Source organism: Pithys albifrons, chromosome 2 (genome assembly GCF_047495875.1).
Source record: "Pithys albifrons albifrons isolate INPA30051 chromosome 2, PitAlb_v1, whole genome shotgun sequence".
Taxonomy (NCBI): domain Eukaryota; kingdom Metazoa; phylum Chordata; class Aves; order Passeriformes; family Thamnophilidae; genus Pithys; species Pithys albifrons.
In genome coordinates this window covers 15213158-15276200 of record NC_092459.1, presented here as the reverse complement: position 1 = coordinate 15276200, position 63043 = coordinate 15213158, and the positions used below count along the sequence as shown (strand labels likewise).

Here is a 63043-nt window from a genome sequence, read left to right as displayed (position 1 = left end):
TATTTTACCCTGTGTTAGCTAACATGAGGTAAGACTATAGCTTATTTCTTTCTTCATGAATGCAAGACTAGAGGAATTTATGTTTATTCCAGAAAGGATCCCTAGGAAATATGTCTGTGAACTAACCTCAGGTGTGACCCCTCTGTTCAGAATTCATCATATGTTTTCGGTTAAGACAAAACTCTCTTGACACTGTAATTCCTTCTTCTTCCATTTTGAATTCACAGCTTGTGACTGAAACCACTTCCCACACCTTGCAGAAGGTGCGTAACTCCAGTTTTCCCACACATTCTTCAAGCAAAGTAATTTTGGGCTCTCCAGACAAAAATCTGAAGCACAATTCAGAACAGGCTAGAAATAAATAGCCAAAAGAGCACTGTACTCATAGTACTATTTATTGTCAGAGTCAGCACAGTAAAAATCTTGGCTCAGTTTACTCAAATTTAACTCAGAGAGCAGGCATAGGAATATCCTCCACATTTCCTAAAACATTATTTCTTCAATAATGATTTTTTTTTGCTCATATTTAATTGCTGTTTGGTAGTCAAAATCTTGCAAGGACAGCATAAGCTCAATCTCTTAAAAATACATGGATCACTTCACCTTTTTAAGTGCTGATGAGGGTAAATGTAAGCACACCGGGCCACATGCAGAGGGTCTATGTTCCCACATGAAGCATTTCCTGTTGGCTTCAGCCCTTTGGAGGCACCTCAGCAGCTTCTTGCTTCAGAGAACTCAGTGCTTTCACTGCCATTCTCATGCTGAACAGGACTCAGAATAATAGATCCCCCTAAGTAGAGCACTGGGAAACCCAGTGTAGACATAGACCCACAAAAACAGCCTCCATCCAAGGGCGCAAGCATTAACCTCTCTAGTGAATCCTGTTTTACCTGTTTTTTCCCACTTTCTGGCATAGCCCAGCCTCTTATTGACCCAGATAATGGAAAGATGATTATTCATTTGAATTTCAAAAGAACGAATAGTGGGCTGTTAGCTCTAACTGCTTCACTCTAATAGGAATATACATGCATGCATACAATTATTGAACTGCTTTTAGAACAGAAAATTATTTCATTTTAACAGTAATATCGACTTATTCATGTACATGTTTTAATCAGATTTCTAAAATCCTTGAGTTTTCTTTTTTTTTCCTAGACTGTGCCTATTATTTATCAATCTGTTTTCAGCTTCATTATCTTCCTAGTGTTACCCTTAAAATACAACAAACAATCAGAATATACCATTAACAAGAGAGAAAACAGTAATGCTGTTTATATTTAGGAGATCACTTTGGGGGAAAATTGAAATGCTGCCAAGATATTTCAGAAAATGAGACATACCACAAAAACAGAAAAATGGGATTTATAAAAGTTATATGATACTCATACTAATATGCTTCTTCACAGGGATACACATAAAGGAGAAGCACCCCAGAAGAAGACTGGTGTAATGACAGTGGCTTCAATTTATACCAAAGCTTTATTAAAAATGATCTCTCCTGACCTTAACGTGTTAAATGCCAGGTTCTGTCATCCCGGTGGGTGGAGCCCAGTCTTATCAATATCGATTATATGGCTTCCATTGCAATTGAATGAAAGTTTTCCAAAATAGTTCATGGCTTTTGGAAAATGATGATTCAAAAAAACTCCAAAACCAAACAAATGGTATTTTGTGAAAATTCATTGCTGTGATTAACTTCATTAATTTCTTTGAATAAAGAGTCAATTTTAATTAATTCAATCAGCTAGAATTTTATGTGATTCTATGAAATAATGAAATCTCTCATAAAGTTGAAACACCACCAACAAACTAAAACATTTTGACACATTTCATTTTGGAAAATGACATCATTCTTTTTTTCTGTATTCAAAATGCATGTAAAAACCTCAGTCTCTCACAGAGTATCTGAATACTGGTATTTACAGAAAAAATACTGAGAAATAGGGATAACTGAGGCATTGGTATTCTGGTATAATTCCAGTAAGGAGTCCCAGCAGCAGCAAAGCTGCCTTCCATGGAGGCAGTCAGGCACCTATGTACTCCTGAGACTCCTGTCCGCATCATCATTACAAAAAACATACTTCCACTCTTTCCAAAACCTTTGCAACACAGACACCTCTACAGTGTGCCCAATTTGAGTCACTCCTCAAATGGAAGGAGCAGGAAGTGCTAAACTCACAGCCCTCTTGGAAGGAATGTCCTGTCCTGCCAACAGCCCTCCTTGGAGAGACCACAGCTGACCACAGCTGCGACACGAATTCAAGCACTCCCTCATGAAGGTACTGCACCCTCTCCTCATGTGGTTTCCCTAAATTTTAACATTTTATGACAGGCCAAGAACCCTGCCGGTAAAATTTTCCCTTTTATTTCCTGTCTCTCAAATGATGAGCATTACTGTGGAGCTGGATGTACCACGAGGTGCAATCACAAGGAGCGAAAAGGGTGGCAACAAATCATTGCTGGGGGCACTCACTGGCAGGTAGAGCACTATTTTTCAAAATTCATCTTTACGATGAAGTAACTGAGCCTTCTTCAGCTCTGCCCTTTTCCTTCCCTCTACTCCGTGCACCCAGTTGGGGTCAGGCAGGGGAAGTCACATGACAATATGTATCTGCCTCATAAGTAATCTTCAAACTCCTCCTGACTCCTGACAAGTGCAGATGATACTCGGTAGCCCTAAGTATCCATAAGCTAAAAGTGGTGTATGACTCTATTTTTTTTTGTCTTCCTGTAAGAGCTCTAGTCACTCTGCAGCCCTATGATATCACAGTCACATCACCCAAACACAGTAATTTTGCTGTGATCTGAAATGAACCACTGTGATAATTAGAGGATGATGTACCAGGACCTGATGCCCTGTTAGCACCAATTCATGGGATGTGTGCTCTGGCAGAGGTGAGGCTGTGCCCTGGCTCATTCCTCTCACTGCCATCCTGTCTGTATCCATCCACCCATCGCAAAACTTACTAAACTTATCTTTTTCTAATAATTGCAAATGGCAGCTGGAAAGACACAAACGGACCCAAAAACAGTATGTGAATTCATTTTCAGCATACAGTTTGCAATCAGAATGACCACAAGTGTGTAATACAGCACCAGCTTCTTTGGATTTCATAAATTCTGCCATAAAACCAAACATGGGATTATCCGGAATAGGTGGATCCGCTACGGCGGTCTTGAATAACTCGATGATTCCGGGAAAACAAACAAACAGATAATCAGCCCTGTTTGATGTTTTCTGCAAGTTTTCACCTCGGAGAAGACGCCTTTATCCCCTGCCCACAGCACGCGGTAAATGCCTCCCGGTGGGTGCGACGATGCTCACGTCGCTCCCGCGGGCAGCCCCCGCCTTCCCCGGGAGACCAGGGGACCTACCCCTGCCCCGGGCACCGCCGAACAGCGGGCCGGCACCGCCAAGGCACCGTTAGCATCCGCAGGCAACCGGGAACGCGCCAGGCTCTGCCGCCCTGCGGCCTCGCAGCCCCGTTCGCTACCGAAACAAGCCCTGGGAGGACAGGGAGCCAAGGCGCCTGGAGCGCTCCTTCGGGAGCTCAGGGGCCCGGCTGAGGTGCTGTGCGAGCCGCGGAGCACACCGTGCCCCGGCCAGGGCAACCCGGGCACCCGTGGCAGGGCCGCTCCGGCGGGGCCAGTCCCGGCGCTCCCGCCCGAGGTGCCGTCGCTGAGCCGGCCGCGGAGCGCCAGCGCCCCCTGCCGGCTGAGCCGCGCGGCGCTCCGCGGCCTCCGGACGCAGCGGGACGCGGGGGAGCCGCCGCCGCCCCGCGTGGCTGCGTGCCCGGCGGCAGCGGACAGCGGGCGAAGGGCCCCGCGGCAGCGCCTCCGACTCCCGGGCGGAGGGGAGGGGAGGGAAGTGAAGAAGAGGGGAGGGCAGCGCAGGGACGCCCGCCCGGGCGCCGAGAGAGTCGGAGAGCGAGCGGCAGCACCTCCTCCCGCCCCCCGCGCGGGGGTGTGTCCGCGCGCCGCGGGGGGGGGCGTGGCGGCGGGCGAGGCCGAGCGCCGCCATTGGCCGGCGGCAGGAGTGATGTCACCCATATGAGGAGCTGATAACGCGCGGCGCGCGGAGCCCGGAGTTTCGCGGGGCGGCACCGCGCGCGGCAGGGCGGGCGGCGCGCGAGGCCGGGGCACGGGCACAGCGCGCGCCCAGCGCACCAGCCCAGCCGCGCCCGACCCGGCCCCGCCGCGGGGCAGCACCGGAGCCCCCGCCCGCACCCGCGGGGCCGCCTCAGCGCCGCCGGCACAGCGGCTCGGCGCGACGCGCAGCACGGGCAAGGTGCGGCGGTGGGAGGTGGCGGAGCGGCTTTGTTGGCTCGGAGGGGAGCAGCGCCTCGGCGAGAGCCCACCATGGTGCAGCAGGCGGAGAGTACGGAGACGGAGAGCAATTTGCCCCGGGAAGCGATGGACACCGAAGAGGGCGAGTTCATGGCTTGCAGTCCCGTCGCTTTGGACGAGAGCGACCCGGACTGGTGCAAAACGGCGTCGGGGCACATAAAGAGACCGATGAACGCGTTCATGGTGTGGTCCAAGATCGAGCGGAGAAAAATCATGGAGCAGTCCCCAGACATGCACAACGCCGAGATCTCCAAGCGCCTGGGCAAGCGGTGGAAAATGCTGAAGGACAGCGAGAAGATCCCTTTCATCCGGGAGGCGGAGAGGCTGCGACTGAAGCACATGGCCGATTACCCCGACTACAAGTACCGGCCCAGGAAAAAGCCCAAAATGGACCCGTCGGCCAAGCCCAACGCCAGCCAAAGTCCCGAGAAAAACGCGCCCGCCAGCAGCGGCGGCAACAAGAGCGCCAAGAGCTCTAGCAAGAAGTGCAGCAAGCTGAAAGCCTCCTCCGGCTCCTCGCCCCCCAAGCCGGGAGCCAAAACCGCCCACCACGGGGACTACGCGGGAGACGAGTACGTCTTTGGCACCCTGAAAGTGAGCAGCAAGACGGTCAAGTGCGTCTTCATGGACGAGGAGGAGGATGAGGAGGAGGATGAGGACGAGCTGCAGCTGCGGATCAAGCAGGAGGCGGAGGACGAGGACGAGGACGAGGAACCGGGGCCGCAGCAGCTGCGGCGGTACAACGTGGCCAAAGTGCCGGCCAGCCCTACCTTGAGCTCCTCGGCGGAGTCCACCGAGGGGGCCAGCCTGTACGAGGAGGTGCGGGGCGGCGCCGCGGCGGCGGGCGGCGGCAGCAGACTCTACTACAGCTTCAAGAACATCACCAAGCAGGGCCCGCCGCCTCAGCAGCAGCCGCCCGGCCTCTCCCCGGCCTCCTCCCGGTCCATCTCCACCTCGTCGGCCGGCAGCGAGGAGGCGGACGACCTGCTTTTCGACCTCAGTCTCAACTTCTCCCAGCACGGCCACGCCGCCGCTGAGCTGGGGGCGGGTGCTGCCGCCGGCAACCTCTCCCTCTCGCTGGTGGACAAGGACCTGGACTCCTTCAGCGAGGGCAGCCTCGGCTCCCATTTCGAGTTCCCCGACTACTGCACCCCGGAGCTGAGCGAGATGATCGCGGGCGACTGGCTGGAGGCGAACTTCTCCGACCTGGTGTTCACGTACTGAGCGGGGGCGGCGGTGAGAGCGGCGGAGCTGGAGCGGCGCGACGCCGGCGATGATGATGCTGATGATCATGATAATGATAAAAAAAGTCTTGTTTTCTTTTAAAAAAAATCTCGAAGTTAGTTCCGAGCCCGGGAGTTGTGATTTTATTTTTTTTTAATTATTATTTTTGTGTTTCTGAATTTTTATTCCGTTTGGTGGTCACAACAACAACAGCAAAGGCAAATGGGACTGGGGGAAAAATGATACAGAAGGCGCTGTTTGAAGCTTGTCGGTCTCTGATTGAAGTCTGGAAGATGGTCTGCAAAGAAGTCTTGTGGCAGCACAACTGTTACTCAAGGGGGTTTGTGGATTTTTTTTTCCCGTGAGAGATCTTAAAGAACTGTTCTGATTTTTTTTATTTTTTTTTTCTGAAAGGGACCATTGCAACTTTTTTTGGAGGGAGAAAACTGATGTCTTCTATGCATCCGATTCTTAAAGCTGCAGGGAGCTTGAAAAAATGCAGACTGTACAAACGCTTACAAATAACTGAACTGACTTAAGATCAGAGTTTACTTTTCAGATCAAATTGTTTATGGTTTTACAAATGTGATTTCTACTTGCCAACTTTTTTTTTTGTAACTTGTTCCCTTATACCTCCTTGATTGAATACCAGACAGCCTAGACCTCAGTACAAAAAGGTATTGAAACATTTTTGATACATAACAGACCTCAGTCTTTTTTAAAAATTAATATATTTTCAGGCGTATTTTTGTACAGTGAAAAGGGAACATTCTTGCTGTGTTTTTTCAGTAAGACTTTTCAGGCACTTCTTCCCTTTTATTTTCTTTGTTTTTCTCTGTTTTTAGCATGCAAGTTTGTTGGTACGTTACGTCCTGGTTTTAAAAGGATTAAAATTTTAAAAAAATAATCCTTGCATCTAAAGGCCTTGTGGTTAAAAAAAAAACAAACACTTTTTTTGTACAGCTATAGTTCAGATTTGTTCAATATTTGTAGGTAAAGATTTATTGAAAATGGTGATATAGACCTCAGAGCTGTTATCTTAGTTTAAAAGATTGTATATGTACTGTACTATAGTAGGACTTTATGTATCTCATACGCTGTGATATGTGGATGGGGCCCCAGATGGAAGGTATGAAACTGGATTCTCGATTTTAGCAAAAAAAAAAGAAAAAAGATAAAAGGCACATAGTTAAAAGTTTCTCATTTTGTGCAATATAATCTAAAGTACAGACCATCTGCATATTTTGTAGCAAATGATGGCAAAAGCAGACTTGTGCACTGTCAACATCATAGCCTGTTTTTTTTATGCTAAAAGTCTGTATCTTGACAATTTTAATAAATCAGCTGGAACTGATAGAAACTCGTATCGCAATTAGTGTCTGTAGCAGTAACGCTGGAGATGCCTGTTGTCACCCCTTGCCCGCGGAGGAGCGGTAGCTGTAGGCTGTTGTGCATGATCAGAGCTATGGGGAAGGAGAGTCAGGACTGTTTTTTTTTCCTTTTCTTCTCCCGTCGCCTGTTTCCCACCGGCTTTGCTCCGCGGGGCCGGGGTTCTCTTGCTCGGGCCACTCCGGGCGGCAGCAGGTCGGCTTGCCCCGGGTCTTTTCGTCTCTGCCGCTTTCCCCGCGCCGCTCCAGTCGGCCGGGAACGAATCCTGTTCCCGGGGGCGGCCCCGCCGGCCCCCGCAGCCGCTTTGCAGGGCCGGGGACTCCGGCGGGGGACGCGGCGGGGCCGGGTGCCCGCTCTCACCGCCTCCGGGGACGCGACTCCCCCTCCCTCGTCATGTCTCTGGTCCTCTCCCCGCTGCGCTTTTTCCTCTCCCTCCCGTTTTTGATGAATAGCCTGGGCGAGACTCGAGGTGTAGGTGCTGGGGATAGCGGTGCTGCATCTCCTCCACCCCGAGCAGCCGCCCGCCGCCGCAGGCGGGCAGGGCAGGGCACGGGAGGGGGGGTACGAGCTTGGGCCGTAGGTGAGCAGACTTTGTCAGTGTGCTTTTTTTTTTTGTCCTTTAGGAGCCATCAGATTTCAGCTGCGCTCTCTGAAATAGCTGCTGATGGCAATATCAAACTCACGAGGTGGAAGTTTGTTTCTCGAGAAGTTTACTTTTTTACCTGATAGGCATTGGTAAATTATTACTACTTTTTTTTTATCCGCTAATTAATGATCCAGCTGTTTACAGGGACAATTCACTGTGCTGGTATTTTGGTGGCAACCACTGCTACAGGCTTTCAGACTTGCTGAAATGAAAATCCTGCATACGCATTTGTAAGGCATAATAAAACATAACATTAAAACCTGCATGCATGTTATGTTTAATCAAAGACAACTCTTAGGCATTTAAGTGGTGAGATATCTTTAGGTTAGTTAAACTGGTAGTAAAATGATTAATATAATCTGATCTCTTTCTAATAATAATAATAAAACACTCATGATTCTAAATAAAAGTTGTTTGGCCTAAATCTTTGCTATCAGAAAACAGGTATAGCATATCTGGGAACTCAAATTTATGTCTTGCATTGTGATAATTCTTTATGAGAAACTGTGTTTTAAAACAAACTTAATTACAATATACAAGATATCCTTGGCAATGGATAGTCCTCAATAAAACAGAGTTTCTTGAATTTTCAGTTTTTGGTCTCAAATGATTAGTGTGTTCTCCATGTAATAACTTAGAATTCAGATTGAAAACAAATGACATTTATCTCTTCTAAGGCAAAAGAGTGAAAGAAAATAGATACACTGAAGTGCTCTAGCCTAGCCATTCACTATCCTGCTATCAAAAATCTGGTTTTGGGCTAGGGTGATGGAGTAAGCTGGATCAGGTTCTAAGTCTTAAAACTGAGCCAAAATTCTCTTAGTAATTCTTCAAGCTATCATGAGGGTGGGTTGACTTGTTCTTTCAGTCCCTTTCTTCTGATATGCATCCTTGTTTATTAAAGTGATAATAGGCAGTGTCATTAACATTTGTACTTTACAGATGTTCAATGGGTTATGAATGATTATGGTCAAATACGGGCTGCATTTAGTTTGCATTGTAATAAGATCTGTGTCTCAGTCTACAAAAGTATTGACTTGCATATGTTTTTGGAAGCTGTTTTTAAAATCACCATTTAAAATATTAGTCAAGGAAAACTGATTTAAAGGATACAAGTATAGAGTAGTTAGGCATATTTTAAAAGAGCAACAGGTCTACTTTAGTAAAAGAATATAATACCCACTCAAAAGTATATCTTTTCTTCTAAATGGGAAATATATAGTACTATAACAGAGGAATATTTTGAGTGAAGGCATATGATGCAGGGAAACATTTTTTTGTTTGTTTTTTTTTTGGCCAAACAGTTGAATTGCTTTTATTTTAGAGTTTATTGTATCATACTGCTCAAGGAAATAATTAGGTAGTGTTCTGTTTGAGCCACTACATAGTTAGTGCTGAAGTTTGATGCTGTTGAATGCCTAAGCTCTTGCTGATCTCAGTGAGAGTAAAAAACAATCTTCTAATCATGGAAAATAGCATCTCCTAAGCTACTGGGATTTTTTCTGCTTTTATCATTAATAATATTCATACCTTCTATTTCTCTTTCCTTTTTTTCCTTTTGTATATATAGGAATCTTTGTTGACATGCTAGAGCAGTCCTGTTGCAGGCCTAGTATCTCCCATGGCCTTTTTCCCCACATTCCTTGCATTTGTTTCTGTACAGTACTACTCTACTTGTAATAAGACTCAGTGATAGGAAGGAGAAAAATGAACTTTTTATGTTGGAAAACAATGTTCTTGCTAACACTGAGGATGTCAATTCAATGTAAAACCTAATCAAATGTGCTGTTTCTTTTTATTTTAAAAGTTAACATTTTTTTAAAATTTCCCATTTTTCCTCTTTTGTTTTTATTATGTTTTTATTCTCTTCCATTTTAAAAAGTCACAATTATGAAATATTTTCTTCCTTTAAGTGCAGTCTTTTACAAATGTGGTAAAAAGACTCATTTCAAGCATCCTTTAAGTGCTCCATGCTCTTTAGGCATTCACTGATGTTCAGATGAAACCTTCAAGTCTATTGAATGTGATTTGCATGTGTACAGTATGATTCTTTGCTCATGCCTGTTTAAGGAAAGTGCAACTCTGTTATTACACCAAGGGAAAACTGGTGTGGGGTCAAAGTCAGGGCCATAAAAGTTTTAGATGTTTGATATTCAACATAGTTCATGAAGTTCCATTTTACATCTTCACAATTGTTGCCTGGTAAGGCCTTAAACCTGCTCTGGTTAAAAAAAAATTCTCATTGAGCTTAATGGGAGTTTTTGCCACAAGGGCTGCTGGCAGGATAGGTGTCTTAGTTTCCTCCTAACCTTCATTTGTAAGCATGGCCAGGAAAAAATAAATAACAAAAACTTAATACAATGAGTTGCCTTACATTTTCCTTACTATACAGTTGTATTCCTTTGATTTCTTTCCTTTCCCCTCACTCACATCCAAGGCTGTGATTGTTTTTTCTTTTTTTTTTTTTGCACACTACCTATACCAATTAACTGCCTAATTAGTTTTATCTTCTCTACATGGATGCAGTGAATTTGTAAGAGAATTTCACAAGCAAGTAGTTTTTTAGTGAGTTTAAAGTAAATAGAGTTTTAAAGACCTATTTTTATATTCAATATAAAGCACAAATGTGCAGAAAGTGTAGAATGACTTACAAAAAGGGAAACAAAAGTTCATAATATTTCATGTATAAAAGTAATACCTTCTTTGGGGTAAGATTCTCTTAGAAAACCCAATACTTATGCCAGTGCAAAGATAGAAATATTTTAAAAACTCTTAGACAATTGTGATTGACAGCAATTTAAAAGGAATGACTTCTGTAGATACAAGGAAACCCCTAAAGCAATATGGATGAGAAGGGGTGAATGGTTTTCAATGATGAACAACAACCTGGAAGTGTGATAATGGAGGTTTCAATCCTTATTAATTAATCAAATTTCTTCTTTTGTGGTTAGTTAAAACATCTGGATTTTCTGTGAAGTGTTATCTTGCAGGATGAAAAAGTGCAAGGTCTCCAAGCCTCTAAGATTTGTGTAAGTTCAGAAACAGGTTTGATTTTGAATTATTAAATAGGGCTTCAGATATGGTAATTCACCTTCCAGGAAAATCAAGACATTGATTTTCTGCTTGAAGAAATTTGATCAAGTAATAATGATTAATCTGGGAACTCCCAATGTCACAATTTGTTTTTGTTTCCATCATCCTGCTTATCTCCAAAACCAACTTGCCTCAATTCCTGGCAAAGCCAGGGAGAAGAGTTATATGCCATTGTTAGTTCATTTACAATTTGTATCTGGTTTTGCTCTTGTACATATGTTGGCGTTTTGGAGTCTTTACATAAATGCTGTGATTCTTTTTTTTCTTATTTCCTTATAATTTTTGGTGGGCTGTTTTAAAATGGAGGCTTGTTTTCCAGTGTGGGACTTTTGATGGTTACAACATTTCAATGATGTTGCATGATGGCCACAGGTGGGGGAAATTGAATGTTTTAGAGCAGTTTTTCAAGCATGACACTTTTAAAGTATGTAATTTCAAAGACTTTTCAAGGCCACATGAAATTAGTTTTCATAGCCACTCCAGGTCTTGGGGGAAAAGCTGAAAAGTACTTTTGTTTAGAAGTCTGAGTGATGGTGGGGGGGAAACCTTTTCTTGAGGTTTTTGCATGCCAGTGCACGGCCTATTGCTGTGAGAGAAGGAAGATGGTAAGGCTGCTTGAGGCAATGCACTGGAGGACAAAGTGTTTTCTAGCACTAGAAAAAGAAAATGCATGGCAAAGTTTTGTCTTCTAGTAGACTATATAGCATGCAGAGTTTAGTATGTGTCAAAACAGTGTATGACATTGCTGTATCAAAGTTGTAAAATTAAGCATTATTTATTGAAAACTATGTATTTTTTTTGTAAAAACCTGATCACCTAGAGGATTAATATCAGTGACTTGTGCTAGTGCTACAAACTTAACCAGCTTCTTTACTACAGTACTTGATATGCAGTGTTAATGCTCAGGGTTGAAACCAGTCCACTCCAATGTCTTTTTTTGCAAGAGTTTTTAAATAAAGGAACAACATAATGCAATTGTTCAAAAAATTCTAATAAAATTGTGTGATCAATCTTCCTATCTGGTTTTATGTGGATTTTTTTTTCTGGTATTGCATTTATCAAATGCAGTTCAGCTATTATAGTGAATCCACTCTTCATTCTATGGACACCTAAAGCTGAAATGGGAACGCTATGTCTTTCAAAAAACCCTCAGATAGTTATGGTTAAGGTAGTGTCTACTAAGTGCTGTTCTGGGCACACCTGAGAATCACTGAAATAAAGAATACACCAATTAACTTCCTTTTTTTTTTTTCCTGGTTAAGTATCTGAATAAAAACATAAAGTATTTTATGACAAAGATTTTTGATTTTGCTTTAGAGTTCATCATGGAAGACTGGAATAAGATGGATTACATGCCAGCAAACTCCTTTTCTCTCTGAATCTTTTTCTACAATTTACCATCTAAATGTATTTTGGCATAGAAAAAAATAATTCTGTATTAAGATTCTAGTTACAAAAATGTTTTAATGAGAACCGTGTAATCAATTCTTGGAACTATAAAAAGGTGTTTTTAATGTGTTTATGTGGTGCAAATTTGTTGTATATTAAATATTGTTTCATAGAAATGATGGAGTTATATTGCTACAAATTCAAATTTGTAATTCATACAAGCCATCTATTGCTGAAATTAACCTTCTAGAACTCCTGCCAATAGATACATTCCCATATCTCAAAAATATACAAGACATATTTCATGCTTGTATTTAACATCTGTACTTTTGCAAGTTTACATGCAGTTGAAAATATTAACTGATAATACCTTTCTGCTGGGGGGCTTGGTTACTCTTAATACACAGGAAATAATAGAAAAATTCTAATCAACTTCAGCTGTAGCTGATAAAACTTTTAGACATGAAGAGAGCCAATTCAATAAATAAAAGCTTCTAGATAATTTTATATGACCCTTGAGCACAGCTCTACCCATTATTCCTGTTCTTTTCTTATCCCAACAGTTTGCTCAATGTCTCCCTTCTCCAAAAAACACTTATTGAATGACAAGGGATTTCTGTTTAACTTATCAGACCTACTGGGAACAGTGAAAGCAATCTATATAATTTCAAAAGTCTGTTGTAGTAGCATATTTTTGTATGAATGGAGATGTGTAACATGTGAAGTAAGGGTTTGAATGTCACATTATAGTAAACAAAAAGTTCAAACTGATCATTGTAAATCAATGAAATAAAATCTTTATATACAGCCACCATACCACTATCCTTTCTGTACATATAAAAAAAAAAGTTTCAAAAAGCATTTTTAAGGTATTTTAGCATGTTTTGAAACAATACTCTGAGAGCATTTCATGGTATTTTGTTTTGTTTTTCAGAGGTGGTTGTTTGTTTTAATTCCTGTAGAGTTTTTTCATTTAACCAAGAACAAACTAGAAATCTTCTAGAACAGACTAGGGTCATTTTCATGCTGTCTCAAATGTGTCTGGCTAAAGTGTTCTCTTTGGTTCCTCCTGAAGTTATTACTGCATTGAAAAGTCAAGCTTTGGTTCTTCTATATTGGATCTTAATACTAGAGGGAATTTCTGCATGACACATTGGGAATCTTCCCTATCCAGTGTTTGAAAGTGGTTTTGGATTGGTAAAAAGTTATCACATCTTAAATTTATCATTATGAAGGTATTGTGCAGCCTAGGTATTGGCTCAGTTTTATATGAAAGAGAGCAGAAGCACTGGGGTTGGGTTAAAAAAAGCTACTTGTCATTTCAGTTTTGAATATGTTCTTGGGTTTGTGTGTTAGATCTAACCTTAGAAGAAGTGCATGAAAACATGGAGTATAGATAACACAGACCCCCACAGATACCCAAACACATTAGTGTCATTAGAGATTTAACACAGGCACATACACAGGTAGCTGGATTTTCATTAAAATGCTTACTGGCTGGACCACTCTATATGGCTAGAATGTAGTGTCCATTAAAACCTATAACTTGAAGTCCTGAGAACTTCAGAAGATTTTCATCTGTTGGACTGTCCTAGTTATAGGGGTCGAGACCAGTTTATTACTACGTGGGTATAACCAAAAACTGTGTATTTTACACTCTCTGTGTAATTTCTGATGGACTGTTAATAATGGATCATTTGCAGCAGCTACCCAGGGAACACCTGACACCTCAGGGTACAGGCTGGATGTTAAAGAAACCTGGAAGATAAGGGAGTTCTTCTGTCTCTTCATGTCCATGACTCTGCCATAATAACTCCTCTCAGGGAAGTGTTACAACAAGGGGTCAACTCTGCCAATGGGCCATAATAGGCATCTGCAATGGCCTAGACAATCAAAGATTCCAAAAATATCCCATGACTCGCAGAGTTAAATCACCCACTGTGAAACTCCCCTCCCTGGGGGAGATACTGGGCATTTCCACCTGAACCTGAGCATATACAAACTCCATGTTTTGGGACTTCTGGTACCATTCATCAGATCTAGAGGAGAACCAGAACCTCAACAGGACTGCAACTGCCACTCCCGACAAGACTGCAACCATCATCCTGACCAACAGGTTTTCTTTTACTTTTACTTTGGACTTAGGGGGACCACATGGGGCTCACCACAGAGGCTAAGGAACACCCTTCTGTTTGTGCCCCAGGGTGCTGGGTTATATGTCTGGTTTTGTGGGTTAAAACCAGTTTTTCCCTGTATCATTATATTTATTGTAATCTCCAGATTCTCTATTTTGTATCTAATTGTTTGTAAAGTAGCTTACACTTGAGCCTAGCCTTTACTTGATGAGATTTCATTTGTCTGCATAATCTTACTGTAATAGTCTCTAAACCTCTGTAAAGTCTCCCTTTCATTCACCTTGTTCCTTGAGTTTTGTGCTCATAGTCTTTAGCAATCAGAAGCAAACTGCTTCTCTGCGCCTCTGTGAATTGCCTTTCATTCTATTTTCAAGAGTAGAAAAAGAGTAGAAAATCACTGAGAAATGCCCACCTTCCACCTATTTATGTCCTTCAAAACTTTGACTATTATCTCTTTGGGGGCTGTGGGCAGCCATACCTTAATACCAGCTTTGCTTTCCTTTGCTGTTTGTGGTCATTCATCAGCTGTGGTTTGCCAAAGCCAATAGTGCTGCAGGCAGAAAGATTTATCTGAATTCAACTAGATTCTGAAAACCACCTACTTAAACTGCTAAAACTATCCATCCTGATTTTGCCCGAAGTTGATGTGAATTGCTCCACAAACAGAATGGTGGAGTATTACTGTCTGTGAAAGGGGAAATAACAGCAAAAATACTACCACCATCTCCCCTAAATACCTGCCTGTTTGAAATGTGAATCTTGATGTAGTCATGATGATGATGACCGAAGACTTCTCCAGCCCCAAGGAAGAGCTTTTTGTGAATAGGCATTTTTGTGTATTTCCACTATATGTGTTAGTCAGATGTAAGATATCACGTTTCCACAAATGTATTTTGCATTTGGAAGACAAGCAAAAATATACACAAAGTCACATACAATTGGAAAGTATTTATAATAATAGTAAAGACATTAGAGAAGACTATGGCAATAGTTTTTCAAAAATACATATATCTTTGCTTTTGCTATGTCAATCTCTTTCACACATTCTCCTTCCAGCCTTTTCCTAAGCATGTAATTTTTGTAGAAATATACAGATATAAATATTCATGCACACAGTTAAACAAACATTACTAAAGCTGCTGTATCAGTTGTGCAAAGTTAAGGAACAACGTAGGAAAAATTCAACTTTACTCAAATCCTTTTTAACAAATACACTGCCATGAGAGCTTGCATACCAAGTGGTACAGTACCTAAAAGTTAGACACCTGGCATCAGCTGTCCATCCATGGTGGCTTCCTGAGCTTAACCTTCATGCTGAGTGAGGAGCTGCCTACAGCCTTGCTAAAAAAATGGAGTGTGTTTGACAACCCCAACATGTGGCTCAGGATTTCACATTGGGCATCTCTACCCACTCAAGAGCTCAAGTGAGTTAACAGTTTTATTCTGACAACAGATGACAAAGTCCACTGATACAGTATCCTTAGCTTGAGCATGTGCTCAGGAAATAGAAAAGTGCAGAGAAGAGATAGAAAGCACATCTAGACTAAGAAATTAAAACAGAGTCAGCACAAAGTCCAGGCGCTGGAACTCGGCTGTCTGCACTGGTAAATTGTTAGAAGACAAAATCCCTGACATGATTTTGGCTGGTGAATATTAGCACAATTCCAAAAAATCACTAGAACAATTTGGAAATTAACAGGGGCCAAAGATCATTCCCAATAAGCAGTTTGGATTCAGACATTCTGTTTTGGAAAGTATGAGAGTTTAATAGCACAGATATGGGCAGATCATGCCAATTGGTCTCCAAGCCAGGAAACAGACATTGGTTTAATTTACCAGCATAGATGTAGCTACAGGTTACAAACCCTGTTTCTGCAGGACTTTGACCATAAAGCCCCTAGAATTTTGAAGGATACCCTAAACTCTATCTATGGAATAGTCTTAGAAGCTGTCTCCACTGTGTATGATTGGAATGCAAAAATCATGAGGCTAAAGGCAAAGCAAAAAGGAATTTGCCTTAAAGCCCCTTCTGCTCTATTACTGATGTGTACTGCCTCTCATTATATAGTGTCAGTTCCACAGCTCCAGTATTCCTTTTCACATAGGCACTTATTCTTAACAGGGGGAGCAAAGAATGAGACTGTGGATGCAAATATTTTAAAACTCAGAAATTTCTTAGAGAATTTGGGATGGGATGAGTGCTTCATCTCATAAAAATGATAACGATTTACACTGAAGTGCCTTCATTCCCAAGAATCCAAAAGCACTTTACAAATATTGTTGGCCAATTTTGTTCTTCCCTTGTAGTCAAAACACCTACTGAAATCAATTGTAGAATCACTTCTATTGAATCTCCTCCAACTGCAGAACTGAGTGAGAATTTTCTATGTTGAACAGCTATAGAACCGGAGCCTTGAAATTGCTTTTTAAATTATACATAAGAATCACACAGTGTATGTTCTTCTAGCACTCTCACAGTTAGTTTAGACAATATTTTCATAAACTGCACTCTTAGAAAAAGAAATCAATCCATCTGGACTAGATAAGAGAGAATCATTAAGTAATTTCCCAACCTAAATATTAACATAAATTAGTAAAATTGATTCTGTGTCCCGAGAAGGAAATACTCTCTTGGTCAGTACATCATTGTTATTGTCATATATATTTTTACTTTATAAAATTTGAAGTGCATCTATAAATGTATACATACATACATACATACATACATAACCTTATGAATATTTAAGAAGTACAACACTAATTAATTTAAAATCAAATATTTTTAGTTACAGAAGATTTTAAATAGATATTCACTGGCTGCTCCAATAACCACTTCTTTAGAATATTGCACTGAGTCAGAAACTACTTACTGTATATCTTATATTTCGATAGACTAGTCAAATCCATACTCACTGAATAATTCCATGGTCTTTTTTCTCTGTCTTAAATTCTCCTATAAGAACCTTTTAATGCATCTTGATTCTGAGAGTTTTTTCTCTGTACAAATCACTCTCATTCATATTAATGTCCTTTTTGCATGTAAGAGAACTGTGGTGTTGGAGGAAATATGTATCATAAAGGGTTTTTGAGAAAAAATTCCCAGATTTCAGAATTCTTGTCCTTTGTGTGAAACATAAAGCAGGTACTTGAAGTATCACATATAAATATATTATTATAAAAATTATTTTCAATTTAGTATGTATAATTGTAGTTTAAAGCATGCATTTAGTTCTATCTATATAAGATGTCACATATGTTACAACTGCAGAAAAAAAACCCCAAGTTTGATTACATCATAAGTTTTGAGAAACCTTGAAACAGAGGAAGTATCTGGTAAGGACTGGTAGGAGGGCAATGGAATAGAAACGTTTTCTTCAAGGGAAGGCACAGTTTATCTGCTAAGGAAGAGTCACCAATTCCCAGCTCACAAAAGTTAGCAGGGACTGGAAATTTTTCCTGTTTCCCAAGAGGTGCTTTTACTGTGCTCCACTGGGAAGTTAATGTGTGGGATGGATTTCCTAGGGTAATGTAGAGAAATAGGTTGCCTCCAAAATACAGAAAGTTATTCTAATTATTTTTCATCATCTCCTTTCCATCAACTTTGTGATGTGATTCAAAGACTTACACATTTCACATATATAATAAATACAATGAATTATCAATAAGGTCACCCTAAAAATTACCTCTTACTGAGGAAACTAGACACATATTTAAGAACCTCCTCCTTTTCCTTTGGGAAAGTGGCAGCAGGTTATTTTGGGGGTCTGGTGCATTATGGTGGGGGTTTTGTGGTTTTGTTGGGTTGGGTTTTTGTTTGTTTTCTTGTTGGGTGTGGATGTTCTGATTGTCTTTTTCCAGCCTGTTTCCTATTATTTCATGCTGTCACCATCTAGTCTTGGATTGATTAGTCTCTCCTAAGCTAACTGTTAGACATCTGACATATAAAGTACTATGGAAATTCTTTGCAAACAAGGATTAAGTGAATGACACAAACAGAATAGTTTGCCTGATATCTGAAATGTCAGTAACAGAGAAAACAAACTTGAACACGCATCTGTCTTTTTGCCTTTTTTTCTATAATTGTATATTTTTAATTGATACTTCAGCAAGAGTTGAAACAAACATGTATACAAACTATACGCACTGAGAGAAATGAGAAACAGCACAATGTGAGATATGTTGCTGCCTTTTTCCCTGGGGTGCAGCATGTGCAACACATGAGAAAGATGACATCATCCACAGACGGGACTGGATTCACAGACATGCCATAAATAAATCATTCCACAAAATGAAGAACCAGCAAAAGGAACAGTCAGGGTCATATTCTTAAACATGCATTATTTACCCAATAATCTGAATCATCTCCTATAGTCTTTCCAGTTTACCAGGTAAATGCAATAAGCATTGTCATCTGAAAAACAAACACATTTCCCCTGCCCCCATTTGTATTTCTTTCTTTACATTTATGGCTATTGTGTACAGAATGAAGTTTTAAAAAATCCGACTCTATACAGTCGCTTCCATATATCATTTTTATAGAGCTATACTAGACTATGTTTTTTGGTTTGTATTCAAATGCAAGTTGGAAATACTTCCCCAGGCCCAGGAGACATGGAATAGTAGCATGTGGGCTGTAAGGACTTGGTATACAGAGGCCGTGTGTGGCTGGGCTCCAGCAATCTATGAGAGAGGCTTCTGCATGAGACCACCACTCCCAACCCTGCAGGCCATAAAGTGAACCTCAGGGAACCAGCCTTCCTGCCCCATGAAAACTCCCCTAATGCCAGTCTCAAAAATCATCTTGGGATTTAGATGCCCCATGTCTCTTGGATTTTCCATATTTCAGGTTTCATTTAGACTATATCCACCCACACAGAACAGTCCTGAGGAGGTAAAGTGCTTTTGGTGTCAAGAAATTGCCCAACACTACAGGTGATTAAAATCTTGTGTTGGACAGGAGCTTCCCCCAGCACCAGTGGGGGGGATGGCTATGCAACCTACTCAGCTGTGCCAGACATCTTGGTTTTCTGGTAATTAAGAAAGGTTACAGAGAAGAGGCTCTGCATCAATTGGATCTCTATGTTTAGCACAAAGTTACATAATTTGTATTGATCCTTTCTGGAAAAATTGCTTTTCTGTGAGACATCTGTCTGTGGCACCTTTCTCAGGCCCCAGCTTTTGAGCAGAGCCTTTGGAGATCCTTTGTGCTTGGGGCTGGGGCAGGTTGCTCTCTCTGCTGCTGGAAGTGGACCAACATGACTGAGCACAAGATTCATGGGGGCAGACAAAGCAAAAATATGCACAGCAATACTTACTGTCTTATTCGTATAAATCATGTCAGCATCAAAGAAATGTATCTTCCTATTGGGGTAGAGTGTGATGAGATTCCTGTTTAAATTTAGTGTCTGGGGAAGTGCATTCACAGCTGAGGCCTCTGAGAATGCTCTGTCTCCTTCACAAATGAGCTTCCTTGCTATTTACAGCCTCTGACCGAGTGCCAGAAACTGCAACCTGGTAAATGTAAAGATAAATAGGGATATCTGCTTTTCTGAAATGGGACCTTGTTGTTTCAAGTTGATCCATGGATCCTAGTCATAAGGAATAATCCATTTATTAAGAAAATACATGACTAATGAAATAAGTGAAAGTTGTGTTTTATTTTTCAATGCACAAAATGATATATTTTCATTTGCATAGCTTCAGATCTGACTTTTATCATTTCACTCCCCTATATTTTTGCCCCACAACTTTCCCTTTCTACAAGACATGCATTAAAAACTGTGACCCCTATTCTCCTTATTCCTTGATTTTTACATTTTCGTTTTTAACATCTCTGTAAATTTAAAAACCTCTTTAGCTCTGGAAAAGTGTAAAGTAACAGAAAACTGAAACTCTATAATTGTCTCTCTGTTACATTTTAAATACTTTTTTCTCCTTTTTGAAAAGTTATAGAGTGACAAAGTTACAGAGTTTCATTTTACTTGTGTTCTCTTTACTTTTTCCACTGTTGAGGAAGTTTTGAAAAGTTACAAAGTATCAGAAGGAAGTGGAAAAAGTGAGAATACATCCCAGACTCCTTTCATTCAGTCAGCCTCCCAGGGAAGAAAGTGAAATAAATGAAGCAAAAATTGAATAAATCAGGGAAAAGAGGAAAAACAAACAAACAAACAAATTGTCAAAGTATCTACACCAATAAGGGCATAATAGTACAAAAGCTTTATTTTAAGAACAAGTAATCCATTTCACTGTGAACTGTTTAAATGAAAATATTTGTCAAGCTTTAACTGACCTCTGCTATGCTAGGCAATGCTCATAGGAAACAGATAAGAAAATACAGATATCTCCAGCAAAAAATGCTATCCTTTGAATTTTAAGGACATCAATATCTTTATCAATCATCTGGATGAGGAGATTGAGTGCAGCCTCATTCAGTTTCATATAACACTACTTGGATGGGAGCATTGATCTGCTGGAGGGTAGGAAGGCTCTGCAGAGGGTTCTGGAGATGCTGGATTGATGGGCTGAGGTTGATGGTATGAGGTTCAACAGGACTAAGTGCTGGGTCCTGCACTTGGGTCACAATCCCCCCATGCAATGACAGCCTTGGGGAAGAGTGGCTGGAAGGTTGCCCACTGGAAAAGGACCTGGGACTGCTGATTGAGAGAGGACGAACCTGAGCCAGCAGTGTGCCAAGAAGGCCAGTGATGTCCTGGCCTGTATCAAATATAGGGTGGCCAGAAGAAATAAGGAAGTGTTTGTCTCTCTGTACTTGGCATTGGTGAGGTCACACCTTGAATCCTGCATTTAGTTTTGGGCCCCTCACTACAAGAAAGACATTGAGGTGCTGGACCAAGTCCAGAGAAGGGCAGAGAAGCTGGTGAAGGGTCTGGGGTGCAAATCTGATGAGGAGCAGCTGAAGGGAACTCACATTGTTTAGCCTGAAGCAAAGGAGGTTGAGAGGGGTGATCTCATTGCTCTCTACAAGTCCCTGAAAGGAGGTTAAAGCCAGGTGGAGGCTGGACTCTTCTCCCAGGCAAACAAGTAATAGGACAAGAGGAATAGGCCTCAAGTTGTGCCAGGAGAGGTGTACATTGGATATTAGAAAAAAAATTCATCATGGAAAGAGTTGTCAAGTACTGGAACAGGATGCCCAGGGAAGTGGTAAAGTCACCGTCCCTGGAGGTATTTAAAAGACTGTGGCTGTGGCACTTAGGGACATGATTTGATGGTGGACTTGGCATTGCTGGTTGCATTCAGTGATCTTAGAGGTCTTTTCTAACCTTTTCAAATGATTCTATGGTTTTATTATTTGACTTGATTATATTATTTGACTTGATTATATTTTTTGATTCCTCTCATCCAGCCTTTTCCTGGTGCTCCTAATTTCAATTAAAATGTACCAGTCTTTTTTTTTTTTTTTTAAGCATGGCTAGAACAACGTAACAGAAGGATGTGTATGAGGCAGACTTGCATGTAAATTTAAAAGTAGTGAAAAGAAACATGACTCTGACCTACAAGATGATTGGGAAGTAAAGAATTACAATTTTTTAAAACAGTGAAACAACCAGAAGAATAATAGCATTTATTTAAAGACAAGATGAAATGCATGTATAATAACAACAGCAAGACTGCAAGAATCAGAATAAGAGAAAGAAAGATATGGACAAGGAAAGTAGCAAAGTCATGGACTTTGTAGAATGATTGTAGATTGTAGAATGGATTGTAGAAAGAGAGAAGAAAAGAGGTTTTGATTCCTTTACAGCCTTTTCCATGTGCTTCTTATTCTACATAAAAAGTACCATTCTCTTCTTAAGCATGGCTAGAATAACTAAATAGAAAGTTTAGTTGTTCTAAAGCAGCGTTCCTGTACATTCAAGACATTTGAAGAGAGAATCTGGCAGCAGGAGAAGGACAAAGGTAGGAATTTGTGTCCTTGCCCTATATGTGTTTTTGGAGAAATCTTGGTTATAAGAACTTGTATAAGGCTATTACAGCTGTATGCAGGGACAGGAACTCAAGTGTAAGGCAAAGAATCCTTGCTATAGATGACCCTCATTAATTTTCAAAGCAAATTAGAACAAGTCAGGTTTTGACAGATTTCAGGGCTCATGTGAATCATAAGTATAGAAAAATAAAAGGGAATGTGAGTTACCATTCACTTGGGTAGGACTTGAAGGGTATTATACAGGCAAAAAATTAACATACTTAGCAGAGCCCATTCCCCAAGGGATATAATGAAAAGTGATATAAATGTCCCAGATTTTTTTTCTGTGTACTAAGAAACATCTAGGATGAGTCACAATGATATGATGTCCTTCCTATGTTTCACAACACTTGTCCTGTTGTCCCTTCTCTGAGTTGGACAAGGTGTTTCCTTAACACTTTGTATCACGTCCTTCAGTGGAAAGGAAATGTCTGAGGAAAAGTGATGGATGAAGGCATGTGAGAAGTGGAAGATTGACATGATCTTTATATCCTGTGCTCCAAGTAATACAGTCACCAGGAAAAAGCTAGATCAGATTCTGAGCTGCCATAACACAGGCTGGGGTTTGGTGGGGAACAGAGAACCATTAGAAGCTCTCCCTGTTCATGGCAATACTTTCACCAGGTTTTTTTGGGGTTGTTTTGATTTGGGTTTCTTTCTTTGTTTGTTTGTTTCTTGGGGGTTTGTTTGGGGTTTGGGTTTTTTTGGGTTTTTTTTGGGGGGGTGGTTTGTTTGGTTTTGGGATTTTTTTTTACACACCACCCTTCATGCTGCCTGTCATATTTCTATGGGGCTCATGAACCCACTAATCCTAATTGTTTACAGCTGTGATCTAGAGTTTAGGAATCACTGACATGGGCAGAGATAAACATTTTTCTCATATCATACTCAGGAAACTGGCCTTATCAACCTATTCTGGGTTAAATTACTAAACTAGGATAAAAATTAATTCTTTTCCATGATGGTTTGTACTGTTCCCTTCTCTCTCTCCCTCACATATGTTATATATAAAACAATTCTCCTTCTGATTAACATAGAAGAAATTTGTGGATTTCTGTACTAGATATACCATTAATAAAAACTGTGTAATATTCTGGGCAAACTTGATATTGGAATGATATTGCTGAATTGTAAATAATTCAGAAAAACATAATGTAAAGGGAGAAAACTCTGGAAAAATTGCTCTACAAGGAAAGAGAGAAAGAAATCTAGATGTGTTTAGATTGACCAATGAGTCTTAAGATGGGTATGGTAACAGATCACAATTATTTGCAAAACAGAAATACCATGTCTGAGAGGAATGGTTTATTTTGGCACAAGGATTATAAGTAAGCACAACAGGATGAAGTTTAACGCCAGAACTGTCAGCCTACTAGATGAAGGAGCTCCACAATCCCTTCTGTTAAAAACTGGGTTTGACAGAGAACTATTCCAGGACATCATTCTCTACTGGCATTAAAAAAGTCCAAATACATGTCTCTTTCTTTAATTTCAACTGTTCAAGTTGAAAAACTGCTAACATATTTGTGCAATACTATGTATGTTAACATAGTACTATTTAGTAGTATGAATGAAATTGAATGGTCTGCTTAATAATTTTATATGACTACTTTTATTCTGAGCTTTAGCAAACTAAAGAGGGGTAATGAACCTGTCAGGCTTATCAGAATGACATAGAAACATTTGCTACCAATATTTTTTAGAGCAAGGGAAGAGGTGATGGAGGACTGCAAGATTGCTACTGGGATTGCCTGTGGTTTCCAGTGATCTCATAGTAATATGTAAGCAGCATTTAAACCTTAATGGAGTACTGGTGGATGTGAGTGGGAATGGGAAGTTTGTGCTGCACTCCAGCTTCCTTAATTCTTTGCAGTGTGAGCTGATGAAACCACACTATTGCTGTCAAAGGCCAGGTTAACATTTAATAGCCCTGTAAAACTTTAAACTTACTTTCGGAAAGTCTTAAAACATTGTTATAGCCTGGATTAAAATTCAGTAGAACTATTAGGTTTAACCACTACCTTTCATTTAAGACAACATTAAAAAGTCATTAACCTCTGTTAAAGGAGAAGGAAGCTAAGTTACAGAAATCTCCAACAACAAAACCAAAAATAGACAAAAAACTCTGTCTGAGCTGGAGACAAATGTAACGTGGCTCAGGGATCAATTTTATCTGAATAGATTTGTTTGGATTTTGAAAGCAAGGAGAAATGCCCAAACAGAGGAAAGGAAGAGAGGTGGCACAGCTGGAATGGTAACTGCACCATGGCTGTAGTGGCCATGCTTACAATAATTGGATGTAGGATAAGATATTTTTGGTAGGAAGCTGGACAAAAATCATGATGACCGTGAATGGTAAATTTTTGTTCAGATTTGTCATGCTTGAAGAAACAGGATTATGTGCTGGTTTTGTAACTGATATTTTCTTCATCATTTATTTCTTTCTACATAAAACAAATTGTAAGATACCAAAATTCCTCTAGTGAATAAACCTCCTAATAGTGATAACAATAGGATAATCCTTCCTTTCTTTTGATCATAATTTTCCTTCTCTCTTAGATGAGAATTAATCTATTCTGAATTGGACATACTGTACACAGATACAAATTCATTAAAATAATTTAAACAAATATCCATAAAGCATATGTAACACAATGATTATATTTCAGACCTTAAGGTAACTGAGTCAGTGCTTTTTTCCTTTCTGGGACAAAGAACTGCTGGTATGAAACTCATGACACAACTGAATGAGAGGGAAAAAATTTAAATGCAGACTTTCAGATTTTCTCTAAAATGAATCTGATGTATGAGTTTCCTCCTAAGTAGGCATGATTTCCCTAGCCATAAGAGCTAAATGTCTCTTTCTAGGGTCTGAGTGTTCCACAGTGCAGAGCCATAACATCAGGATACTGTTCATATGACTTTTAATTCTTTTCAAGGCTTCTCAGGAAAATGCATCCTGAATGAGCAGCATTTCCAGGACTTGTTTGCATGACAGCTGGAAATCTCCTCTGGGAATTCAAGGCAAGGAGAAAGTATTTTTGTGTATCTACTCACAGAAGTTCACCTGGCTGCTCCTTATTGTGAGTAACCTGAAGATTGTTACCTCCACTACAACAATATTGTCATAGATCATGTTAATATTTCTAGTCTTATCCAGAAAAAAGTCAGAAGAATTCTTCAATTTGTCACAGGGGGAAGGTGCAGGTACATCAGAGTAATCAGTATTTCAAGCCTCTCACTCTGCAGTATTGACACATGTGAAAATAATTTTATTACTCATGAAGCATACAAAACTGCTTTGGGACCTAACAAAAGAAAACAAAAAATGTAATCCCAATATACAGCATATATTTATTTATATATCTAATCCTAAACCATTATGAGTTCATGAGGCATGATTTGCACTCTTTGCACCCTTCCACCCCTCCCAGTTAAATTCTAAATCAAGTCCAGCGTGAAGCTTTATGTCATCTACTATCTCCCACTGTAAAATGTTATGCTTTTCTCTCACTGTCTTTCAGTAATGCAGTGTTCAGTACACTTTCTGGGTAGTTTTAATATCAGTAATGTGTCTTTGTTTACAGATGGAGCACATATGAAAGCTGTTAGGCTCAGGGAGGTCTCAGTACTTCCTACGGCTAATTCCACCATACAGTCCAACTTCCATACTCGTTACAAACTGTTGTTGCCAAAAAGCGATAAAAAATTTGATTCCAAGATAATGTAATAGATACAACAGTCACAGGTCTCTTCATGTCTGATGTTGTTATCAGGAAAGACATGGACTGTGTGATGGCTTTTCATACTGAGGCTCAGGGTGACCTCCTGTCTCCAGTGAGGATGGTAGTGAAAATCCCAATGGTTTGAAAGGTACCAGTATTTATTTCATCCTTATTCTATAAACCTGAGTTTAAATGAGTTCTTTTTGTAGAGGTCACCTCATCTTCACCTTCAAAGGATGAAGGGGTTGTCCCTATGGGTAGCATTCATCTCACTTTAGCCATTTAAAAGTTAGGGGTCTATCCAAGTGCATCATTCATGTTGCTTCATGTGAGAAAATGGTACCTAAAGCAGATAGCCTAAATTGCCCTCCAGAGAGTGATAATGAACTCTGAGGTGACATGAGTGGATATCTAGATATTAGGTCATTAGAGAAGGTGAAATTAATCCTGTCTTACATATATCATGATTAGCTTATAATTAATATTAAAACTAAGTAAAATATGGTGAGCAATGAGATCTGTATTGTGAAATATCAACCCAAAAAAACTAATTAGAGTTTACCTTCTCAATTCAAACTCACAGATTAATCTAATCAGGTAGAATTTTAATACAACTTTATCTTTTCTTCTGTGGAAATCTTATTACTCTGTAGAAAGGTGTCATTTTGTTGAAGACTGTCTCTGACATACACCTTGCCATTCATTACATGGTAAGGCAGCTGTCAATTATGCTTAAGTGTCTTACTGCTGGTGGCATGTGTCTAAATAATATGTACAATGTATTTCTAAAACAATCTAATGGTTCAGCTGAACTAAAGCAGTCTTGCAAGGTAACACATGGGAAGCTGGCAGGCTGTCTTAGTTTGTTGGACAAGATATATTGCAGTAAGGAGATCTTATGATTGCATATTTTCTAGATGCACACAGTGGGTGAAAATCTGGTAACATCCATGCATGTTAGGTACAACAAATAAGTGTTACAGTCATCAATAAACTTCTGGTTGGTAATATTAAGTAGGAAATGTGCCTTTGGGATTTCTGTCTTTCGGTTATGTGTGAATGATCTCAAGTTTCGTTCTACAGAACTTGGTTTATCTCTTCAACTTTAAACAGTATTTCTGGGTTTATGATTTTCATTAAAAAGCTTTTCAGATGCTTCAAAGTCAAACAACATTACTTTAGAATCCATTATATGCCCAGTCATTTTATAAGCCAAGTATAATTTCACATGTATATCTTCTTTATGCTGGTGGTGTCTTTTTAAATTTTGCTGAATTTGTCTTCCGAGGGCAACATGAGTGTTGGATGCTATGGTGTCTCTGACCTATATGAACTTTTGAACCCAAAAGCTACAGAAAATGGAATGTAGGTACAAGGGACACATATATATAAATACACACCCTCATATATATAGATATATATCAAAGTCATGTCCATATCAGTGACACTGTTTCCTGAATTTTCATTAAATTATATTTTGATTTGCCACCTCCTGTATGGTGATTAACTTCCTTTATTGCTCTACAGCATCTATTTGGCTTTACAAACCATTCAGCTTTAGAAGTGTGAAGTCTCATATGTAGACTTTTTTCTTCCTTTTCCAGCTAGGGAAAATTTACAGGATAACTAATGGTATCAGAAAACTCATCTCATAATAGGAATGTAGAGGTAAACAACTACATTTTCAGTATATAATCTCCTCTGCAAGATTTCTAATTATTGTTATGCTTCTGTAGTCAGGGAATCATGGTCTATAAAGCAAGCCTAATTTCCTTTGGCTTGCACCTGAACATGATAAAAGCTCTTGATCTCCTTTCCTTCTCCAGAGGCAAATCACAAAACTGTGACATTGCTGTATAATCCTACAGGGAGTACATACTTCCACTTAAGTAATCCTGAAAGTATTACCTTGATGAATGCTTGACCAGGGTCTCTCTGGACTTTCTGTGACTGCCTTAGTGTTTTCTTGTAATAAAATGAAGATATGCAGCATTGATTCTTTTTTTTATTATTTTTTGTAATCCCAATAATTGTATGAGATTGGTGAAAGATATGGATTAGTTTAGGCAAAACTATTTTTCTTCTTCAGAATTCTATTCCAGCTTGAGAGTGTGCTTGTGTTGGACAGAAAGTTAATTACTACTTCTTCCTACAACAAAGAGAAGACAATATTGATTAGATATAGCTGTGAAAACATTTAAGAAAAAACAAAGCCCCCGGTTTGTCTGTGTAATGTGAGCTTTAGTGCTTGTGACAGGTGCCAGATTTACAGTGCTAGAGACTAAAATCCTCTCTACCCAAGGCAGGTATGGCTTTCTCCTGCCTGCCACTCAGCCATGCTCCAGTGGGAGAAGCACCAGATGTGCAAAAGCACTTCATTGCTGTTTAATCCTTTGGTGCTGACTTAGTACGACTGAATTGGGGACACCAAATTATTTCACTGGGGCCAACAAATAACATTAACTTTGCAGCCTCCATCCAATAAAGCTGTTAAACACATACATAACTAAGATCAGTCATAGAACCAACCCATCAGTTCCAGCACTTTAGGTCCTTATTCACTTCTGTCCTTGTGAGGATTTGAACTAGTGACTTACAGCGAAAATGTTTCATATCCTTTCACTAATTCCCCTCAATCACTTCCTAAGAAATTGCCTTTGGAGACATATAAACTGTACTTCACACTGAACTTTTTGGCATTACATTCATGTTTCACAACCTCTAACATACAACATTCTCCATATCAGAGGAATCACTTTTATTTTGCTGATGTTTGTCAATATTGACATCATGATTTTAAGTCTAAAACTCTTTCTTTGTACATTTAATCACACGAAAATTTATTAATTCTTCAAGTGAATTAAGTCTGTATACTCATACCCAATGGATGCTTGTTATTTTACACACATACAAGAAAAACTCAGCAACATCTCCAATCTTATATACTAACAACTTTTCAGTTGAGCTGCTTGTGGCAAAAGATAAAAAAAATACAGCAGGAAATATGAAGAAGGAATGGATACACTGAGAACAACAGTAAAGTGTTGCTCTGAAAATACTGTGAGCAGAGACCAAAATCCTATTAATATACAATCATAATTGTTTTGATACTAGAAGTTACTTGAACATAATGCATATGTGCAAAGTAGCCAGTAGAGCCAGCCGTAGTCTCATCCAGACCTTTGCTAGCAATTTGCAGAAATGAACATTTCTTTCCAGTTGTGCGGGGGTCTCTTCATCTGCACCCCACATGCAAAGTATTGCTGCTGTTAGGACCCTTTCCTCCCTGTCACAACAGGAGTCTCTGCCTCTGTGGCACTGAGCCTTCTGGCAGCAGCTACCACAGATGGCTCATGGGTTTGTCCTGCAAGAGCTCTGGGCATGGAGCCATGAAGGTCTGCATCATGTTACACCAACACTGCTTCTCGGTATGGCCTGTCTCAGGAGCATAGGAAGGAAAGGGGGCTACTCATGCAGGTCTCATGAGGGCTCCAGGAAAAGAAATCCTTCCAAGCTAAAGGCTAGAATAGGCTTGCTAATGACATACATTATATATATATATATAATTTTTAATATATATTTATATATATATTTTATATATATTTATTTATATATTTTATATATACACACATATATATACACACATATATAAACATACATATAGATATATACAGATATATACATAGATATATAGATATACACACATATGTATAAAACCTAAGTTTTTTCACTATTTGGTCAAATTTCATCTCAGCAGATAGTGTTATGGACCAAAACTGACCACTTCACTGCTCTACTGATTTTAAATATATTTGAATATTAACCTTAAGTTATGTGTGCTACTGATTTTTTGTATTGGCACTGTCTTTGAGCTAGAGCTGATTCCCTACTACATGTACCTTCTTGCTGCTCCCCACTGCCTATAGCCACAAGCTCTCTTCCTCTACCACAACCTTTTTTTGCCCAGGTTTGGTTATAGTATATCTCTTAGAGTTGATTAGGCCGGTATGCAACCTTGCAACTGACCATATCTCCATTTGTTTAATAGCACTAAGTTTTCTTTACCTATACTTGAAATACTGCTCCATTGATCTTTTTGCAACTACAATTACCTTGATAGTTAATAGTGATCCTATGACTTGCAAATATACACAGGTTTTTCTGTGCCTCAGTAATTTCTAAAAAATGAGCTCTTAGCCTGTAGCAGAGGCTTTTGTTATTAGTCCCTAAGTTCACGACCTTGCATTTTGTAGTATTGAATTTCAGTTACTCCAGTCTGTAACGTCACACACAGTTCTTCCTATGTGTTTCATCCCAGTCAGCCTTTAAAGTTGTATTCCCTTCCAACACTCTATCACTGGGACATATCAGCACTACACCAACTCTATTTTACCAAGGACATCAAAAACACACAAAAAATCAGTGCCAAAATTCCACACCTGGGAAGAGGAGTAGGAACCTCTCTGCAATAAAATACTTTCTACCCAATGCTTAGTACTTACGGTAGCACTAAAACTTGGACAGTCCTTTTATGCCTTTGTCCTGTTGTGATCACTATTTTCTCCAGTTTAACCAAAAATTTCTCATAGTATGCCCCAGCTGGTTATAGCTTCACATGATTAACTGAAATCAAGATGAAGTAGCTGTGACACATACAGTTTTCTAAGGAGAAAGCTGCCTTTTCCAGGACAGGCCACATATACAAAATTAACCACTATATCAATCTAAATGTATGCATCTATCTACCTAGCAATCATCTATCATCTATCTATATATGGTTATATAGAATTTTTTTTTATTTCATCCTCAGTGCTTGTTTTCCTAAACCCTTCCTATTAGTCCTGTAGCCACATAACTTTTTCCTTTCTTAATACAACTGTATGCCATCAATTCAGATTTATCTAGATAATATACTGAGAACTGGTATTGTTTTGTGCTTGTGCTCTTAGTGCATCCACTAGTTTTCCAGAATTACTCATTCCCTTAAACTGGGCAGTCCTGTTTACTGCAGAGGCATGGACTGTGTTATTACAAATCACCCAGCTCATTTTACAGCTTCTTATGTGCTTATGACTGCACTGAGTACCAGCTACAAAGAATGCTTAAAATAAATTCACCTTGACAACCATCAGACAGGGGGATGCTCCCACTGGAACAGCCTCAACAGAGAAGAGTAAGAGTTTTGTTTCCAGAATAGAGTGCAAGCTGGTGTCTGTACTTTGCTTACATTGTTGTCAGCAGGATTATATGAGAGTTTCTAAGGGTCTGCATTTCTAATTGCAGATAAAGAGACAACTAGATATCTAAGTCTCTTTGGAAATCTAAAATTCCTGTATTTCTATACAGAATTGGCACTTAAAATGTATTTGTTGCAGCTATGGATTGTGTATTTCTCCAGGCTTTTGTGTGTCTGTGTGTGTATATCTAGCCCTAGATGGTAAAAAACAAGGGAAGAAATCCAGTTTATCATTCCCTACCTAGCCTTGCCTCCATAGGTCATGCCCCATGCAGTTGGATTTATTCCACAAATGAAACAATCCTTCTTCTTCTTACTTTAGGGTAGACCTGTGCCACAGTACTTCTGCCTGGAGCCCTTTCTCCTTCATATGAATGCATTGACTGCTCAGACACATATCCAAGAAAGTAGGCTGAAAAGAATAATGTTAAAAGTTAAGTTTTGAGCAGGTGTACAGAGGTTATCTATGCTGCCAGATGGATATACTTAAGAAGAATGAACAGATAAAGTAGTCTCCATATTTCAAGGAGTTTTTGGGAAACAGTTCAATAGTTCAACAGAAACTTTCTTTTTTTCTGAAAGGAGATATAAAGTAAGAATGCATCACTTATGATTTTTTTCCATTTTTTTTTCATGGCAAATGACATTTTAAGATGTGTAATCATGTTTTCTTACTCTTTGCCCAAATCAGTCCTTACTAAGATTCTAATGGTTCAGATCAAGCCTTTATAAAGACAGATGAGATAGCACATAGGCTATGGTATATATGGTGCCAGTTTAATGTTTTAACTGTTGCTACCTAATTAAATCAACTGGCAATTTTATGACAAGGAAAATGCTATCATTGACTTACACGAAATGCTTATTTTGCCTGCTTTTACTGACACTCACCAACATGCAACTCAGTTTTGATCTTCTAGCAGCAATCTTCTTCTAAGCATAACTGTTTCTGAGCAGTGTTTGGACAAAATTTTTAATCTAAGTTTAACTTTAAATGATTCTCTAAACAACTCCTCTCAGCCATGAGCATACAGGCACCTGAGCACAGATGACTTTGCTGTTTATAGTTTTCAAAATGCTGATGCATTCAGATGGTGGCTGGTATCACCCCTGAAGGAAATGAGTGCATGGATACCGTGCTTTGGGACAGAAGTATTGCCGATGCTGAGGAGCAGCAGGCATGAGTGTTTTCTGAGGCATCCCTGCTGCATGTGAACATTACTGAGGAGTAGACCACATGAAATGGTCCAGGCAAGAGGATGGCAGCTGGTTGCAATGTACAAGGCACAAGTCATGTAAAGAACTAAGGAGGCAACATTTAACTGCAGAAATAAGAGCGCTTGTATTCAACGAAGCTATTAAAAAACCCAAACCAAACCAACCAAACAAAAAAACCACTTGAGAAAGAATCTTTCAGACTTAAAATAGCTACTGCTTATATTTGCACCCTATCTCCTTGCTTGTTGGTCTAATGGGACTCCAAAGGATTCTTCAGCCTCTATGTTTTCTTATTACTCATTGAAATTAAAATTTACAAACTAGGAGAAAAGATTTAACAGACAACAAAAATGTTTTACAGAAGGAATTTAAGAAGACTGTAAAAATAGAATGGCTTGCTTTTATTAAAGTCACTTCATTTATATTAATGAATTTTACTAAGAAACTACCATAGAAATAAAGTACTTGTATCCAAGCATGTCCTAAGAGATAAGTGGGACAGACATATTCCTTTCAAACAACATATGATAAATAACATGGTAAAATAACATACGTGACAATTATACAGTTTCCTTTACACTGAATTCTGTTATAAAGAAATAAAAAATGCCTGTCAATATTTTTCTAATGTTTCGAGTCTAAATGCAGGATGTTAGAATTAAATGATTAAACATCTCCAACAACAAAAATGGTATATGTAGAATCAGACATATATAATTCTGGGGTGTCAGGTGAAAGAGGGGGAAGGGACAAAGCATTGACCTATTACAGAATGAGGATGGTCACCTCACAAACAGGGACAGAGACAAGGCAGAGGTGTTTAATGCTTGCTTTGCTCAATAGGGTTGATGGACCAAGGGGGTCTCAGTGCCCTGTGATGGAGGACCATGACTGTCAGAATAATCAATTCCCAGTCAAACCCAAAACTGTGTGGGATTTGCTGCTCAAGATAATTCATAAAAATCTATGGGGTCTAAGGAGATTTATCCCAGAATCCTCAAAGAGCTGGCTGATGTCCTCACAAAACTTCTCTCAATCATTTTTGAGTGGTCCTAGGAATCCAGAGAGGTCCGGCTGACTGGAAGCTGGCAAACGCTGTTCTGATTCTCAAGAAGGGCAAGAAAGAAGACCTCAGAAACTACAGGCCAGTCAGTCTCACTTTAGTGCCTGGTAAAGTTATGGAGAAGATTATTCCAGGAGGCATTGAAAAACACTTCAAAGGCAATGCAGTCATTGGTCACAGCCAGCATGGCTTCATAGAGAGAAGTCCTGCTTATCAAACCTGATTTCCTTTTATGAAAAGGTAACCCACCTGGCTGATCAAGGGCAGCCAGTTGATGTCATCTTTATGGATTTCAGAAGAGCTTTTGATACTCTCCCTCATGGGATCCTTCTGGACAAAATATCCAGCACACAGCTGGATAAACACATCATGTGCTGGGTGAGCAATTCACTCACAGGTTGATCACAGTGTATAACAATGAATGGGGTGACATCAGACTGATGACCTGTCACTTGTGGGGTTTCACAGGGCTCATCTTAGGTGCTGTGCTCTTCATTTTCATAAATGAATTGGACACAGGACTGGAAGGGATACTAAGCAAGTTTGCAGATGACTCAAAACTGGGAGGAGCTGTTGACTCCCCCAAAGGCAGGGAGGCCCTTCAGAGAGACCTGACAAATTAGAGGACTGGGCAATCACCAACCATGTGAAGTTCAACAAGGGAAAGTGCCGGATTCTGCACCTCGGATGGGACAACCCTGGATGTTCGTGCAGACTGGAGAATGAGATGCTGGAAAGCAGTGCTGCAGAAAGGGGCCTGGGGGTCCTGGTCGATGGCAAGTCGAATTGGAGTCAACAGTGCCCCAGCAGCCAACTGTGTCCTGGGGGGCATCAGGCATAGTATTGCCAGCCAGTCGAGGGTCAATCCCACTCTGCTCTGCACTGGGGTGGCCTCACCTTGAATATTGTGTGCAGGTTTGGCCATTTGCAATGTAAGAAAGATATTAAGTCATTAGAGATCATCCAAGGGAGGAAAATGAAGGTGGTGAAGGACCTTGAGGGGAAGGTGCATGAGGAGTAGATGAGGGCAGTGTCTATTTAGCCTGGACAAAAAGAGACTGAGTGGAGACCTCATTGCAGTCTACAGCTTTCTCGTGAGGGAAAGAGGAGGGGCAGGCACTGATCTCTTCTCTGTGGTCACCTGTGAAGGGCACAAGGGAATGGCCTGAAGTCGTGTCAGGAAAGGTTTAGGTTGGATATTAGAAAGAGGTTCTTCCCCCAGTGGTTGGGCACTGGAACGGGCTCCCCAGTGAAGTGGTCACAGCACCAAGCCTGACAGAGTTCAAGAGGTGTTAGGATGATACTCTCAGGCATGTGGTGTGACTTGGGGATGATTCTATGCAGGGCTATGAGTTGGACTTGATGATCCTTGTGGGTCCTTTCCATCTCAGCATGTTCTGTGATTCCGTGAAGATTTTCAAAACTACTTAAAGGACAAGAATTGATTAGTTTTGTGATGCCTTCTAGTAGGAGAGGATTACAGTATTAGCATGCACTTCAGCTCTGAGAGTGTAGTGACTAAATTTTTAATCTGGAGAGTGAATACTATTGATGGATGCTTAAATAAGCCTGGAACCTTTTTTTTATCTTGCTTAAAATAGTGAGGGTTAAGGTAATAATTGTGTGGGAAATTTAGGAAGAATGATGGGACTTTTTGTTTCTCAAGGAATCCTTGACGTAAAATGCAACATATCAGACAAGGCCAAGCGCTTATAAGTATCCTTGTAATGTATCCCAAATATGTATGTACTTCTGCATCACAGTACACTTCTAACTTTCAAGGAATTTTGTTTTTTGGTTTGATCTAAATTTTTCATATTTCCTCTATTTACTTTGATTTCCCTAGACCCTTTTATTTCCTTCTTCACAGAGGTAGGATTATCTATACTCTCTGCTCCTGCAAACTGGCATGCTTCCTTGAAGTCCATGAATCTGTGCCAATTTACACCACTGCACACTTATTGGATATTGTGTTATAACTACAGATGGGTCCCAGCTGCAGATCTTGGTTTGAATCCAAGCTCACCCCAAACTGGGGAGTGTTTGGTTTCATGATTGTGTTTCAGACCCCTCTGTGTGTTGTCACAGAAGGAGAAAAGTACCTTTCTGAATAGGGTGGAGGGCCAGCACCTGTCAGGGAGGCTTCCTCATTATGGATAATTTGCATGAAACTGTAGACCAATTTTTGTGGAAGTCTCTGGCATAGCAGTGCTGTTGAAGAAGAGAAGAGAGGAACTAGTCAAAAAGAGTAAAATATACAATAAGCTAAAATTTGTGTCTGATCTAATGCCATGTTAAGATAAATCTTAATCATCTTCAGTCACTGGCTTAGTGAATGAGGTTATATATTTCATATTCCTGTCCAGTACAAGAGGCAAAGAAAGAAAATCCCTATTTAAGTCTAGCAGATCAATGAAAAATACATAAAAGCTCATAGAAATTAGCATATATTTCATTCTATCAAGTGAACATTGTTAAATCCCACACTGTCTTAGTTTTTCTCCTCCTGCTAAGACAGAAATAAGAATTTTTCTTCTAATTCATTTAAAATTTGTACAGCTAATTTAAATAAATTCATAATATTTAATTAATGCTTGTTGAAGCTTTGTTCTACTTCAGTTTTGACCCTGGAAGATGATTAAAATATGTGGGATGTCATTGCCAGTAAACCACAGAAATCCTGGAAAGCAAATTTGATTCAAGAGATGAACAGGGTAAAATGGGCTCGCTTAAAATGTTGAAACAATTTTAAGGGGTTTCAAATATCAGTTTTCTTTTGACAGTTTAAACCCCCCACATCTTGACTGGTATTATATGTGACCACTATTGTCAGAGATCAGATTGTAAAAGATCAAATTAAAATTTCAGACCAGACCTTCAGAAGGGTCGTCCAGTTGACAGAAATGATAGGTCAAAGTCCTCTACAGATCAGAAAGAGGAAGATGGTAGACTTTGCCACATTATCTTCCCAAAATATTTCTGCCCTGGTGAAAGATGACCAGAAAGAGAGCTTGAGTAGTTCATATCCACTCAAGTCATCACTGGTATGTCAAAGGTGTTACCACCAGAAGTGAAGAAATACCAGAGTCCTAGCTTAGAGGATGTGAATTTGAAGCTCAAACTCTTAGATAAGTTACTGTTATCTAACACATGCTAGTACCCTACCTTAAACCTTTATGTTTGTTTATCTGTTTAGTTGAATTTACTTTAGTTTCTAAAGGAAACATTCTGTATTCTGCTCCTCTTTTTGATCATATGTATACATATATATATATATATATATATATATATATATATATATATATGTGGCATTCTTTACATCACTGGAAGTAAAATTAAAATTTTGTTAATAAATAAAAAGTTATATTAATGTGAGATATTATTTTCCTAAACTTTCATGATATTATTTTACTGTACAGAATAAGCATTATGTACTAGAATTGTTACCTTTTCATAAGCAAGTAGAATAAACAGGGAAGGAATCTTATGAGTCCAAAGCACATTGAAAAAATTTGGCTTGAAAAAAATGCTTACAAATTTATAGTCAAAATAACTTAATATATTTCATAAAAATATTACAGTCAATATTTACATTAATTTATCTTCCTAAAATGTAAGATATACCACTGCCTTGGTCATACTGATCTTTTCTAAAAGTAAGGGTTATTTCCATAAGGTATTGCAATGCCATTCCTGTCTCTTCATGCACTATTAGTCAACCATCACTTTCTCAACTGAAAGAAAGAAGTTGAAACATTTTACAGAATTTTGACTAAAAGTTAAGTGTACTACAAGGAGGATATTTGGCAAGATGGTAATATTCTTTTTCTTCAGCAATCATTCAAACCCCCAAGCCATTTTTTCTGCATTTTTTATGTCACACGGGCCTGCCCTCTAAGGGAGCATGATATTCATGCCTCAGTTGGAGCCTACGTTGATCTCTTCTTTCACCAACAGAATGGATGGCTCATACTAGCCATGACCTAGGACTTAGCACCAAAGGCAAATCCCCCAACCTTTGTCCATATAAAACAGCCTTTAGTTTTCAGATTGGATTAGGGAAATATATGTACTAGAAGCTCAAAGATCCTGTTCCTCAGAGTCTAGATATGAAACCTTAGATTAATTGTCCCTTCCATTATTTATGCATTATTTACACAGCATTGCCCATAGATGCAATTCCCAAAACACACAGATCTAGTGACTGGGGATACCTGACACAAGTAAATGTTTAAGCAATCCACTGTGTCCTGAATATCTTTTAGGAGCATGTGTAGATCAGTTCTGTGGTGTACCAGACTTGATGGCAACTATATCTCATATGCACAGGAGGTCCACTGAAGTCCTGCTGCACATAGAGTGTGGAAGTCATTTGGGCTGGTTTGCTAAGACAAAGGTTTTCTAAGACAAAGGTTTGTTTGGCAAGGCTGCCAGACCCTCAAAAATGACTAGAAAACATGAAACAAAACCTGTAAGGTTGTAGATAATTGAAAAAAAAATACTTATTGCCAAAACAGGAACAGTAGGATAGTTTGAGTATAGGCAAAAGATTTAACCTGATATTAACCTAATAAATTATGTTACCCAGACAACTTTTAAATTATTCATCCAAGTACTTTTTGTGTTTTTTTCTTCATTTTAATATCTTCATGCCTAGATTCCTCTAAATGCTCAAATGCATTTTTCTCTTGCATCTGTGGGATATTTCGTGGTAGCATGGACAGCTGTACTCACTTGGGGATAGATTTTCCAGTCTCACTGACCTTTGAATCCTGAAATACCTATAGGTCCTGTCTCAACATTGGACACAGGAAGAAGTCATATATGCTCAGCACAGGAGAGCTCCTACTCACCTGTGCTGAGCTGGATAGCTGTCAATGTGCTGAAAGATGCAAGTCTGATCCTGAAAACACTGTTCACCTGAGAAAAATGTATTCACAGGGGGCCTGCCATGGCAAGGACCCAAGTAACTCTGGCATCTGTCCAAAAAAGCACTTATGCATATGCTTAGAGCTATAATTCAGCTGCAAGTATGTGAACAGCAGCATTGCCTTTGATTGACACTGAATCAACAAGATGTGAGAAGTGATTAAAAGATTTATCAAGTTAGGACAATATTTGGCCCAGGACTGGACTTTTGTTGTTGAGTTCCTGAATGAGGAAATAGAAACTGTTTGTAGGGGCTGCACAGAACTTCCTCGACACAGAGATGTTTCAGGCAGATATGGTGACATTAAAGACAAAATTAACAGTTTTCCTAATGTCTGAAAAAAAGAGAAATGTGCTGAATAGATATGTTAACACTAATAAATAAATCTAAGAGCTCTGTTCACTGACTACTATAGAAGAAGTCTTAATGAAGAAAGCTGAATACATTGTCTTTACTTGCACAATATTGTTTCCCTATATGTATCAATTTGGCCAAATCTGATCTTTTCTTAGACAACACTCATTTTATAATGTACACTGTTGTATTACTGATGGATTGAAAGACTAAGACAGAAGGCTTTTTCAATGATTTAAATATAACACAACCTCCTAAGTCTGTTCAGACTCAGAAGCAAGAAATGTCTCTACTAATTTAAAGTTGAAAGATGCTGAACTTAATGGAAATGGACCCAATTATTCTGAAGTTACGTTTTCTGCTGTGGTGTACAGTGTTATTGCACAATTTTGCTCACAGTTCTGGATGAAAGTGTGAGGCCAGTAATAATCAGGAAGGAAAGTGTCAAAAGGGGAATTTATTTTGGAGAGGAGGCATGGAGCAAACATTAGCCCACAAGAATGGTTTTCAAAGGCAAAGAGAGAAGTCAGTATAGTCTGAGGACTTGTACCTACCTCTTCCCAACTGGGGGTTTCTGATCCATCCTGTCAATTTCACATATTTCTGTGTGTTCTTGCCAGCAATTAGGAGTTCAGATGTCAATAAAGCCAATGAAATACAGTTTTCAGTTGTGTTTTTGTAAACCTTTTCATAAATTAGGATTTAGCAATTTTACTTCAAATTCTTAATTGAGGGAGTGGGGAGGATGGACAATGTGACACATAGAACTGTCAAGATTGAAACATATTTAAAAATATGATCCACAAACTTCCAGATTACATGGACTTTCAATAGTTTATATTATCATCACCGGACTTTTTGTTTTGTTTTGGTTTTGGGGTTTTTTGTTTGGTTGGTTGTTTTTGGTTTTTTGGGGTTTTTTTGTGGTGTGGAGGGGACAGGTTGGGGTGTGGGGGGCTTTTTGTTTTGGAGTTTTTTGGCTTTTTTGTTTTGTTTTGTTTTGTTTACCCAGTTTGGTGTTTTTAGCTTTTAAACTGATTATATTGAGCTTGCACTTGAGGTTTCAAGGGAAATTTTTAGGCTATTGGGTAATCAGTTCCTTAGGTTTACATCCAAGCCACAAAATATGTATTTGTGTTAAATTTTGCCTTGCTACATGAAGTTGAAAAAATCTACTCAAAATGAAGTTGGCCAGGTTTGTAGATAAATTATATACATTAATCCTCATCTCTTCATAAATAGTTTGGGTTCAGCATTTTCATTGTCTTGAGCATCAACTTGAACTTTATAGACAGCTATTTGCAGTAGGAGGTGCATTTAATTCTACAACTGTTGACACTGCAAGAGCATATTGTTGATACAGGCTTCAATAATAACCTTATGTTTTAAATTGTTTCTGCCCTAGTTTAACAGCACAGTTTATTGTTAACCAGTTTCCTCTTTATTCCTTCTAGCTGCAGATTTATTAGCAGAAACATGTTGTGCAAATGATGATTTATAATAGAATCATGTTGCCTGAGAAAATGTATTGATTTAGAATGAAGTTGCAGTCCTTACTACAAAAGCAGAACAAAAGAGATGAGAGGGATCTGCCTTAAGTTAAATTGCTCTGGCCAACCTATACACATTTTCTTTCTTTTGTAAGACTTTACATGAGAGAAAGGGTTACATTAAGCATCTTGGGTTTCTTTTTTTGTATTCAGTTCTTGTGATCTGCATTCCTCAACGTGCCACAATTACTATGATTGTCCTTGTTCAATTCTTTCATCAGTTCAAAGCACTACGGCATTTACCTTAGCAGCATTTAGAATGAGCGGATCAATAGCTAGATGTTTGCTATTAAGAATGATGAAGAAAGGTTGAGTGGGAGGCAAACAAGGTTATCTACTTTTAATATATTACCTAATTATTTTCTGTGTTAGAAGGAAGACTTGCTTTCATTTAATTGATTCTTATACACACACATGCAATTAATGTGGATGACCAAAAGTGGACACCACAAATCCTGTTCATTTTTTTACTGCTTTAATTTCTTTTTTTACTGATTTAATTTCTTTTTTAAGTGCCATGTCTTTTCTAAAGAAAATATGTTGCTTTATTGTTTAAACTATTGTTGAAAACAGAATTTTAAGATAACCAGGCAGCTTTAGTATATCACAAAGTGGGGGAAAGTGTGTGTTTATCCCTTAAGCTAAGACATAGGGAAATTGTCCTGTTGTTGAAAGAGTTAACTTGGTTTTGATATAGCATTTTTTAAGACATCTGTGAGTTTCTTATCTTTTAAGTTCTGTTGCAGTTTCTGCATAGGATTCATTTCACTTGATGCTTCTATTGCAATACAAATTTCAAACGTTATGTTGTTAAGCTTTCTCAGCTTCCAGAAAGCCTGATTTTTGTTTCAGAAATATTCTGGGTCAATTCATTCTATTAATTATTTCACAAAAGGATCCCTCTGCCAGTACTTCTTGTTTTCTTTACTCAACAATTCCTTTGGTACAAAACTAGAACAACTATGCCTAAGTTTGCAACAGCACCAAAACTAGAGCACTATCACTGGCCATGGATCTGGGTTTTGTCAGATCTCTTTATGAAGAACCATCTCCTGAGCTCCATCCAACTTGTTTTCCATCCACAAAACCACATCCTTTGACTGCCTCCAGCTTACCCAGAAACCAGCTCCCTGCCCGCAGGCTTTCTTCTGTTTCTGAACCTCCACAGCTTCCAGAGGCTTCTTGAGCTCCTTAGATGCCAAAATGAAGTCTGAGCATCCCTGAAATAACAGGCTGCATGAAACAGCAATAACATCCTGAAACAGTAACAGCATCTGGGGAGAAATTAACAAATGGGTGCCCTCAAATTGCAAAGAGACTAGGAAACATTCAGGATGCCTTATGACAGGAGCTGCAAACTAAGAAGGAAATTTGGTGCTAATAACACCTCAGTCTGATCCAGTTTTCATTGGTTTGCGTTATCTTTAATAGAAGCTGAATCAGGATCAGAGAAGAAAATAACACAGTATACAATGCTGAAATGCAACTTAATGTTTGGAAAAACATTTGGAGTTAATTTTCCTCTTGCTGTTGATATGACCCTAATGTGAGTTATTTTACATGAAATCAAGACAAATATGTTTCTTGAATCCTATGCTGTGTCCTTTCTCACCCTTTGTCAATACTTGTGATCATGATAACAAATATGTCTACTTTTCTTTCTGAACTTGAGTCTTGTTCTACTTCAAGTGAAGTTGTAAAGCTCTTCAGACTTTTCTTACAGAGCATTTTCTTTGCTTCTGTCTCCTCTAAATAATATTTTGGTCACCATTATGTGATCATTAGCATTGCATTTTCAGTGTTTGCTGTGTCCATGCTGACATATCACACCTTCTGGCACAACTGTTACTGGCTTGATTCAGAAGTAGTCAAAAAATCACTTTATACAGGGACAGAAATATTTCTCTGTCCCTAATACATTGCTAAGAGGTAACTCACTGCTATTCTGGTCATTCACTTAGCACATTTTCATTGTTCAATATCAAGGTTACACTTGACAGAAAGAACAGGTTTATTTTTAATATTCCTGTCAAGAGGCAATGATTCTGTAAGAACTTTGTTCAATGTTTGTATCGCAACAGGAGCTGCTTGGAGTGTTTTGATAAGACTGGAGCTCTAATTCAATCTACAGCAATTATAGTAACAAGGGTGGGAAAGAAGGGCATATTTCAAATGGCTACTTCTCTTTGAATTAGATTTCTAAAAAACCAAATCTCACTAAATAAAAGAATGTGACTGAATTTTCAGCTCATTTATCTAGCAGAATGACATCAACTTCAACTGTAACTTTGGTTGTAATGTGTAAAGATAATGTTCCAAGATTTGGTATGTGACTCAAGATTGACTGAAGTATTTCATGACCTCAAATATTTAAAACTAGATGTATCCAATCTTTGCTGCTAATTTCCTTAGTGATCACTGCACTTCAAATTTCTGCTGTCAGCTTCAACAGTAAAATGCCAGTTCTCATCATTATACGTAATTGTAATATTCTTTATCATCTACAGAATTTTGTACAGAACAAAATACAGAACTGTATTTGTCTATAATAGATAATAAATGAAAGAACTCATTTTAGTCTCAGACATATTTCTCATTGGATTTGCTTTTGCTCAGTACAACGAAGATTAATCACATGTGCTGTTGATTTCATTATACTGAGCCACATACATATTATACATATATATATATATTTTTTTTCTTAGCTCTCCTTTAAGGTTCATAGAATTATATAATGTTAAGAATTGGAAGGGATCTTAAAAAATCCCAATCCCCCTGCCATATACAGGGACACCTCTCACTAGACCACGTTCCTCAAGGCCTTATCCGATCTGACTTCGAACTCTGCCAGGGCTGGGGCATCCACAACCTCTCTGTTCCAGTTTCTCACCACCCTCACAGTAGAGAATTTATTCCTAATGTTTAGTCTAAATTTCCTCTCTTTCAGTTTGTACCCATCTCTCCTTGCCCTACCACTACAGTTCCTGAGAAAGAGTCCCTCTCTGTCTTCCCTGTAGGCCTCCTTTAGACACTGGCAGGTTGTTATGAAATTTCTACACAACCTTCCCTTCCATGGGCTGAACAGACACAGCTTTCTCAGTCTGTCTTCATAGGGTAGGTGCTCCAGCCATCTTATTTTGGACTTGCTCCAACGGTTCCATGTCCTTATGCTGGGGACACCAAACTGTACACAGTACTCCAGGTGGGGTCTCACTAGAGTAGAGGGGGTAGAATCACTTCCTTCAGATGGGGAAAAAGAGTTGACACATCTTATCCAAGGTAACTGTGGGTGAAATGCAGAACAAAAATCTGACAGTAATGTTCTAGAGCTCTTTTCTTCAGTCCTGATGAAGCTAAACTCCTGGAGTCAACTTAGCTGCTAAGTGTTGAAGGCTTTATTACCAAGACTCAATAGAATTCTTGAACATGTCTGCTCCTAAGCAAGTCAATGCTTAGAGCTAATGAGCTTAAAGTTAGGTGAGGACTTAAGCACTCTCCTAAATCTAACATTAAACTTCATAATTTCTATAGAACTGGATCCTAATGCTGATATGTAACCGATGAAGACACAAGGCTTATCATGAAAGCAAAAGCAATTCAGTGCTAGCAGATAACATCAGAAAGCATCCTCCTGATACAGGAGCTATTTGCCAACTGTTGGCTTGGGAAAGGATAATAGTTTCCCAGTTAAAAAGGTTAGAAGCAGCAGTAAAAGGCACACACATGTAGGCACCTAAGTAACATCATTTGTTGTGGACTACAGGTTGGAAAAGCAATGCAAAGTATTCAAAGGAGAAACTTTTACTGTAGATGTCTCTTAATGCAAGAGGTCATTTTCAGAATTTTGTCAAGAGGATTCTGTTGTCACTTTTGAAGATTGCACTGTTTAATATATTTAATAGTTCCTTGCTGTAGTACATTGTTTACATTGTCAGATGAATGACAGATGATGTTCTTTTCCTATGTGTCTCCCCTTTTGAGCTGAAGCAAGTAATGGAAGTATAATTACAGACCAAGGGACTTTGGAGTTGGTTGAGCAGCTTAGGCATTTCCTGGAATTTGTGAATGTATTTGAAGAGTCTCAAGGTGATTGTTAAACTGTTTTGGAAATAATAATATGTACGACAAAAAAGAACTATCGCCACAAAATTTTTGATTTTATGCACTAGCCTCAAAAATGGAAAGTGTTTTCCCCAGGCTTTTTCCTAGATGCTTTTGAGGAATAACTGAAGGCTGAGAAGAAACACTGGTTTGTTATTAGCAGTAATCATTATCCCACAAAGCAATATCCAAGCAGCACAAAAATATAATCCTGAAGCCACTATCATCTTTTGGGATTTTATTCTTCCTTGGAAAACTGACTGTAATGACATCTGAAATGGTAAATATTATCTTAATTTCCTGACTTGTTTACTCAGAGACAAAATGCTTTCTGCATCAAAACTCAAGAGACATGGAAGGGTAAAGATTAGTAAGTTTGTATATGGACATTTAGGGTCTAACATTTCACATTTAATTGTAGAACACTTTTGATTTACAATGCACAAACTCTTTGGAAAATACTAGCTGAAATATTGAAATTCAGAAAATGAGTGTAGAATTGTTAATGCATTCAGCAGAAAGGCAGTTGCATTATGTATCAACACCTCAGAAGACTAAAATACTTCTGTCAGCATGGAGAGCAGACTGTGTAATTGCAATGAACAATCAATTGGCTGTCAAACTCTTCTCTCAGTCATCACTGTTAAAACCTAAGTGGTGGTGTCCCAGAAAAACTATGCAGCGGATTAAAGTTATTTAGGATCATTCTGCCTTGGTCATGATGGTCACTCAATTGTATCTTATAAAACCACTGAATATAGTGCCTAGAAACATTCGGTATATCAAAACTATTACTAGGAATAAATCTTTTCTTTTTTATGTGGTGTTTTTCTTAATGGAAAATGTTTCATAACAGGGCATCTCAAGGGCAGACTTTCCATTGGCATTCAATAAATAATTGACATTTTCACCTTTGAAAATCTTCCTCTGGATCCACAAAGAAAATTTTACTTTCATTTTGCCATGGATAAAAGTGATGCCTCCTGGAGTCCTCAAACTGAGTATGAAACTCTGGTTGCCAATATGACAAGAATGTGACCCAGTGAGGAAACAACAACCCAGATTTAGTTCACCTGGAAGAACTGTGTATGTCAGAAAGGCAAGTTAGCTCTTATACGGACCAAGTGTTACTGTGAATGAATACCTTGGCATTAGGCTATGTTATTGTACACCAGTAAGTGTCACAGTACTATCACACCCAATATAGGGAGAAGATGCTTGAATTCAATATGAGCCAGATTCAGGTAGCTGCTTGAACAACTTGGTAGCAGATACAAACTTTTTCCATTTTTATGTATTAGCACTGACTTTCACATTTCAGACTGTATAATGAGTGGATAATAGGATCAATGATAGAATGGCTTGGATTGGATCATCTTGTCCAAACCACTGTCATGGACAGGAACATCCAGCATTTCATAGCATTCACAATGAAAATTATTCCTGCCCTACTCTGAACTGAAGGTGCATAATTGCTGTAGTCCTGGAAAGGGAGCTTGAACACTGTATACATCTAGATCAGTCATAGACCATACCCAAACATTGTGGGGATGTCCTCCAGACAGATTATCAGAGGTAATTAATGCTTCCTCCATTGATATAGGTATACATGTACATATGTGTGCGTGCGTGTGTGTGTGTGTGTGTGTGTGTGTATACACACACACACATATATATTATATATAGAATCATAGAATCATAGAATCAATTGGGTTGGAAAAGACCTCCGAGATCATCAAGTCCAACCCTTGGTCCAGCTCTAGTCCATTTACTAGATCATGGCACTCAGCGCCACATCCAATCTGCGTTTAAAAATCTTCCAGGGATGGTGAATCCACCACCTCTCTTGGGCAGCCCATTCCAATGCCTGATTACTCTCTCTGTAAATAATTTTTTTCTGATATCCAACTTAAATTTCCCCTGATAGAGCTTAAGCCCATGCCCCCTTAGATATGTACATGCATATCTAAATCTGTATCTATAAGATACTTTTGTGTGACATTCCTGATGTTGATACAGACTATCAGAACTAAACCATTCACTTGCCCAGTTAGGACAGTCTGCAATATACCAGAAGCAGGACAGACAGCTTGGGTCACCTCTGTGGATTTTTAGGATATTAACTTTCTGCCACTAAAAGAAATGTAAGAAATATTTGGATACTACAAGCAACAGAGAAACAGTCTGGTGTCTGTTTGGTTTCAGAGCCTTTGGTAATAAGAAACTTAACCCCATTACTTATGCTCAGCACTGAAAGAAGGAGGTGGAATTGGGCCATCCAGTTATAGTGTTTAAAACACCCACCTGGAGACTCACATTCAAGTCTTCTGTAGAGCAATGATTTTAAGCCATAATTTTTGTTTTTCAAGAGACTGCTGTAATTACTAGACTATGAGAGAAAGTTTGACCGTTCTATTTTTTCTGTAGGCTTCTCTAGAACTTGCATTATTAGGGAGTTTTGGATTATAATTCTAGTTGATAACAACAATCATCATGGCTAGGCTTCACAAATGAAGATTTGGGAAGGGCTCTCCCCACATGTGTGTGTTCTTGGAGCCTACGCACTGGATTTTTCAGGTGAGGCACAGCCCCACCAGAACTGGCCCCACCCTTTAATTCCTAAGGTTCATCTACCACGGCAAAGTGAGCTTGGATGATGACAGTGAAGTCCTCAGGACTAGAACCTACAGCTCCTGGTATTCCCAGGAGGTCTCCCATCCAAGTACTAACCAGGCCTGAGCCTGCTTAGCTTCCAAAATCTGATGGGATTGGGCACCAGCGTGGCATTTAACTGCCTATAACAACAATAACAACACAGTGATAATAACCACAGCAGTAATTGCAACTGCTCTGCTAAAGAGTGGATCTTTATGAATGGACTACTTGCATGATCTCACAGCAGATACCATAGTCAACAGAAAACAAATACTGGAGTTGTTTGGTTTTGTGCATGGACTTCTCCTGGTTTTATTTTTGTTTGTTAGGGGGGTTTTGGTTTCTTTGGGGTGTTTTTCTGTGGTTTATTTTTCCTACAGATCCAGTATTCTTCATGGTTGCAAACTAAAATAGCCCTCAAAGTCATATTACAATGGTTGCACTTCCTAACAATTCCTTCTTCAGAATGTAGTAACACTCCACCACTCAGAGCATCTGTAGGCAAAGATAAAGCAGCCATATAATGAAAGTATTTCCTAGTGAGCAGAAAGGCAGCCCAGATTATACATGAACACTGTGAACATTTTGTACAGCTAGATATGCTAGCCAAATTTTTCACTGAAAAGCAGATTTCAAATTCAGCCCCTAAATTTGGCTATTAGAAAAAGAGTAGCTCCTGGAAATAGTAAAATTAAATCAAAGTGTTTTTATTAATGTGTGAAACCTTTCTAATCATGATGAAAAAAAGTACAGTGAAATCCACTAGTCCAAACTTGATGCAGTTAAAGTCACTGATTTCCTTCTTAGATATGATAAAGATATGTGACCAGGCGAAATAGACCTTTCTGTCCTATATATTGTGAAAACCTGGATTTTACTTTTTTTTTCCTTTTTTTCCCATTAAAGGTATGTGGTTTGGTCGATGATGGGCTATCATAACATTTTTTTCTTCAGAGGACCACAGTCAAGAAAATAAAGCTTATCTTGCTCTTCAATTTCATGCATTTTTCAGTGGGTTCAACTAATAGGAAAATGCTCAAATGTAAAGCAACATTGATGCTAAAAGAACAAATCAGTCATGTACACAGGCACTTTTATCTTACTTTTAACCTCTGGTTTGTACCTCCTAATTTTATTTTTATGCCCAGGGAATTTCAGTGCAATTGCCATAGACTAAAGCTTTGTATAAATTCCAGTGCCATTAAAGCTAATTAAAACCATTCTTTCTCATTAGGTGGATTCCTCTGAAGTTAGGAAGGATTCAACAGCAAAAATAATTATTTAATTTTAAGATATTAAATTTTAAATACAGAGTTGCAAACTACAACTTTCTATTAATGTCCTCCTAGACAGTTTTAACAAATGTAATACAGTCTCATGTGTATAAAGAAGACTAAAGTTGTGTAGCATAAAACAAAATTCTGAAAGATGACTTTGCATGAAAATGAATTTTTACATTTTAGTTTGTTTTTTATGCTTTTGATGATGTGTGTTTTATTAATAAGACCAAGATAATACTCTTGGAATTTGACAGAAGCATGGTTCATGCCATTCCTGTCCTGTTGCCTTCCCTTGATCACATCTTGTCTACTCCAGAGAAGAAGTGTACAGGCACAACAGGGGTGCATGTTGCAAATCTTCATTTCATAAAGTGAAAACAGATTGAGCAATCATATTTTAGCCTTGGAAAAATTCTCCCTTTTGGCTTTTGCTCCATCCCTTTCTCCCATCAAACAAATAGCTGCCAGTTGAGGCAGGTACTATTTTTAACTGGCAGCTGAAATATTATTTTCTCACCTTTTCACTTTGAATGGTCATGCTTCCATGTTGGAGATGGGGACTACATGGATATGCAGGAGTGGAGGAGGGCAAGGGATCGCCGAACGGAGTTTGACGTGTGGAAGGTCCAGGAGGACCCTCCCGAACCCGGACAGTGACTTCATACTATGGACTTTGCTTGTTACTACCCCCATTTCATTTTTCTTGGGGCCATGTTGCCTCTGCCTCCCCCTGTTCCAGAAGTTTCCCCCTGCTGGCAGGAGCTGTCAGCTAAGGGACAGCTACCATTGGACAGCTCCCCCTAAGGGGAGGTTCCAGTCTTGCCAGGCACTAGTTCACACCCCTGTTCACTCCCCCTCAGTTCTTCTACCCTATAGTCTGTGGCGGATTTGCATGCTCCGCCTTAGCTCCGCCCCCTTTCCAGAACCTTCCCTATCCCAGGTTATATAAACCCCTCTCCCCCTTAATAAAGTTGGATCAGCGGATCAGCTCCGATCAGCTCCGGCGATCAGACTGGTCATCGCAGACAGTCCTTGGCTCCTGGGTGTTTGTTCTCTCGTCGCGAGGCAAACCTTACCTAGGGCCTGGGAACCCGGCGAACAACAACTCTAGTCGGCAGTCAGCGAACCCCCGTCGCTGGTCTGGTCCCTTCCCAAAGAGACCAAAACTGCGACACTTCCACAGCTCACTGAATGGGCGTTTATAATTTTAGAATACAGTTGGTCATGAGAATCAGTTTACTTTTCAATCTTCCCAGACTGTCTTAATTTAGGAAGGAAAAAACCCCTGTATTTAATAGACTGTGGCATGCATGACCCAACACTTAACACAATTTGGTTAGATACAGAATCAAACATGAGCTACTTTGCACAATTTAATGCATGTCAGGTGGCATGCAAAGAACAGGAAGCCTTGTTCAAATGAATTTTTGGCCCTGTTTCTATGTGAATACCTGTGGGAACTGACAGAAATTATAAAAATATTTGAATATTCTTGTCTGCGGCAGTTCATTATGAAAACTATGAGAAAAGAAACGACAACAGTTTACTTTACTTTTCAGACATTTCCTGATACCTATCAGGAAATTCATCTAACCAAAAGGAACAAGATTTCGGTCTCATTTTTTGTGTTCAGTAACTGTTCAGAGGTGAAGAGCCGGATGGAGGTCAGCTTCCTACAGTGGCAGCTTTCCAGGCAGCCAGTCCTGGAGAACATGAACCTCTGTGGAGCACAGCTGGTCCAGCTGCCTCCCACTGGAGCCTTCAAAGTTATAGATTTTTACATCTTTTTCTTTCAAGCAGAGAAAGGAAAAAATGAACAATGTTAAAAGTGTGTGGCCCCTCTGATATCTATAATTTAAAGTGAAGTGGTGCTCCTTTGCTGGGAGAGCTCTTGCACTCTGTCAGCCATCTGAAAGTCAGACTTTTTAGCCTAAACCTGTTGTTGTAAGCCAGTCACTAAAGGAAGATAAACATCTTCACACATGTCCCTCCAAAAATAACTGTTCTTTAACTCCCTGCTTCCCTGGGATGCTATGTGCACCACAGTGCTTCTCTTGGTCTTCTGTGGAGCAGCAGGTAAATTTGTTCTTTCTGGGGCTCATCTGTTGTGGACAGGCATTTACACTTCCCCTGAGGGCTTGTAAGAAAGAATTACTTTTCTGGTTTCTGTGATAACTTCTGCAAAACCTAGATTGGGTATGTAGGGTAGAGGTTTTTAGCCCAGGATGGCTTAGCTTCACTGGGTTTGTAACCATACCAGCAGTTTCATTCTTGGTCTCCTTGACCAATGTTAACTGAAATATATGAAAAATACCAAGGAAACTTTTCTGTGTGGAATGATCACCCTTGGATATCCTACAGTATCTAAAATGACACAAAGAACCTATGAGCACCTGAATTGCTCCCAAAGGCTTTTAGCATCAGATGTTCTAAGAAACAAGTGTTACCTTATGGTGCTTTGCATGAGCATCCACATTGCATAATCAGAGTGTAAAGCTGTTTGTTTAGATCTCCACATTGCTAGAAATCTCCACCATTCAGGGCATCCTCCCAGCACTTTTTTCATTCATGTTCTGTGAAGGGTAGAGCTCACAGCATGCTGCTGTCCTGATGGGCAAAGGAGACAGGTCTCTGGACTCAGCAGGCCCACCTGTCACAAGGAAGTCACTCACCTCTCCAACCCTTTCTTGTCCCCCACTGAACCCCCAGAGGCTGTCATTTCCATCACCTCAACTTTCTCAGTTTAAAATCACTCTGAAGCCTGAGCTTACCTCATATTGCTGCTCAACCCTCAGCACAACCATGAGAACTCTGACTCTCTTCCCTCTTATTCTTCACCTGAAGCAGTTGCACTGACCGCTCACAGGCTGGCCAGGATACTTGGAAAGAGAGTGAGGTTATGTCATAAATAAGAGTGTTAAATGCAAACTACCGTTAAAGGAGCTCATGCATTGGTTTAATTGTATTAATTGTGTCTATAACTGATATTTATGTGTCTCTGATTACCACAGCAGGATTAGGAAGGTTGAAGAGAAGGCTGATGCAAGCACAGAGCCAGTAATGTACTGTTGTTTTGTACTAATGCTGTTCTCCTTATGATCACATGAAGTCTAAACTACATTCCATTAAGTAAACAGAGATTTTCATTTTACTTTGTTATGTCAGAAACCAAGTATAAGATCTACCTTTAATACAAAAATAACCTAATTGAGCTCAAGGAGCTGATCCAAATCTTGTTGGTATTCACCCCCATGCTCTGTCCCCTCTATCTCCCTCACCCCTTGTGTTTTGTGGCTCTGCTAAAGCCTCTCCTGATTTGCAATAGGAGAGAAGAGTTTACATCCTACTTATTTTTTCAAGCCATGCACAGGAACTGTAATGCAGCAGTGCAGAGGCACTCCAACTAGTATACTGATTCAGTGCAGATGTGTTCTGCCTCTTGGAAAAATAAGACCAACTGGATGATCAAGAAGAGCCAAATGGGTAATTTCTTTTTAAACAAATTGATTTTATTAACTTAAAAATGCCCATAATCCAACTAGTCTGGTAGACTTTGGATGCTATGAAACCACAAGCAGTATGCGATACCTGTTATTATCTCTTGGCTTTTGGCTGTGATCTTGCAATTCTGAATAAAGGACTAACATGTAAGGCTGAAGTCTCTCTTAAATAATGGGTAGCATGTGTGAGCGCTGCCCCCAGAGATGGTCAGGAAATGAACTGTGATTCAGGCTAAATTTTCTCCTTGCTCCCTACTTTCTTCAGCAGGAATGCATTTGTACACCCTGCCAACACAAAGCCTAGCTCTCAGCCACTCTCTCTAAGCAAAGAAGTGTGCTGTCAGGGGGAAGGAAACCATGCCAGTCTTTCTCTTAGTGGAGAGGAAGGGTTTTTAATGACAGCATTCAATGCTTTTCATAATCCTATCAGCCATCAAGACACAGGCTAGCAAGACTAACATATTAAAGGTTAACATGGGGTCCTTTCATCTAAGAGATGCTTCTGTCAGAAAATAAATTTTTATTTAATTCACACCTTTCATAGTGATGGGAGGAGTATGATGCCAGTATAAGTGGAGACACTGCAAAGTCAAAAGGATCCCACTGAACATGAATCCTGTGCAGTTGCTTGATAACTTTTAGTTTCCTGAGTAACAGAGGATGGAATGAAGGGCCAAGAGTTGCACAATTTTTTGAATATTTTTCTTCCTTTGTCAGCATATTTTTATTTTCCTCTGTCACTTTTATTTCTGTGGAAAATTATTTTTATGACTTTACCGGAGACAGAAGAAAAAAACTGGGTATTGTCAATATTCTCTGGAAACACAATGGTTGGGAGAACCAACACTGTCAGTATCTGTACAGCTTGGGCTACCAGGATTCACATGACAGCACTGATCTCAAACCCTCTGACATCACTTCACTTTTGAATCCCACTCTTTGGGTGATGACTAGTGAGTGGTCTGGGAGGGCAGCCAAAGATTTTACTTTCAGAATGAGGGATTACAGGCTACTGAATGACGTCTAGGAATCACTGTGGGAGATCTCTATTTTCCTGGTCATTTAGAACAAGTCTCTTTTTTAAAGACATACATATTTCAACAAATAAATACAGCATAATTGACGTCTAGCTATCATGTCAGTGAAATCTAGGTGTGCATTTTATCCTTGGAGAGAAATGAAAAATTATGACAACAGCAATATTCTTGCCTGTGAAAACAGTAAAACTATAAGAGAGAAAAAGGAGCTGTTACCATCAAACAAAGAAACCATAGAGATCAACTGAAAGCAGCAGAAAAAAATCCCAAAACTTTAGTTTTTAGTACTACTGATTTGAGTGAATCTAGAAACACCTGTCTTAAATAAAAAGAGTAGCCTTGCTCCAGAACAGTGGAGTATGAACAGCAGATTTGAATAATTACCTTTGAGATGATTGCCAGTTCAGATTGAGATTGCAGTCACTTCAGATGTAATTTATTTTTAATTTTAGCATGGTAAATGAGAACTACAAGAGGAGTAAATAAGAATCTAGGGAGACATCTCAAAGATGTTTGTTTGATGAGCAGGAGTTAAATATTAAAGAAAGAAGATTTGCAAAGTTACACATGTTCTTGTACAACACACAGAACACTTCTGTTTTTAACAGAACAACTAGCAACTGGATTCAGATTGGGATGCTCAAGTCACATGAGACTCAGGAGCAGACATTTTCCTCATTTAAGAAGAATTGCACATCATAGACTGCAGCCATGTCATGAATCTGTGTGCTCTGTGCCAGGAGATACTGGCAGGGACCTAGATCTACCCTTCAGGTATATCCACTTGTCTTAAAAATGCAATTTTCAAGGATTTTCAGTAGAAGCTGACCCATCCCTCAAATCCACATAATTTTTCTGTGGGAAAAGGCTGAAATGGACCTTGGAGGAGGACAGCACCAGCAAGCAGAGCGGTCCAGACCAGCCACATACATGAGAAACTTGTGGGAGTTTAAAAGCTATGTGTTTTTTCTGTACGCTGTTTAGTTCAGAAAGTTTCTGTATTCCCCCTGCAGGGTGCCACCCCTCCCCTGTCTTCCCCGAGGCATTGTTCTCCCTTAGTGATCACTGCTGCTTAGGAATGGGCATTGCCTCTCCCGTGCCAGAATAGCCCCGCCAGGGCCCTCCGGCTCCCCACTGCCGTGGCAGCAGCAGCTGGAATTTGCTGGGGCTTATCCCTGCCAGTCTGGGACAAGCTGGGGCTTGCCCCTGCCGGTCCAAGCCGGGGCGGCACCATCCTCAAGACTGCTCTGCCTTGTGTAGCCGGTGTAGCCTGTGGCAGCAGGGCCGCCACGCCTGTCTGTTTCCTCCCCTGTCCTAATTCTATTGGTTACCTCACCCGTCTATCCCCAATCCCTGGTTTTCTATTGGATCTGGTCCCTCATTTTCCCCATTGGTCACGGAAGTCACTTGCCCTCCCGGAGCCCTTTTGCCATCCCGTCTCAGTTCCAGCACCTTCCCCTTCGGACCCTATAAAAGCCTTGTGATTTTGCAATAAACAAGTTTTCGCCATGCGTCCCGTAGAGTAAATAGACCTCTGTCTCTGTGCTCCCCAGCTCCGGAGGACTGGCGGGAACCATCTCCTGTCCCCCCCAGTGCCATATATTTTTCTAATGATCTATTGCAAAATCCAAATATAAGTGTCTTTAGATCATGCTTGCAAATATGACCTGCAAACAAAGACAGCTTTAATGCAGATCTGCAACTTTGAGAATGATCACTAAGAAAAGCAAGAATATTCCAGTTAATAAATTCTGAGAAATATATTTAAGTCAGTACTTTTCAAGTTTCTCAATTAATGAAAAAAATTGTATAAAATGATGTAGTTAGTAAGTCACAGATGATGTCAGATTCCCCAAATAATTTTTCATCTCCTGGAACTTTGTGCAGATGCTGAGGCTTTTTTTCTCTGGGGCAGAGCAGGGTCCCTTTACTGTGGCCGGGAAAGTGCAGGAATGCTTGGGTGCATACACTTGGCTAGGAAAGTTTTATGGTTTTATAGTTTTAATGGTAGACATACTGTGGAAACAGCTGCAAGATTCCTATTCTAGGTTTCATTTTCCAAAGCTATGCAGCAGTTATTTTGGCATCTTACACATCTGGCCTTTAATCGTGTTCTCACAGCTCCACAGTGTTTGACAGACTGTGTGGTAGAGCCCTTGCATTCACAGGATCATTCACAGTACCAAACCACAGAAATATTTAGTTTGGAATGGACTTCTGGCAGTCATCTCAACCAATTTTCTTCTCTAAGCCAGGCTAACTTCAACTAAAAATCCCATTAGAGTTAAACCTTTATCTTTTAGAAAAGGTGATTTTTTTAGTCTGGCAGTTTTACACCCCAAATGTAGGTTACCAAATACTCCATTCTCAGGCAGTGTTGCCAGCCTGCATCATCACTTTACTAACTATAGTCATCTGTGTAAAAAGACTTTTTCAAATCAGTGTGAGAAACATCTACAGTTCACCTACTGTGGCTCTGCAGTCAACGATGAGGGGATGAAAATCTGGCATTATTTTGTTTTAAAATATATAGAATTGACCATAGTTGCATATAAGACTTCAGCCTAAAGACAGTTCTACTCTCATCTTGCATAATAGTAATGTTTTATAGATTCTTTTTAAAGATTGTTATGACAGATTCAAATTAGACTTGCATACAGTTAGAGAATCCTTATCAAATGAGATACAGATACACTAAGACATTCAGGAGAAACAGTTCAAACTTCTAGGGCAGGATTTATTTTTATAGCTTTTCTCCTGTAATCAAAATCAAAAGACTGACATTAAATACCAACACTGTAGGAGGACTTTGCTTCTCAGCTGGGAATATCTTATGTATCTGATTTTCAGGTCTGTTTAAACCCAGAACTGGTTAATTTTGCCACTCTTTTTATCCACTACTCTATGCAATTTTTGTTTATCTTTCAGAAGTCTGCTCTGGCAGTATTTCATGAACTGTTATACAATTCTGACACTCTGGGCTCCAGCTAATCAATGGCTTCACTTCTGTCCTGGCTATATTTGTCGGTGGCTTAGAGGTATAATCACTAACAATGCAGTGGAATGATTTGTAATCATGTAGTTATTGTCTCAGATTTGGATCAACTTTCAGAAAATCTGCTCTTTAAAGGATCACAATGGGATATATGAATAGCCTGTATCTTAATTTCATAGAAAATATCAGGATAGCTTTCTGTAATAGGAAGAGTTGTACAGTAAAACAGGCAACTGGTGTGTCTAAGCCCAAAAGATGCTGCTCTGCTGGGCTCTGAAAAGCCAGATGGTTTTATTAGTCTTGCCACTCACTGGAGAAGCTGCTGATTCTGCCAGTGTTTGGGTAATAGCTCTGGTCCACGATCTGTTGGAGCTATGGCACATCCATCTGGCAAAAGGTTTAGCGCTGCACGAGAGCTCCAGTCTCATTAACAAACACAGAGCAGCGTGCTCTGATGCCAAAGACAGATCCTGTCAGAGCTGCCTTCCCAGCAGTTGATCTGTGCACACATTGCATTGCTAACCTAGCCCCCCACGCACTGTGAACCCACATAACAGTGCGTGTCCATTCATCCTCTCTGGAGGTGAATGGCTGCTGATTCTGAAAACTGCTAAGACAGCAGTCTTAAGTGTACATAAAAAGACTCACCCCCTGAATTTAGAGACAGACGCTACCAATTTATATCATTTGGAGGAGAGTTTATTTATCTTGTTTATGTGTGACATGTATTGATGTAGCCACCTTGAAATACAAATACAAAGCTAGCTTAAGAATTCTTAGTCAATTCTGAAGAGTTTCTAATGTTTTTTAATTTATAGGGTCTATAGAGTAGAATGTGTTGGTGGGAAGTTAAACAACTTAAAAGTTGTCTACAAAACAATGGGGGGCTGGTGGAAGGAATGGGATGAGTAAATCAATGTACTTTTATAGATGAAATATCTTAACCCATTTCCCTACAAGTAATAATGAAATTTAAAAGCTGTTACTGCACTGTAATAAAATGAAACAATAGCAGCTGTTAAAAAAGTTATTAATTTTCTGGAACATCAGAAGTTAGAAATCATAGGAGAATAAGTTATCCAGAGTTTAACTGCTGGAGAAAACACAAACAAAATGCAGTTTGGATGATGATCAAGTTTCTCTGAGAGGGACTCTCAGCAGTGTCATTGTGACTGAGAGCTTTCTGAGCTTTCTTAAAAGCTTCACAGGCGTCTGTACAGGGCCCAATATGAAGGACCTATCCCCTAACAGAAATCTTTGAGTATGTAGCTCAAAGAGAAACAGTCATGGATTCAATAAGCTGGTCAACATGTGAGGTTTTTTAAATCTAGCCTATGCCATTTGACTGGTGACAGAACATGAGTAGTTTTTATCAACAGATAATTTCATTAGTTGTGTCATACAGTTGGAGAACTAGAAACATAAATCAAGCAGCCTTACAACAAATACATGTAAAGGAAAAAAAAGAAAAAAGAGCAGTCATAGCATGGATCTTTGTATTGTACAATTATGCCTTTTTAAAGGAGAGATTGTGTTGAAACTGTCATTTTTGGGATTTTTGGTGCTCCAAGTCATATACAGTACTGAGACTGACACTACCAGAGACAGTCATTTAATGACAGACAGTCACTGTCTGTTCAGTGTAGACACTTTCTGCTTTACTGCTACTTTTCTTTGTAGAGGTGAGAAAAGTGCATGCCAGTAGCCAGCGTTTTTCACAAATGTAAACTTTCCTGCTTTATATTCTTTTCAGAGGATGATGCACTTGGCTGCTCCTGGAAAATTCATTGATCATGGTTTCCAAGGTCTTTGCCATGGTTCCTATTGTAACAAAAGTTAGATGGACAATTGGCAATAATGTGTGCAGAAGATTTAGATGCTTTTTCTATTTCAGAAGTTATTTTCAAGACAACTGTGAGAATTATGAATTTATTCACTCTCCACTAATATTTAAGTCTTTAGTTGAGTGAATAGTAGTGTGAAGGTGGTTCCCAATCTATCTGGTGCAAATATTTCTTCCTTGTTGTAGGCTTTGTCTCACAATTGCTCTATCTAAGGAGGTGTTGAAAACCTGAGTGTGCACCACTGCGTGCATGTGAACAGGCTGTCCCAGCTGGCCACTTCACAATTCATATAAATGAATAGATGTTGTGAATTTGTGAATGTTAAGCAAAGTTTTAGAGATTACAAAAGTTCCTAGACGCCCCTTTGTTCTTCCAGGGAAAGAGTGATTAAGAACAATGGGAAAAGAAAACCGCTAGAAATAAGAAGAGCATGTTGAAAAATTTAAGTGTTCCATTTTCTTCCTTTGCACAAGAAATATCCTTATATTTGGCCATATGTATATCCAGGCTAAAAATAGCTGGAGTCTTTCCTGACAAAGAGGGAGAAGGTTATAAACTATATGTATTGGCTGTCCAATAGCCTTACAGCTACACGGGAATGTACTTGTGTGGTCTTGGCTGTGACTGATGTCATCATGTGTCTGTACAGATGCCTGCCAGGTACACTGGAAACAAATCCACTCCCTGCTGTACTAATAGCACTACCCTTCCTGCACAGAGCCCTAGCCAGCTCTGAGGAGCTTGGAAGGCATTTTTAAGGGAAGTCTATTGATGATGTCACTGAATAAGGGATGTGCACACTGCAAGGCTATTTATGAATAATGTACATAATGTCTTTTTCACCCTTATAACTGGAACAATATTTGAAAGCTCTTGCTTTTCATCCAACACTCTTTTCCAGCTGCTTCACTCCCCAAAAGCTTCCTCCCCTGATTTTCTCTTAAGAACATGGCACAAGTGTTTTCTAGCTGGTTTTTTTGTTTGTTTGTTTACTCCACCTATATGATCTCTGGATGCTGTCATACCTCCATCACCATTATTCTGCCCTGTGTTTCTAGAGACAACCCGCGGAAAGTTAATATACTCATGGAGCTGTGGGTTGTTTGGCCAGTCTCCTTCATGCTTCATGGCCATGTTTAGGGTATGGACTTCTGTATTTCATTCATTTTACTTCCAAAAGCAAGCTTAATTACTCTTCCCCCCCCCCCCCCTCCCTACACCCCCACCCACCCCCGAATGAAATTCTGTTCCCATCAGTTTCAAAATTTTGTGAAGGTTGTGCCATAACAAGAAAGAACAGGAGATAATAAAAGCTGGAGGACTTCCCTAAGCATGATTTTTTTCTCCACGAGGATGAAGTGGAACAGTTTTCATAATGCTAATGTGTATAAGCTGTACCAACACTGGTATGGTGATGCTGGAAAACTATATCAAACTTCTAAACAGAAACATATTTAGGATTGTTAGAAAATGTAAAGAAAAAGAAACTAAGATAGCAGTGACTGAGACAAGATAATTAAATACATAGGCTTTTGCAGTTCCAGAGAATTCAAGAGAACTGTCTACCTGCAGGAGGAGAGCTTCAGGTTTGGTTCAATCAGTTGTTTTTGTCTATTTTTAGGGTATGATATGACGTTGCTGATAGAACTGCTGCGAAAATGTGAGTTTTTCTACCACCTGTTTCAGATTAAACAAGAAGGATGTTTGCTTTTTTTAGTAATGAAGATAGAAAATAGTGGAAGTTTTGCACGTAAATTGAGCTGCATTCCTACAGTTGGGTACTTCCATTTTGGAATATCATTTCAGACTAAAGTGTTCTTTCACAAAGTCTTTTTCACACTCATTTCAGAAGATAGCTATTTTGCCAGAATTCATCTTCTATCTATCTATCTATCTATCTATCTATCTATCTATCTATCTATCTATCTATGCATCCATTCATCCATCCAATGGATTTTTCATCCCAGAGAAAATAATAATGTAGAATTATTCATTAAAACTTGTGTTTGTTTCTATCTGTGGGTAAAAACCTTGATATTTTTCAGAAAGTTTTGCCTATTTCCCACATCAAAAGGGTGTATTTAGCTACTGTTCATATATATCTTTTCCAAATGTATTGGGTTTTTTCCTTCCAAATTTTTCCTCACGTATTTTTAATAAGTTTTGCATAAACAATTTCATGTTTAGCACTTGCCATCCCCATCTTCTCAAAGTTTCTGATATACGTGAATATTTTGAACTCCACTCAGTAAGGCAGACCAGTCAATTACAGAGTAATATAAATCCCTGAAAACAAACTAAAACATACCATCCCTGCAAAGGAGACAAGCTGAGGGTAAAGAGGTTTAAATTTGGTCCTTCATCAAGAAGACCATACCTCTGTAAGAAATCAGATTAGACAGGAAACATCCATAAATGTATTAAGTCCTGAAATTCTAGGAAAAAAATCACTATGTGAAGTCATCTTCTAGACCTTATATCCCACCTCTGCCCTTTTATTCTCCTGCACTAGTTGCAATCCCCAATAAAGGAACTCAATTAGGATTGATAATTACTTTTCTGCACTTGCTCCACTAATATCTGCTGCAGTGTGAAAGGTGCATTTTGTCTCACAGACTGAATCAGGAAACATAATGTTTCTGTTTTCTTTTCCTTTTTTTTTGCCTAGAACACATTAAGTGAGGAAAGTTTTGGCAGGTTAGATAATTGGATGCAGTTTGTCTTGGTGCACTGCAATTACTCATTCTGTGTTGAAATGAAGACTTCAAAAGATGAAGGGATTGAGTGTGCACTCATCAAGTTTGCAGACAACACCAAGCTGAGTGTTGTAGTTGACACACCTGAAGGATGGGATGTGATCCAGAGGGACCTAGACAAGCTCAAGAACTGGGCCCATGGGAATCTCAGAAGGTTTAATAACACCAAGTGCAATGTGCTGTACCTGTGTCAGGGCAACCCCTGGTATCAATCCAGGCTAGAGGGTGAACAGATTGAGAGCAGCCCTGCTTAGAAGGACTTGGGGGTGTTGATGTTGAGAGGCTGTACGTGGCCTGGTAATGTGCATTCACAGCCCAGAAAGCCAAATGTGTTCTGGGCTGCATCAAGTGCAGCGTGGCCAGCAGGTCCAGTGAGGTGACTCTGCCCGTCTACTGTGTCCTGGTGAGACCCCACCTGCAATGCTGCATCTAGCTCTGGGGTCCCCAGCACAAGAAGGACATTGGTCTATTGGAGTGAGTCCAGAAGAGGCCACCAAATTCATCAGAGGGAGAGAGCACCTGTCTTATGAGGAAACACTGAGAGAATTCAGATTGTTCAGCCTGGAAAAGAGAAGGCTTCAGGCTGACCTAATGCTGGCCTTCCAGTACCTGAAGGGAACCCACAAGGAAGATGGAGAGAAACTTTTTACAAATCTTGTAGTGACAGGACAAAGGTTAATGGCTTCAAACTGAAAGAGAGTAGATTTAGATTAAATATTAGGAAAGAATTCTTTGCTGTGAAGATGGTGAGGCACTGGAAGATTGTGGTGCTCCATCCCCAGAAGTGTTCAAGGCCAGGTTTGATGGGGCTCCGCTCCGAGCAATCTGGTCTAGTGAAACATGTCACTGCTTGAGGCAGGGGGTTGGAACTAGATAGTCTTTAAAGTCCCTTCTAATCCAAATCATTCTATGATTCTGTGATTCTGCAGTTCTAAGGCTTTGCTCTGGTGTGGTCAGCCTTTGCAAACTGTTTTGATGCTTATTAGGTTTCTGACTCAGAGTAAAAAAACCCCAGAATTATAATAAAAAAACCAAACAAACAAAAAAAACCCAAAAAACAAAAAACCAAAAAACCCCAAACAAAATCACAAACAAAATAAACACCAAACATGAAGAAGTGAAAAAAAGAAAATCTATTGAGACAGGGCAGAAAAGAAGAGAAAAGGCCCATGTGGTAACAAGCAACTTAAGCTTTTCTTAGCTAGTTTACACCCAGAACATTTCTTTGAATGGCCATGGTAGCTGTGATACTTAGTATTGTAACATTTAGGGATGCAATAAGTCCATGTGGCTCATATAGATTCATTCATTTATCTGTCTAGCTTTCATAACATATAATATTTTTACCCTCTAAGTACTTGCATATCTACTTTTTCTTCCCCCATTATGTTCCTGAATAAAGCATATACTGCTATTTTTGGTATTAAGAGACTACTCAGTGCAAAAGAAAAAAGTGGACTACCTTGGCGTATGTTTATTTCATTTGTCTAATTGTGTGTATTCTATAAATTATTCAAAGAAGTGATACTAGTGGTTCAACAATAGCTCTGGTTCATCAGGTCATATTAATGATTTTGGACTATTAGGTTGGTGAGATGCCCAAGTACAACACAGAGTGAATTTATAATCTATCATTCAGAATAATCCCTCTATACACAGTGTCAAAGACCATTTGTAAAAAAATATAATCGTCAGTGCACACCCATCCCTGGAGTCAGGGGTGAAATCTGGGACCTTTTTTTAAATGTTCAATTCTCCTGTCATCCTCCTCCTTACTGCTCTGATGATTGCAATCAGGGGCTACACATAGGCAGCCATTTTGTGTATTATCTGTTCACTTCCCCCACGCTTTCAAAGTGCTCCAGGAGGATTTTTGCTGAAGGTTTTCCAATCACCTTTTTCTTCCTTTTACTGGTCTGTGTAGAAAATATCTATAATGGGGTGCAATTGAGAGATTCTGATTGTCCCTGCATTCAGTTGCCTAGGAAACAGACTTGTGGATATCCAGCTTTTGCCTTCATTACTGAAGATGCCATTTACAGTTGATTTCCTCCTATGTCTCCTTTGCTGTGTACATTGCTTAAAAGGAAAGGACAGAATAAAACTTGTTCTATTGTTTGATTTGCTGTTTTAAGGTGTTATCTGTTTGGAGAATATTTGGATTATAGATTCTGAATACATTGTTCATGATGGATAGCCATGCCATGGGCAATAGAGGTAGCTGAAAATACTACACAAAATTATTTCTTTCCTTTCCTTTTTTTTTTTCCCCTCCCCTTCTGCTTACTGGGAAAGAGTCAAATGTAAAGCTGGTTATATTCCCTCAAACTCTCAAATCTATTTATACCTGTGAAACATTATCATGATATTAATTATTCTACAGTTCAAACTGGGAAATAGAGGTATAAATGTGAGCAGATTTGTTTCCCTCTATTCACTTACTGTGTTCTTATGTACACTGAAGTGGAGGAAAGTATTATTTTTGCTGCTGGGATGTGTCATACCCTGTTGAGAATGGATCTTAATCTGTCTGAGGACTTCAACCCTAAAAAGCTCAAATCTGGCATCTTTCTCTGAAAAGGTGTAAATGGT

General features: G+C 39.4%; 1 protein-coding gene across 1 annotated transcript; it reads left to right on the top strand.

Annotated features, from left to right (window-relative positions):
• The first annotated feature begins 4132 nt into the window (after positions 1–4132).
• On the top strand, positions 4133–11702 carry SOX11 (SRY-box transcription factor 11). Its single transcript, XM_071548383.1, has one exon. The coding sequence runs from the start codon at positions 4360–4362 to the stop codon at positions 5569–5571; it is 1212 nt and encodes a 403-aa protein (XP_071404484.1). The 5' UTR covers positions 4133–4359; the 3' UTR covers positions 5572–11702.
• The last annotated feature ends 51341 nt before the right edge of the window (positions 11703–63043 follow it).

Coding starts and splice junctions, on each gene's coding strand:
- SOX11 (XM_071548383.1), top strand. CDS start 4,360: ATGGTGCAGCAGGCGGAGAGTACGGAGACGGAGAGCAATTTGCCCCGG.